This window comes from Erinaceus europaeus, chromosome 19, assembly GCF_950295315.1.
Source record: "Erinaceus europaeus chromosome 19, mEriEur2.1, whole genome shotgun sequence".
NCBI lineage: Eukaryota > Metazoa > Chordata > Mammalia > Eulipotyphla > Erinaceidae > Erinaceus > Erinaceus europaeus.
Genome location: NC_080180.1, coordinates 48659047 through 48719994, shown reverse-complemented (window position 1 = coordinate 48719994; position 60948 = coordinate 48659047). Strand labels below are relative to the sequence as shown.

Here is a 60948-nt window from a genome sequence, read left to right as displayed (position 1 = left end):
TGTAAGTAAACAAAAAAACCCTTACTGAATAGAACCACACTCTTATTTATTGCCACCAGGGTTTATTGCTTAGGCTTGGTGCCTTCACTGCAAATCCACCACTCCCAGCAGGCCATATTTTCTTTCTCTATTTTTGATAGGACAGACAAAAATTGGGGTGGTGGTGGTGGTGGTGGTGGTGGATAGAGATAGATGCCTGCAGACCTGCTTCACCACTTCCTCTTCCCTGCACCCCCACCCTCCCACAGGTGGGTGGGGAGCAGGGCTTGAACCCTGGTAATGTGTGCACTCATGGTAATGTGTATGCTCAGTCACCTCTGGCCACCCAAGGAACAATCTTTTGTACCATCCAGGAGAGGTCTTCCTAATAATACAGGGGATTCTCCTCTCTCCAAAGTGGAGCTCTGTTAAGATTTCTCTTGGGCCCATTTTCCCCCCCTCTCAGTTTAGCTAACAGTGATGGAGGGAGGAGAGTGCCAGCCAGTGGCAGACACTTAATGGGGCTTAATGGTGAGGAGGCGGGAAGGATTCGCAAACAAGACAAATAAATGGAAACATCCCATTGCTTTCTTTGGGGCAAACCAGACTGCAGGCAGGTAAAGCAGTTCCACTGAGAAGGATGGATTTAATGGCACTATTCAGGCTTTACAGTTAAGAGAGTAACCATAAGCAAAAACAAATAACCTTCAGGAAGCTACGAACATACCCTGCCCCATTCATTTCATTTGAAAGACAGCAGGATGCCTACAGATTGGAGGTCTGCGGCATCAATAACCAAATACATGTGTCACTTTTCCTCTCTATACGACTGACTTTCTCTTCAAGGAAGAAAAAACAAAACAAAACAAATACCAATCAGTGTGGCAAAGCCCGTTTCTGTTAGGTGGTGGTGATAGGGGAGAGGGATGTGTGTGTGCAGATCTTCGGCCTTCACAGGTGATTTGGAGGGGTCTCCTTTTTGGCTGATCTGATGAAATGAATTACAAAGGACATGCTTTCAGATGTATGATTTCTAAATTCGTTCTTTATTAGTCATGCAAAGTAAAGTTACGAAAAAGGCTCGAGGGGTGGATTCCCGAGGGTCTTTAGGCCCCCAAAGCCAGGCTAAACCCAAGGTCAATGACCAAGGCTCCAGACTCCTTTTTGTCCAAGACCTTCTTTTATATTCCTTCTTACATCACACCGGGACCCACTTTTCACTGGACGGATGGGGTAAACTCCTCCCCCTTCATATAGTTCAAAAAGAAAAAGAAAAAAGGAACCTTTCACCAAGTGAGTCTCTATTCCACATGTGCAAACTCAGTGAAAACAAAATATGCTAGCGTGCATCCCATCCATGTGTCCAAACCTAGTGAAAACAAAATGCACTCTCCAGGAACCTCTGTGTCCTAGAATTTCCCTCATCAATTTCACAAATGTGTCCTCAGTAGAGTGAACACGGTTCTAGTTCTGGCCGCCCTCAAATTGCTGGCAGCAGACAGCCCTATAAGCCACTAGAGTGACCTCCTGGGACGGAAGTCACTAATTAGCAAGTTCCTTTGATCTCCCTGGGCCCTGCTGGTTGTCGCGCGGAGCCCAGCGGCTGGAGCTCGGGTCTGCAGTTAAAGTGCTCACAGAGGTCTGGATCACAAAATAAACATTTCCAGACGCCCTGGATTTTACTGCAGTGTACTGACCTTCTGAGGATGCGCCCGCGCAAGCTAAGTACACAAGTGCCCAAGTGCCAGGTGTTTTCCTTAGTTTAGGCTTTTCCTTTACAATTTCGAGGCCAAATGCAGAAATAAGCTTTTGAAAAACTTACCCCTTCTCTCCCCACCCCCACACACACCCCCGCCCACTCCCCGCTCTTCAGCCCCTCTCCACCTTTCTGTATGTGAGAAGGAATTTTCCTTTCTTGTCTGGAAGCAGAACGTGATTCAGGATCGTTTGTGAAATGAACAAAAGTCACCCCCAAGCGGGACGACCTGGATAAAGCGCTGATGGCAGAGGCCCCTTTCCCCCCTCCACGACGGCGTGGGGGCAGCAAATGCCTGGCTTCTTAGAATAATGGGGAGCTGATCTCTTCCTCGCCTGGTCACCATGGCCCCCTTCATCTTGCAGGTAAGATGAATGTCCCTTCATCCATCATCCGCGGAGACCCCCGGAGGCCAGGCAGCAGAGTGTGCTCGTCGGGGAAACCTATTAGCCCCAGACAGGGCGGCTTTGTGGAACCAGCCAAGCTCCCGGGGAGGCCTTTGTCCGGGAATCCAGGCATTTGCATAATGCACCAGCACAGGATGCGGACGCAGAGCTGCTGTAAGCAGCTCCTGGGCCCCCACCCCACCCCCGCCCCCAGCTGCTTCCCGGGCCCCCCGGCCGGTGCACCTGGGCGGCGCTGCAGGCGCTGGGGAGGCCAAGTCCTTGCGGGCGACCGGCAAATTGGATCTGTGTGACTCTGGAGTTGGAGGAATCATCCGATTTGCCCAGGCGGACGTTGGGGGCTTCGCCGTTTCCCCCTCGGTGACCGTTCAACTGTCGCTGGCGCTTCGGAACGCGGGGGCGCCTTGGGCTTCCGATCGTGGGTGTCCGGGGGGCACCTGGTGGCGGGTCGCGCGCCCGCAGAGGGCGAGGGGGCTCGGGGTCGTCGGAGGTCACGGAGGACCTGCAGCGTGCGGGGCGGGCTCTGCTGAGCGTTTTCAAAGTGTGCACGCCTGGCCGGATAAATGCAAGCATTTCCAGTCAGTCCAAGTCTCAAGGTCTCCATGCCTTTAGAAGAAAGGCGGTTCTGATGATAGAACTCTCCCCCCGGGGGGGGGACCCCCAAATGCATCCAGGTCCAGAAAGCTGCAGGGACGTCCTGCAGCCACGCCTTGTTCTCTGCCCTCCTAAAGCGGCCACTTAAAGGCAGGGATTGTGCAGTTTCTCAAAAAGACGTTCGCGCGGGGAAGGGGTCCCCGTACAGAGCCTCGGGGCAGCCCCTGCTGTTCCAAGGAGGCTTGTTTCCCGCTCAGCCGGGTCGCCAGCGGGGCTCGCCATCGCCGACCAATCAACGCTGCCGCTGGGACTGTGACGACGCTAGGCCCCGCCCCGCGGACGTCGATAAAAGGCCCCCGCGAAGGCGCGCCCCAGAGACCGCGCGCGGCCCTGCACCCCTGCATCTCTGCACGCTTCTCTGGCGCGCCTTTTTGCTGCTTCCCGCGGCACGAGTTGCTCGGTCCCGGCTGTGGGCGTGGCAGGCTCTCCATCCTGTTTGCGGGAGGCCACGAAAGTCTCCAGGCTCACTCCCCCTACTTCCCTTTCCTCACCTCCTGTGCCCTCCCCCCCGGCAGCGGGCGGCGGCGCGTCGGGCCCGCAGGTGAGCTGCACCGCAGCGCCCCCTATCCGGCGAGCCCACCCCGAGCCGCGCGGTGCCCCCGCAGCCTCCCCTCCCGCATTCTGCTTCATCCGCAAGATGAAGAACCCGATACTGGAGGTCGTGGCCCTCCTGCTGGAGAAGCTGCTCCTCGTCTCCAACCTGAAGCTCTTCAGCTCGGCCGGCGCCGGCGAGGCCAAGGCGGGGGGCGCGCCCCCCGCGATGAGCGCCTTCCTCCGCGGCGACGTGCTGGAGGTGTCCCGCACCCACCTGAGCCACTACGGCATCTATCTCGGCGACAACCGCGTCGCCCACCTGATGCCCGACATCCTGTTGGCGCTGAGCGGCGACCGGGGCCGGACGCGGCAGGTGGTGTCCAACAAGCGCCTGATCCTGGGCGTCATCGGCCGGGTGGCCAGCATCCGCGTGGACACGGTGGAGGACTTCGCCTACGGGGCGGACATCCTGGTCAACCACCTGGACAAGGCGCTCAACAAGAAGGCGCTGCTCAACGAGGAGGTGGCGCGGAGGGCCGAGAAGCTGCTGGGCTTGACGTCCTACAGCCTCCTCTGGAACAACTGCGAGCACTTCGTCACCTACTGCCGCTTCGGCACGGCCGTCAGCCCCCAGGCCGACAAGGTACCGACCACGTGGGGGCCCGGCCGCGTCCCCGCGCATCTGGAACTCGGGGTGGGGCGAGAGCGGGGGGTCTCCCTCCTGCCCCCTCCACTTCCACGCGGTTTTTATGTCCGATCGGACAGAGAGAAATTGAGGGAGTAGAGGGAAAGGTGGAGGGTGTGGGGGAGAGAAAAAGGAGGGCAGGTCATGGCGCTCCTGGCTAAGCGCACACATTACAGTGCTCAAGAGCCCGGGTTCAAGCCCCCGGTCCCCACCTGCAGGGGGAAAGCTTCACGAGTTGGTGAAGCAAGGGTTGCAGGTGTCTCCGTCTCTCCCTCCCCTCTCAGTTTCTCTGTCTCTATCCAATAGTAAATTTTTAAAAAAGTTAAAAAGGGAGACCTGTAACACTGCTTCATCATTTACGAAGCTTTTCTCCACCCCAGGGCTTGAACCCAGGTCCTTGTGCATGTGTAGCATGTGCACTGAGCCAGGGGGGCCACCACCTGCCCCTCTCCCCCCACCCACGGGTTCTTCAAGTTCTGCACAAGTCGCCGGGGCTCCGGGGTTCCCACGCCAGGTTTGAGCCCTAATTGGCCAGGAAGCCTTGCTGGAGGAGCAGAGCGCGGGGAGAGAGGTGACCCTGCAGGGAGCCCCAGGGACCTTCCTGCCGAGTCACGGCTGCCCTCCCCCCCCCACACACACACAGTAAGGTTGAAGGGCCCAAGGGTAGGAGGCTGAAAAAAAAAATCATCATTCTCTTGGTGCTTGCAACTTGCCCTGAGAATTACGAAATTAAACCCATCCCACCGCCTAGCAAGTGTTGGGTCTTTAAAGTGAAGTAGCGGCGCTGCCGGCAAGATAGCCCACCTGGGAGCGCGCCTGCTTGACCTTTGGCCTGACCCAGGTGCCCCGATGGCCCCAAATACACTGGGGGCGGGGGGGAAGCTCAGGTGTTGTGACATCTTCCCCTTTCGGCACTGTCATCTTTTTTTTTTTTTTTTAAATTGGAAAAAGTCGGTCTGGAGCGGTGGACCCTCCTACTGTCCCCTCAGCAGCCCCAGTGAGAACATAAAATAAAATAGCATGTAGGTTCCCTCCTGCATTGAGTGAGCAACACTTTAAGCGTGAAATAAACTCAGTCTTGGATGTAAGAAAAGTTCCCAGGAGGTCAGGGACTCCCAAGTCAGAGCTGCTGGGGGGACCTGGGGAGCCCTTTCTTTCTTTCCTTTAATCCCCAATTAGACTTCCTCTTTGTTAAGCCTCCCATATCCATTAACCCCAGAGGTGGTTAAATTGTTTACGGGATTCTGAGTGGTCAACACAATTGGTTTTTAAGGCAAGCCTTTCGATGTTGGTTGCCAATTTTTCTGGGATTAGAATATTTAAGGTGGTAGGTAGTGTGATAGGATATTGTTTATGCAAAAGATGGTCATACCTAAAGCTCTGAGGTCCTGGATTCAGTCTCACACCTCCATAAACGAGAGCTGAGCAGTGTTCTGGGGAGAGAACAAACAACAGCAAAGGTAGGGGAGATAGTATAATGATTACGCTAACATACACTCGTGCCTGGGTGCCAACATCCCAGGTTCAATCTTCTGCACCCCCATAAGCGCTGAGCAGTGCTCTGGTCAAAACAAACAAAATAATAATAATAATAATATTGGCCACAAATCTAAAGGAAAAAAGATACTGTTTCTTTCTGAAACCTCTTCAATTTGAATGAATTACTGTCTTTCTTTTAATATCCTTCTTTTCTTTTAAATATGAGACAGAAAGGGAGAGGGACAGAGGTTGAAAGTGAAAAAGACCAAATCATGGAAGCATTCTTTGATGTGGTGGAGGCCGGGCTGGGGTCTAGTTAGTGCACACGGCAAATTTGCGGCCCTATAATTGCAGATTTGAAGCGTCGGCTTCATTTGCAATTGAAAACTACCTCCACTTTCCCTGCAGTTAGTACTGAGGCGCTGTCAGTGTTTCCTCTTACTGTGGTCTGACCACAATGAGCTTCTTGTTTCACTTATGCTTAGCTTTTTTTTTTTTTTTTTGATAGAAAATTGAGAGGGGAGGGGGAGACAGAGAGACACCTTTGGCACTATTTCATCTCTCCTGAAGTTTCTCCCCTGCAGGTAGGGGCCAGGGGCTTGAACCTGGGTCCTTGAACACTGTAATGTATGTGCTCTCTCAGGAGTGCCAAATGATAAGAATTTTAACCCACGTGGGGACATTTTTCATGGCACAGCATCAAAGTATGCATTTTGCACATGGCTGTATGAGACTCCCTCTGAGTTGTCATAGGGCCCAGACAGACTCAATCTAGGGATTCTTTCTGAAGTTAAAGCAAAATAGCAGAGCTATTTGAGAGCACAGCTTCAAGAACCACAGCTCCCTCCCAGGCCTGTTTAGAAATGAACTTGACCGCATTTACAAACACTAGCTCCAAAAGTATAGCAAAGGAAGCTCAACAGATTTACTTAGGAACCGAGCATATCACTTCCTTAAGGAAAACCAGTATTTTTCTCTGGTTATTAGGAGTGGTCCCTTCAAGAACACAGCTATGCACTGTATTATGTCTTCCTATGGAGAAACAGTACAAAGTGCCTTCTTGAGGTAGTCAAATACTTAGTCTGCATAAATAACTAGTTGGAGTCGTTTTTCATCATTGGAATCTTTGTAAGATCTTACAGAAGTGGACGAGTGTTTTCATTGCTGTCATTATATAGAACCTCTTGTGAAACCGAGTTTTTGTCTCTCATTTGAATGGTCAAATAAACAATTTGGCCACAGAGTAGATTTCCCTAGGAAAAAAAAAAAAAAGAAAAAGAAAGAAAAAAATCCCCACCCCCAATTTTCCAATTCTAAGAACTGTGTTTTGAACCTTCCCTGAGAGAAGTAGGTCATTAATACAGAAGGACTAGTTTCTACTTTTCAGAAGCATAAGGAATAGGAATCGCCTGAGTCTGGGTCTGATCATTGAATTCGCATAGGCGGCTAATGTCAGAGTTACAAATGTGCCCCATAAGCTTGAGTCTATAAGAATCCTCAAGTATCCTCTCTAGTGAAGGCACAGCAACTAGCCAAAATGTGGACTGGACGAGGCTTTTTACATCTCAGTACTCATGTTCTGTTGTTTAAGTTTAGACATCATACAAGGGGGTTGAGGAGACTGTATACTGGTTAGGCAAAGAGCTTTCCATGCCTGAGGCTTTGAGATCCCAGGTTCAATCCCTAGCACTGCCATAAGCCAGAGCTGAGCAGTCCTCTGGTGTGTGTGTGTGTGTGTGTGTGTGATATAAAGTAAAGGGGTTTTGTATTTCTAGTAATAATTGCAGTATTTTACAAACTTTTAAGTCCACTGGTGGGTTGTTTTGTGTACTTTGCTTTGCCAAAAATGAATACAATTATTCAACTTTTTAATGTCTAGGGGTTTGGTGCTTAGAAAGTGGCCCAATCTAAAAGCTCCCAGAAATGCAGGCTGTTTCCTACCCTTGATTTCTACTGGAGATGCCTCCTGGGCTGATAGTCAAGTGAACAAAAATAGGACCCTAGAATTGAGATGCACCTTAAGAAAATCAGCTTTGGGGAGCGGGGAATGGCACACTTGGTTGAGTGCACATGTTAGCATGTGCAAGGGCAAGGATTCAAAGGACCCTGGTCCCTACCTGCAGGTCTCTCTCCTTCTCTATCTTCCCCTTCCTCTCAATTTCTGTCTCTATCCAACAAATACAAATATATTTAAAAAAAAGAAAATCAAGTTTTTATTTATGGGGGGACGTCCATAGTGATTCTGTTTGCCTTAACTAAAAATTGGAGGGGGTCAGTAGGTGGCTCACTCCTTACAGAACAGCCATGTGCAAGAACCCAAGTTCAAGTCCCTAGCCACTAAATAGAAGCACCTGCAGCAGGGGGTGGGGCCGGGGGGGTGCTTCATGAGCTGTGGAGTAATATCTCTGTCACTTTCTATGTCTGTCTAAAATAAGGAGAAGGAGAAACGATGACCAGGCATAGTGGAGTCATACAGGCACTGCACTGCCTGTACTCAGTGGTAATCTTGGGGTGGGGGGAGGAGTTATTGGAGTCCATCCAAATAGCTCATCTGGATAGTGTACTTGCTTTGCCATGCACGTGACCCAGGCTCATTCTGACCTTTACTACACTGATGAAAGCTTCTTCTATGCTGTGGTGTCTTACTCTGTGTCTGTCTGTCTACCTATCTGTCTAAAAAAGTTAACCAGGAGTGGTGAGATCCCAGTGATAACAAGAACAAAAAGAAAGTTATTGGGGAAAAAAAAGATAAAAGGAAGCACAGTTTTATCAAGATAAAAATGTACTCATTTCCCTAAATGTTAGCATTCCATTATTCCTCAAGCAACTTTTCTCAGTGTCTTCAAAAGCCTTCAGTTTGTTCCTCACCACTTTATGATTGTGTTTTTTTCACTGGGTGTTCTGTTGACTTAGTAAGGAAAAAACAATCATTTGTTTGACAGACCAACATCTGGAGAACAGGAAGTTTTTTGTGTTTGCTTAGATTCTGTACAGAAATATGGATAAAAGTGACTTCTAGGGGACCAGGCTGTGGCAAATCCATTTGAGAGTATGCATTACTAGGCTCAGGGTCCCTGCAGGGGAATAGTAAAGCAGTGCTGCAGGTGTCTCTCTTCTCCTTCCCTCTCTCAATTTCTCTCTGTCCTGTCAAATAAAATAGAAAGAAAGAAAGAAAGATGGCTTCCAGGAGAAGTGGATTTCTATTGCTGACACCAAGCTCCAGCACCAAGCCCCAGCAATGACTCTGGTGGAAAAGCCAAAACCCAAACCAAGACCTTATAGTTAAAGTTGTGTGTTAAAAGAGAGCGAACCTGTGTGGTCTGTCCAGTGAGAACTTGGAAGCCTAGTTATCTGGGACTGTATAAGCTGCTCTAGGAGACCTTGGCATCGTAAACGATACCGTGACTAGAAAAGAAATGGAAGGCTAGTGTGAGTAACAAGTCATGTAAAGATGGAGCAGTTAGTTGCTAAAGTTGGGGCCTGACAGTGCTGAGGCAGAGATCCTTGTGGGTAGACATAGGGGTAATGCCTTGTCTTCATACAGCTTGGAGAAAGATGTAGAGTGCTTGAAAGAGTTCATGTGCTCCCGGCAACCCCTCAGTATTACCAGGGAGATGAAGAGGGTACTCACTTGGCAGAGGTTAAATGATTTACTTGAGGTCACACAGATAATAATGGTGAATTCCAGATCCTGATACCACATAGGCCAAGACTTTGGGGAAAACTTAGTCCTTCCTTCCTTCCTTCCTTCCTTCCTTCCTTCCTTCCTTCCTGTTTCTTATTCATGTATTGGATAGACAGAAAAAAAAAAAAAAACCAACCTGATGGCTGGTATATTGCACCCAAGTAAAGGGGACCAGGCAGACCAAGTAAAGGACTGTGGGGCTGGGGGTTGTGTATAGTGTTCAGGTCCTGGAACATGATGGCGGAGGAGGACCTTGGTGTAGAGGATTAGAGTGTGATGTAGAAAACAGAGAAATGTTAACACATGTACCAGCACTGTGCACCATTAATTCCCCCCCCCCCAATAAAAGGGGAATAAAAGCTGATGGAGAAGGAGGAGGTAGAGAGAAACACTGCAGCACTGCATCACTACTTGTGAATTTTCCCCCCTGTAGGTGGGGACTGGGAGTTTGAACCCTTGTCCTGGCGCATTGTAACATGTACTCTACCAAGTGTGCCGTTGCCTTGCCCTGGTTTTCTGAGAGTTAAATTATAGATATTTGAAGAAATCACAAAATTCTAAAAACCAACTTTGTAGCACATAAATATGTGAGTTTAATTTACTTATGTATAAGATGAGATAATGACAGAATTATTAATGGATTCAGCTTTCTGACTGTAAGGGTTAAGAAAATGACCACCGGAATACCAGTTTTGTTTTCTCTTGCTGATGGCTTTTCACTGGGGGTTCCTGCTTGCTCTGTTCCACACAGGCAAAGAGGGAGAGAGGAGGAGGAGGGAGGGACACAACAGGACTGCTTTGCCACTCTTGAGGCTTCCCCTTTGGCTCTTTGCCCCATATGGTGGCAGAGTTCAGACCCTGGTCCTCATACATGGTAAATGGGCCATCTTCCCGACGAGCCATCTCCTTGTTCCTTGGTTGACCAAATTTTAAAATGGTGTATTATGGGAACTGAGTTCACCAATAAAAGGCCAAAATCTATTTACTTGAGATAAGAGTTCTCCTTACTCATGTAATTTTATAATATGCTGCTGATAAGTAGTGTAATGTTGCTTCAAACCTTTAGTCTCAAATAACTTGTATGTGCTGACATTGTTTGCTTTTTAATAAAAGTTATGCATTTACAAAGGCAGCTGCTCTGACACAGTTGCCAAGAGTTAACTACATCTACTATAAGAGGTGGGATCAAGAAACAGAACCCATAATATCTTAAATTCTTTTACAAGTTGTAAAGAAACTCTGGTTACTGTTCGGGTAGACAGGAAGTAGCTGACAAGCTTCTGTTTCTTAGATTTTGCCACCTTTTCTAATGTTCCTCAATTTTATTTTTTTCAGTTCTGTGAGAACGTGAAGATAATAATTCGGGATCAGAGAAGTGTCCTTGCTTCTGCAGTCTTGGGATTGGTGTCTGTCATCTACCTGGGCTTGGCATCATATACTACTCTTCCTGCAATTGTTATTCCGTTCTGCTTATGGATGGCTGGCTAACTTCCTACCCCCATGGCAGTGTGTGTACTCTCTGTGTGAATATTTTTATATGTACAGAGCACAATTCGGTATAAGCATTGGCCAGAAAAACATGACCTGCAACACTGTGTTCTGGATAACAAGGTGATTAAGGATCACTCGAAGTGCTTACTGTGTAAGCCCAGTGACAGTGGTGCTCTGATTCTCCTCGGGCAGTTCCACTTTCAAGCCCAGTGCACATCTTGGAAACACGACAGCCTGTGACAGAGTTGCGCTTTACCAGAAAGCCAGCCCTAAAATGCCAGCCGCAGGAGATTGTGCGTGTTGTTTTTGTGCTCCCAATAATCACTGCTCTTCTGTTGGACCTGAATTTGAACATTGGAAGACTTACCAAATGTGATCACTAATTTTATTGTAAATATGTCCTGTTTTGTTGAAAAACTTACATTAAACTGAAAAAAAGAATTTTTTTCCCCTTGCTTAGAGGAAAAGATGTTTGGTGATTAGCAGATTTAATTCCTTTTTCAGGCATATAATTCCCAGTCAGTCAAGACTGTTCTCATCACTTGAAAACATATAGATAAGTTAAGCTCCATGGCTGATCTGATCTGGGTCTGCTTGCATAAGTAGCTGTGTTAGCATCAGCTGAACATTTTGATTTGGTTTACTTAATAGGACACATTCATTTAATTTTTTTTCCTTTTATATGTCTTTGTAGTTATTTTAGAAATCGATACAGGATTGAAGCACTTTGGGTACCTGAAACGTACGTGTGTGTGTGTGTGTGTCTCAATTAAATATGCAGATATTCGGGTAGACAAAGGCTGATAAGAGACGAATTAAGCTTGTTGTTGGTTGCTGTTTTATACCAGCCAGTTGGGAGTATTACTGAGCCTTCTTAAGATGAATATCAAAACATGCTCTTAAGCCCTTGGAACTAAGATATAATCTGCATGTGGTCAGGACTGGCTTTTCTTTTAGAGCACTTATAGATGGTGTACTTAAAGCCTTCAGATTTGGTTTCTAATCACTGTGCTCCATTTCATCACTAAACATCGTTTATATCATTAAAAGAAGGATGTCAAGCAGCACAGAATACTGAAGTGGAACCAAAGTAAATCACTGAGAAGTAAGTGGATCTCACTGCAGCCAGTGCCTGAGCTGTGATCTCATAGTGCTCAAGCAAGCATTCCCAAACTCACACTAAGTTGCTAACTGCTCACACTAAGCCACAAGCGAGATGCGCATGAGGTTTTCAAATTGCTTCCAAAACTACCAAGAATCACAAAAGAACAAGTCAGATAATGAGTGGTGTCATTCACTCATGCTGGTCTCCAGTTAAGAGTAGATGTTAGTGTAAGGCTTGCTTGCTTTAGCACCTCAATGTAACCATAACAAATTCAGTGGGAGTCTGATAACTAATACTGTGTTTACTTATTTAAGAAGTTAGGTAACAAAACAAAACAAAAAAAAAACATACAATATAGGCAAATTCTAAAGCTTATTCTAACCACTGTAAACTACTCAAGCATGTACACACATACAAACAGCCACAATGATAACTTCATCCTGTTCATGGTTTTTCACATACTGCATGTTGGTTATTTTTGTTTTTGCTGACTTTAGTATTTTTCAGGTAGCAAAACCCACTGATGATAAATCTGTGTTCAAAGATAATGATCCCTCATTACATGGTAAGGTAGTAGCCAAGTTTGGAATTAACATAATTAGTCTTGACTCACTTCATATTGTTAAAGACTTACTCCAACATATATAGTATTTTTAAGCTACCCATACTAGAGTAATAGAGAATACAGGTGGTGGTGGTGGGGGGGCTGCACTGGGTTAAGTGCACATAGTACGAAGCATAAGGACCAGTGCAAGTATCCCGGTTCAAATCCCCAGCTCCCCATCTGCAGAGGGGTTGCTTCATGAGCAGTGAAGCAGGGGTCTGCAGGTGTCTTTCTCTGCCTGTATCTTTCCCCAATTTTTCTCTCTCCTATCTAATGGAAATTAGATAGGAAAAAGTGGCCACCAGGAACAGCAGATTCATAGCACCTAGCTCCAGCAATAATCCTGGTGGCAATTTAAAAAAAAAGAGAGAGAATACAAGAGAAGAAATCAAACCTTTAAGAGCCAAGGAAATGTATCTGCAGCATTAAGATGAAAAACACAATGAGGTGATCTTATCACATTGGTCTTCCACCAATAGAAGGGAGAACTGGAAGGCTGTTTATTGCAGATTATAGAGGGAAAGATGAATGGCCCATGACCCAAAAAGTTTGTGGTCTCATAACACAGAAGTATTAAGAATATACAACAGAACTGATGGAAGGCACAGAAAAAAAAATGCTTCATTTTAACTGGTCAAGTCCAAGCTATAGGAACTCAGCACAGAGACTTGGGGAAATGGGGTGTTTCACAGGAGAACAGATTCTATGAAGGACTTTGTACACATTAGGAAAAACCATGAAAGCAGGAAAGTGGTCAGCAAGAGTCCTACATGTGAGGTATTCACTATGCTATTTCTTGACTGAAGACATGACACTGCAAAGGACATTGAGGCAAATGTAAGTGCATCAGTGGTGAGAGCATAGCAAGGGTAAGGAGAAGGTAGGAAAGGAAAAAAGTGATCAGATGGTGTGAGCTCACCAGGAAGTTTGGACTTTAAGAACAGACTGGAGATTTGGGGTTCAGAAGGATAGCTCCCCCAAATCTGACGAAGGATAGGGATATAACACCAGGGGATCTACTAAGGAGACCAGCTCTGGTTTTATTCTTTAAATAAGGACCTGCAAGGTGTTGAGGTATCAAAAGGCTTCATGAGGATTTCGGAGGAGTCCTGCATTTTTCCCTACCAACTATTGGTTCTCAAATATGAATTAAAGTGACTGTATTGTGGAAATTCTGTTTGTTTTCCTAGATATTTTTCTTTGTATGGACAAACAAGTATGAAAGTGTGGCTTTGTATGAAATATTTTTTCAGCACCTTATTTTTCCAATTTCTGCTTCATGTCACTGTCAAATGCCACAGATGTTTTCCGGTGATATCAAGGTTATATCAATCACAAGTCTAGCAATGCCTCTCTTCTGTTTTATATGCTCTATTTAGAGTTATGTTTTTTTAAGCAATCTAGGTCTCTCAGATCAAATACTTATGTATTTGGTACATACATATATTAAATAAAATCAATTTTAGATACTGCTCTCTTGCCTTAGAATTTGAAATACATAAGTAAATGAAGGTCACATTCTTATTTTTTTTATTAGTGATTTAGTATTTTCAAAGTTACATGTCAACAGGTATAATTCCACACCGTTCCCACCAGCAGAGTTCTGAGTCCCCAGTCCCTCCATTGCAATAGGTCACATTCTTTTGAGCTTGCTGTCCTGAAGAATCTTGTCTTGGGGGCTGGACTGTGGTGCCCCCATTTAAGCACGCATAGTATAAAGCACAAGGATTCCTGTTCAAGTCCCTGGTTGTGCCCCACCTGCAGGGGGGTGGGGCTGTTGCTGCTTCACAAATGGCAAAGCAGGTCTGCAGGTGTCTATCTTCCTCTCTTCATAACAAACTGTCTACAAAGCAGCTTCCTTTTGTGAAGCAAAGCTCAGATAGCAAGGTTCAAGTCTGCAATAATAATTGACACGGGTACAGTTTCTCACCTCCCTGTGATATGTGTCTACAAAACACTCAGCCCTAATTTGGGTCCTTTCCTACCTTCGCTTTCCTGGTTTCTTAGCTTCCACCTATAAGAAAGATCATCTGGCATTCATCCTCTTTCTGGCTTATTTATCCCACTCTGTAATAGCACCATCAAGCTAGTCTAGCTCAAGAGACAAAAGCAGATATTGAAACACCTCAAACCCTGGAACTACAGTTCATGTCTGCCTTGCTGACAACTGGTTTGTCCTGGGTCCCTGGTAAACCACAAACTTTTCAGGTGCTTCCAAGGGTTCAGTTCAATTCTCAATACATTCTTTTAAAAAATTTATTTTTTATTGTTACTGCCACCAGGGTTATCCATGGAGCTGGGTGTGTCATTACTAATCCATTGCTCCTGGTGGCCATTTCCCCCCTTTCTTCCTACTATTTTATTTGATAAGACTGAGAAAAATTGAGAGGGGTTAGAGGGAGAGAGAAGGTAAACACCAGCAAATCTGCTTCACCACTCCTGAAGTCTCCCTGAAGGTGGGGCATAGGGGTGTGAACCTGGGTCCTTGTGTGTGGTGACAGGTACTAATTCGCTGTTCCACTGCTGGCCCCACCCAATACGTTCTAAAGAATGAGTACAATTACACTACCTTACACACACACATACTGGATAGGACAAAGATAAATTGAGAGGGGAGGGGAGGGGAGATAGGGAGAAAGAAAGATACTTACAGACCTGCTTCATCATAAACCTTCTAGGTTGCAGGTGGGTAGAAGAGGCCCAGACCCAGGTCTCTGCACATGGTGATATGTGCACTTAACCAGGTGTGCTAACATATCTTTTCTTTTTCTTCTTTTTTTTGGCCAGCTCTGGTTTATGGTGGTGTGGGGGATTGAAACTGGGACTTTGGAGCCTCAGGCATTACAGTCTCTTTGCATAACCATTATGCTATCAACTCCTGCTCTCTTATTTATTATTTTTTTTTATGGAAAAGAAAGCTCTTTTCCCCCACCACACAACCCCAAACTTTTTTTCCCCCCCTCACATTAGGGCAGAAAGGCACAATGCCTGTCTTATTTGCTTGGATGTGGAAAATGAGGCACCAGGCCTCCAGGCAGGGAAGGAGTGTGTGTGAGTGTGAGTGTGTGTGTGTGGGGGGGGAAGGGGCAGGTAGCGCTGTTGCCTCCATACTTTGGCTCCTGCCAACCTTGGTGGAGCTGTTCCTCAGGCTGAGGGTTATGTGCACAAGCACTGCACTTATTGCTCTGCATTACAAACACACTCCTGTCTGCTTCTGTGCTTCTCTCTTAAGTCTCATTCTTGGGTTCAGATCCTTATTCTTAGGGTTTGGCTCTGAGTTAAAAGTACCAAGAGGCTTTCATTTCTGTCTCCCGAATTTCTTTTACACACAAGAAAAATTTTGCTATGTGGGGAAATGTTTGTGACCATCTCTGACTGACTCAGAGAGTGTCTCCAGCAGTTGAACCTTAAGCATGCCACTCTGGTCCCTGGGCATGCAACTGTGGTACTCACCCACTGAGACTTCTCCCTGGCCACTGAATGCCTCGCTTTCTAGTTTAGAGCTTATGAAGTGGGAATTCACAATTATTTTGACAACTCTGAGGTTCATAGCATTCAAGTTCCTGCCAGAAGGAAGGAATCATGATTGTGTCTATGTGTGTGTGTGTGTGTGTGTGTGTGTGTGTGTATGTGTGTGTGTGTGTGTTGTGTGCTTATGTGTGCACACACCAATGCATGTATTCAGTTCTTATTCTGTTTGGGAGTAACACATATTATAAAGCAAAACACAAATACAAAAACTCCACTCTACTTGCTAGCATTCTTAATGAATAAGACTACTTTGGGGGCTGGGGATTTAACCCAGTGATAGAGTTTCTTGTCTGTGTATGTTAGACTCCAGGTTCACTCCCTGGCACTCTGCTCCCCCACTGGAAAATATATATATATTGGTCTTGTGAATGGGGAAGTAGTTCAGTGACAGAACTCAGGATTTGTCCTATATTTGATTTCTGACACCCTATATGCTGCAGTGATGCTCTGGTTCATTCATTTTCTCTCTTTCCTAGTCTCCCTTGTTAATAAAATCATATTTTTAGTATTACATTGAATTTTTTGCCGTAAGAGTTGTTGGAATTTGCTTGTACCCACATAATTCTACACAGTGGACTCTTAGAGGGTACAAGACAGAGAGGGAGAGAGAGAGACAGTGATAAAAGAGTCATGATTACACTCATGAAGATTCTCCCCATGCAGATGCTCCAAGGGGTAGGTAGGAGCTCAGATTCAAGATGTTTACTATGGTAAGGGTACACTCCTGGTGAGCTACTCTTCAATCCTCATCATTTTTCCCCCAAATTATTGTTTGCTTTTTAATATATATATATATTTCCTTAATAGGATAGAGAAATTGAGAATGAAAGGGGGAGAAAGAGAGGGAGACAAAAAGAGAAACATCTGGGGGCCAGGCAGTAAAGCCTTAGGTTAAGCGCACATGGTGTCAAGAATGTTGACCTGGATAAGGATCCCGGTTCGAGCCCCTGGCTCCCCATTTGTAGGGGGGGGTCACTTCACAAGTGGTGAAGCAGGTCTGCAGGTGTGTCTAACTTTCCTCCTCTCCGTCTCCCCTCCTCTGTCTATTCTAACAATAGTAGTGACAATAATAACAACAAGGGCAACAAAAATAGGAAAAAAATGGCCTCCAGGAGCAGTGGATTTGTAGTGCAGGCACTGAGATGCAGCGATAACCCTGGTGGCAAAGAGAGAGAGAGAGGGAGAGAGAAGAAGAAGGAGGAGGAGGAGGAGGAGGAGGCGGAGGAGGAGGAGGAAGAGGAAGAAGAGGAAGAGGAAGAAGAAGAAGAAGAAGAAGAAGAAGAAGAGGAAAAAGAGAAGAGAAACACCTGCAGCACTGCTTCACCACTTATGAAGTTTCCCCCAACAGGTGGGGACCAGGGGCTTGAACTCTGGTCCTTGCACATGATAACATGTGCGGACAACCAGGTGTGTCACCACCCAGCCCTATAATTTTTCTTCTCAAGGACATTTGTTTTTCCTCTGAATTCCTTTGATACTCTTCCTTAGAGTGAGCTCCATGGGACAGTTGCATCAGAATCACATAAGAAACCTGTTAGAGTGGTCCTGGAGGTGGCGCAGTGGATAAAGCTCAGGATGCTCAAGTATGAAGTCCTGAGTTCAATCCCCAGCAGCATATGTCTGCTTCTTTCTCTCTCTCTCTGCTTATCTTCTTCACGAATAAATAAATAAACAGATAAATAAAATATAAAATAAACCTGTTAGAATTGCAGATTCCTGGACAATGATCCATCCACACACCACTGCTACATTTCCTTCCCTTCTTTTCCATGTAAATGTTTGGACCAATCCACTGAGAACGTAAGTACAGTGTAAGAACTCGAGGATGGCACTTTGAATGGGAAGGAGTTGACTAATTCTTTTCCCATATTCTTTTCTCTTATAGCCAGCCTGGAAGCAGACCGAATGGCTAGTGTGCTAGCAGCTACCTGAGATCATGAGGTGACTTTGTGAATACAGGCCAGGCATCTTGGATAATGACGCAGGAAGAAAGTGGCAAGGTCAGCTGCAAAATTCAGGGAGACACATTGGCCGGATGTCAGAATGGCTCAGTGTAACCTATCAACAGATTTGAAAGGATCTTTTATTTTTCCAGAAATAAAACCCACATTTGAATTTGTTATTTGGAAGTTTATGGGGGCAGGGGAATCTGTTACAAAGTGATAGGAAGAAAGGAGATAAGCACCCAAAAGATGTTTTTTGAATAAAAAAACAAGTCAACGTTTCATAGACATTTGCCGTTGGCTAGGAAGGAAAAAGGAAAGACACTTTCCAAATACCAGGAAGATCTGTGCTATTAGGCAGGACATGGGAAGAGTGATTTAATAAGAATGTAAAGGAGTGTGCAAAGTCTAATGAGCAAGAACAGCATGAGTACCATGGAAGTGTGGTTTCTGTCCCATATAAACTATAGGCTTTTGTCTTAAATTTATTTTCAGAAACATTCTGTCAAATGCAAATCCCTCAAGGGAAAGAAACGGAAAGAAAAGTCTTGTAGTGTTTTTTGTTTTGTTTTGTTTTTCCTGTAGCTTAGAGTAAAACCTGGCCAGTGATCGGCCAGGGGTCCTGGTTTCTGCAACAAGATGCTAGGGCTACAGTAACTCACTGCAGCTTCTCTTCGGTTGTCTTTTGTGACACAATATGAGTAGTTTTGGATGCCTCTGAATGACAGAGAAGTCTGACTTTGAGGAAGACTGATAGCCCGTATTCTCTGCTTTTGTAGTCTTAATGATATGGCTTGGCCCAGTGACAACACTGTATAGTCAGCTTCTGGAAGGTTCTCTGGGTGTTTCATGTAGATCCTATGGGGTCAGAATGGTTCTGTCAGTTTATCAATAGTGGGTAAAAGGATATGGAAGCGCTGGCAGTTGAGCTGGATGGATATTTACCATTTTGTGGATTTTCACATTTGGCAAACTCTTCTCTTGGAAGATTCTCAGGGATTCTAATGAGAAATTGGCATCTCTTCTTGGCACTGGGCTTTAAGCCAACAGCACTTTGCTTGCACCAGTCAGGTGGAATCAGGTCCATGTCCTTTGGCTAAATCACTTCCATAGCTTCTCTCTTCTCTTTCAAGAAGTCCCTGATGACATCAGCGCTGGAAAATGCTTCATTTATCATCCAGTTTTGAGTTCTTGCCTCTTTGTTCTCCAACTCTGTTACTTTTGTGGGGGATTGCCAAGGACTTTAGAGAAGAGGATTTATAAAAAAAAATTTCCCTTTTGTTGCCCTTGTTGTCTTATTGTTGTAGTTATTATCATTATTGTTATTGATGTCATTGCTGTTGGATAGGACAGAGAGAAATGGAGAGAGGAGGGGAAGACAGAGAGGGGGAGAGAAAGACAGACACGTGCAGACCTGCTTCACCGCCAGTGAAGCGACTCCCCTGCAGGGGGGAAGTCGAACCGGGATCCTCATGCTGGTCCTTGTGCATTGTGCACTTAACCCGCTGCGCTACCACCTAACTCCCTAGAAGAGGATTTTTTTTGGGTTGGAGGTTCTGCAGGTCTGTCATTGGCTTCTTCCATTTCTTGTCCTGGGGGGGGGGGGGGGGGCACCAGACTTATCACGTGAATTCCTGTAATAACCACCAACCTCACACAAGTCTGAAAAAAATCTTTATTTTGAAAACATTCTTCATCCAGTTCTTCTAGCTCTTGGAAAGTCTCTGGCCTCTTAACAACAGGGATTCCTCCTCTTCAGCAAGTTCCTCATTCTGCCATCCCCTCCCACCTTTGGATTTGCTTTCTGGACTGATGGTTTGCCATGGTGAGTTTCTGAGACAGGGTCCTTAATTTGGACACCAGCTCCTGGCTCCTAGAATCTTTTGTTTCTTGGCTGTTCACCTGCTTGAGCATCCAGACTGAGGTCAGACTTCTTTTTAAGTCTTTCCTTGACTTTCTTCCCCCTCCTTCCTCTTCCCCTCCTTCTATTGGGAGGTTAATACTTTACAGTAGGGGGTCAGGCAATAGCACAGCAGGTTAAGCACACATGGCACTAAGTGCAAGGACTGGTGTAAGGATCCCAGTTTGAGCCCCAGCTCCCCACCTGCAGGGGGGGTTGCTTCACAAGCAGTGATGCAGGTCTGCAAGTGTCTTATCTCTCTCCCTCTCTGTCTTCCCCTCCTCTCTCCATTTCTCTCTGTCCTGTCTAACAACAAGGGCAGCAATAACAACAACAATAATAACCACAATAACAATAACAGCAAAGGCAACAAAAGCAGAAAAAGTAGCCTCCAAAGGAGCAGTGGATTCCTAGTGCAGGCACTGAGCCCCAGCAATAACCTTGGAGGCAAAAAAAAAAAAAAAAAGTTTACAGTAAAGTAAAGGTAAGAGTCTTACCATCAAGATATCACCAAGGTAAGTGTCTGCAAACAGTCTCATCCCCAAATTTGGTCCATCATTGTGTGCAGGTCCCCCACATCTTTTACTAAGATTTCTGTCTCTGTCACTGACCTTTCTTCTTCCTCTCAGAAGACTTGAGGCCTAGGCTTTCGAAGCTGTTTCTGGTCCTTCTGGATTTCATCCTTCCTCGTGTCACTCTTCAGCATCTAGGCATTTGGTTCACCTGCATACATCTGAATCCCATTTACCACACTGGGGACAAGGAACGCCACTGAGGCTGCCTGTAGTTTCTGTGTCACTTCTTTGTTCTCGGCCAATTGTTCCTTCATGGGCTGGTGGGTGTCCAGGTCATATTTGGCCAGAATTGTCTCTGCTTTTGCCTATTTCTTTCTTTCTTTTCTTTGCCCCCCGGGTTATTGCTAGGGCTCAGTGCCTGCACTATGAATACACTGTTCCTCGAGGCTATATTTTCCCATTTTGTTGCCCTTGTTGTTGTGCTTGTTGTAGTTGTTATTGTTGTCATAGCTGTTGTTGTCACTGGATAGGACAGAGAAATGGAGAGAGGAGGGGAAGACAGAAAGGGGGAGAGAAAGACACCTGCAGACCTGCTTCACAGCTTGTGAAGTGACTCCCCTACAGTTGGGGAGCTGGGGGCTGGAACCCCGGATCTTTAAGCCGGCCCTTGCACTTTGTGCCATCTGCGTTTAACCCACTGTGCTGCAGTCCGACTCCCGCTTTTGCCCATTTCTAGCTGTTTTGGTGCTTAAGGCTCATTTGTTCAATCATCCTGGCTGTTTGGACTTTCTCCAGCTCTTTTCAATGCTGTGGCAGATGCTTTTCTGCAGCATCTCAAACTCAAATCTCAAAGCTGTTCTGCTTGCTGATTCTTCACAACACAGAAGAAGGAGACTGACACAGAAGGTGGGAAAGACACCACAATGCCATTGTTTCCTCCAGTGCAGTGGGGGCCAGGTTCGAACCTGGGTTGCAGGCCTAGCAAAACAAAGCAGATGCATTCTTCATGTGAGCTCTTCTGCCAGTCCTGCTGAAAGGGTCTTTTCACAGCAACCCTTATCTAAAATAGTGTTCCTTGGTCTGGCTCCAATACTCTCGGACACACCTCAGTTTATTTACTTTTTAAAATTATTATACTGGAAGGGGAGGAGCATAAAGCGGAGAAGCAAAATTGGAAATCTAAAGGAACCTTCCAGGAACAACTTTTGTGCCTCACAAGATAACATCGCCACCTAGTGACACTTCTAGACACCACCAACAACTCCTAAGAAAGTTTTTTTTGCTTACTTAAACAAATTATGTCTAATAGAATTGTAGCTGGTGTAACTTTAAACATGTACTTAGGATTAGCTGTTGGAAAGTAAGAAGACACCAAAATTGAAGAATTCGGGGACCCTTCTTCTAGAGAAAACAGCAGTCACTGATAGTAATTAACATGACCAAAAATGACTCTCAGTTCCTGAGATAAAGAACTGAAATGGGGGTGGGGAGCACACCCAGTTATATGCACGTATTACCAACCTAAAGTACCTCAGTCCAAGCCACCACTCCCGACCCTCAGGGGGATGCTTCACAGTCAGTGAATCAGGTCTGCTGGTGTCTGTCTTTCTCTCCCTCTCTATGTCTCCCTCCTCTCAATTTTTCTCTGTCCTATCTAATAAAAACTAGAAAAGAAAGAAAAAAAAAAGAAAAAAATGGCTTCTGCATCAGTGGATTCATAACGCTGGCACTGATTGATACCCAGTGATAGCAGGGGAAAAAAAAAGAACTGAAATGGTAAAACAAACTAAAAACCAATCAGCCAAACAATAAAATAAAATATAATATAATAAATAGGTTTTTTCTCTGAGTCTAAGCTCCGTACTTCCTTTGTTTTAAACCCAAGCAGCCTATACAAGTGAGATTGCTATGAAATAATTGAAATTCAGGGAAAATTATATATTGAGCTTCTAGGATGTACAGGGTTTTGTTCCAGTTGTTTATGGGTATAGTTTGAAACAGTATGAGCAAGGCACTGCCTGCTGGTTTCTGAGTCAAACTGGGGCCACTGGCTTGCTCTCTGTGAGAAAACTCCAGGGTTTCCCTATCTTAACAATAATAAGGCTACATGAATGGCTTTATCAAAGTTACTTTGTCAAGTGGATGACTACGCAAACATCTCTGACAACTGTTGGTGACATGTAATAGGTGTTCAATATGTTAAGATCATTTATGATCCAACCTTCACAATCATTTTAAGGGGGGGGGAGTCAGAGCAAATCAAGTGGTCTAAGGTGTGTCTACCACAAAATGGTAACAGACTTGAGCCCAGATACGCCCATCTCTGAAACAGACACACACACTCCTTATTAACAAGATATACAAGACTATCATCAGTGTCCTAAACACATGGAGATGTAAAGCTGAATCCGCACATTAATGTGGAAGAAGATACTCACAGGCTGGGAATTGAGGGAACTGTTACCTTGTAAACCAGTGGATCAATCTGGAATCCGTGTTTCTCCTTTGCTCAAGAAGCTTCACTATCTAGGTTCGTTCCAATTGTACCAACCTATGAGTCTCTGCATCTCAAGAGTTTTTTTTTTTTTCTTTTTTGGTATAATCCTGAGCTCTGTTTTATTTATTTATTTGTTTGTTTATTTATTTTTCCCTCCACGGTTATTGCTGGGCTCCGTGCCTGCACCATGAATCCACCACTCCTGGAGGCCATTTCCCCCCCCCCCCTTTTAGTTGCCCTTGTTGTAGCCTCGTTGTGGTTATTATTATTGCCATTGTTGATGTTGTTCATTGTTGGATAAGACAGAGAGAAATGAGAGAGGAGGGGAAGACAGAGAGGGGGAGAGAATGATAGACACCTGCAGACCTGCTTCACCACCTGTGAAGCGACTCCCCTGCAGGTGGGGAGCTGGGGTCTCGAACCGGGATCCTTACGCCGGTCCCTGCACTTTGTGCCACATGCGCTTAACCCACTGTGCCACCGCCCGACCCCCTTATTTATTTATTTTTATAGAGCAAAGCTCAGGGTACTTGTAAAAGGCTACATAACTGTGTCCATGAAAAGTGGTTTTCCATGAGTTTTGAAGTGGTCCTCTGCTCCACCACCACTAAATTTCTCCCTGGAGTGACTATGGGTAGGGTCATGCCTGTTACCAAGTCTCTTGATTCAGCCCATTCTCTGAGGGGCATTTAAATTTCTTAAATTCTGTTCTCATTTGCAGGCCTGCTTTTTACATTCATTTAAAAGATCCATTTTGGGTCCATGTGACTATTCAAGTGTCAATACTTGAAAACTCAAGTGTCAGGCCAGAAGAGGAAGACCTTTTGTCATGCATCTCACTTCGCCATCTATCAGAAGATGTCAAATTCAAATTGCAGCCTCAGTCTGCAAATGTCTCAGCACAATGCAGGACCTTCTTCGGGTAGCACTCCGGGTCCACTGGCCAGGATTCGCGCTCCGCGCCCCCATTGGCTGAAGGGTCCGTCAATCAACGCCCCATCTTGTGTGCCATTGATGGATTTAAACTTGGGCCCGCCCACTCTCCCCAGCTCGGCTTCACGACCGGGCTGGCTGCCGATTGGCCAAGGCGCCGCTCCTCGTGGGCCCCCCGGGAGCGCGGCGACCGCTGGGAACCCAGCCCAGGCGCGAGGCCCCTCGCGAGCCCCTCCCGCCGGGACCCCTCCCCTCTTCTCCCAGAGACCCCGCCCGCCTCCCCGACCAACTGATCCGCGAAAGGGCGGCGGCGGCCGTTTGTGGTCGTTGGTCCCCGGGTTTTTGGACCAACATTAGAAGACCCGAAGGGGTGAGGAGGGCAAGGTGGGGGCGGCGGGGGCCCCTGGCAAATGCTGGTAAGGGCTGCAGCCCAGGCTCCGGGCCGCTCACATCGCTGTAGCGAGAGCGGGGAAAGCCCTGCGCCGCCGTGTCGGGTCGCCCCGTCGGGCAACGGAAGGGCGAGCGTCGGAGCTGAGGGTTCGAGGCCCGGCGGGCGTCTTGGGGGCAGACAAGCCTCCCCGAGTCCTCCCCTCGCGTGGGCGGTGCAGGCCGTCGGGGTCCTGCCCTGTCTCCGCCTTCTTTCCGCTCCCCCTTCCCCTCGCTGCCTTCCGGCCCTTCCCACCTGCCGCCCTCCATCTTCTTCCCGCCGCCGTCGAGCGTCGTCTGCTCCCCCCTCCCCCCGTGCTGTGCGGCCGATGTGGGGCCCGCGCGTCCTCGCCAGGGGCCTGGGGGCCGCTCCCGGGCCGTCCCGTCTGCTGGGTGAGACTTAGCCGGGAGCCGGGGGCGGCCTCGACCCCCATGTTGGGACCCTCCCCGGTGCCCCTGCTCCCTGTCCGCTGCTTGGGGGGGGGGGGGGGGCTGGGTGCGGGGAGCGCGGACGGCCACACGCTGCGCCGCCATCCAGCTGCTGCTTGTTTGTTTGTTTGTTTGTTGGGGGGCGGTGGATACTGGAAATGCCCTCCCGCCCGGAGCCAGGGTCCCTGCAGGACTTCGCGGCCGCGCTGTGCTGTGAACTCGGGGTCCGCGCCCCGCGCCCGTGGGCACCTGTCGCCTCCGGGGCGAATGCACGTGGCGGCTTTATGGCGAGTCCCAGTGGGGGCAAGAGGAACCAGTTTTAGTCAGTCAGTAATAATACTTATTATTCAGCGCTTGGTTTTTCTTACAGATCTATCCCGCTGGGTACGTTTGAGACTTAAGAACCAGGGAGCAGGCTACAGTTATGTCTATAAAGAGGCTTCACTTCTCACCCCCCCCCCAAAAAAAAGACTTTTCTTGCGGCCTTAGACATTTACTTTTTTTTTTTTTTTAATGGGGAAAAATGTTTTCATACCCAGTATTGGGGCAGTTGGGTAGCTGAGCTCCTCTTCTGCAGGCTTCCAGAGGAAAAGCTGCTTGTGGCGCTCAGGGTGGCCGGCTTTACGCTTTTCTTAAATAAAATTTAAAAAGATTGGTTTGCGACCACGTGCAGCTGTAGCTGTAAAGATGGCTGTGGGCGGTGCAGCAGTGGCTGTGTTAGCGGGTTCGTGGTGGTGCTCAGGAAGCGTGTTTGTTCAGTTCTGATGAAAGAGAGAGAGAGGGAAAGAGAAAGAGATAGTGAAGATGAGAAAGAACTTGATCACTGTCGCCAGAGATTACACAATACACCGACTGTGAGCTTGTGTGTCGCTCGGTGGGAATTATTTGCAAGAAAAATGGAACCAATTTGTGGACTGAAATGACGCCTCGGGTTTTTGACTGGTGTTGCTTTTTTGTAGTCAGGAGGCTTAGGCCGGGTGTGTAAGGAGGGTTTGTAATTAGAAACCAAGTAAATTCTGTCTAGTCTTGGATATTAGTGCTGGGTATTGTTTCCCGTTATATTTTGCAGGCCGATGGGTAGTGAAGTAAGAAAATCAGGGAAGAAATACCTATTTTTGAATTGCATTTCAAATGACATTATGGAATTATTTAAGAAAGATTATATGCACGGATTTTGGTTCCATTGTACATACCTATTTAAAATTAAAGCATATTTTGCTTTTATGTGTAGAGTGGTATTTGTGAATTTTATTAATAACATTTTTAGTAGTTCAGTTGTATCTAATATTTCAAAAATTTATTGCAGTTATTCCTTTGAATAGTTCAACTTAACGTCTAAATTTGTCCATGACAGTATAGCTGGTTGTAAGAGTTGTAATAAAAGTTTTTTTTTCAAAGAATTTATTTATTAATGAGAAAGTTAGGAGGAGAAAGAGAAATAACTAGACATCACTCTGGTACATATGCTGCTGGGGATTGAACTCAGGACATCATGCTTGAAAGTCTAATACTTTATTTATTACCAGAGCACTGCTCAGCTCTGGTTTATGGTGGTGCAGGGGATTGAACCTGGGACGTTGGAGACTCAGGCATGAGCTTCTCTTTGCATAACCATTATGCTATATACCCCTGCCCTGTAATAATACTTTTTATACACTACAGATTTAACTTCTGGAAGTAAAAATATGTGCTTAGTTGTCTAATTAAAAATTTAAGATTGGGAGTCGGGTGGTAGCGCAACGGGTTAAGCGCACATGGCTAAAAGCGCAAGGACTGGCATAAGGATCCTGGTTTGAGCCCCCAGCTCCCCATCTGCAGGGGAGTCACTTCACAGGTGGTGAAGCAGGTCTGCAGGTGTCTATCTTTCTCTCCTGCCTTTCTGTCTTTCCCATCTCGCTCCATTTCTCTCTGTCCTATCGAACAACAATGACATTAACAACAATAATAGCTATAACAATGAAAAACAAGGGCAACAAAAAGAGAAAATAAATAAATATATAAAAAAATTAAAAAAAATTAAGATGCAATTGAATTAATCGTTTATACTGAAACAGTTTTAGGTTTGCAGTCATGCAGCTTGGATTAAATTATTCTAATTATCCAGTCAGGATAATGTGACAACAGAAAGTGACAAGTGAGGCCATGTCGTCTGTTGATGACTTGCCTGCCCTATTGACGTGGCAACCATCATGACCTTATTATATTTTACTTAGTAACAGTTGAGCAAATCAAGAATTTAGTGGCATGTAATTTAAAGGATGTCAAAGAATACTAATTTGTTTTTTCCCCTCAGCTGTGGCTTATGGTGGTGCTGGGGACTGAACATGAAACTTCAGAGCCTGTGGCTCTAGAGTTCTCTTTGCATAACCATTATGCTATCTTGCCAGCAGGAGGTTTCAAGTTAAGTAGCTTGAGTGTAGCAGACAATATTTTTAGATAAAAAATTTATTTTTATTCATATTTTGACACAACTGTACTTGCTGTTTTAAACATTTTCTATTTTGAAAGAGTACAAATTTGAGTTTTTATTTTTTTTTAATTAATGTGCTTAAAATCAGTGAGGATATAGTTGGCATTTAAAGCTAAGGGCTTGATTGCTAGTTGAGTACCTGTTCTGTGCTGTTTTGACCTTCTGCTATATAGTTGACTGTTTTTTTTCCTTTAAAGACATTTTTTAAAAGTTATCTAAGATTGTAGAATTACAGGGTATAGTTGCACACTCCACCCATCACCAATATTTTGTATCCCCATCTCCAGTAGTTTTTCTTAATTGTAAATTAGGTATGTGCTTTTCTTTTTTTTCCTTTTTTTTTTTTTTTTGCCTCCAGGGTTATTCCTGGGGCTCAGTGCCTGCACCATGAATCCACTGCTTCTGGAGGCCATTTTTCCCCTCTTTGTTGCCCTTGTTGTTGTAGCCTTGTTATAGTTGTTGATGTCATTTGTTGTTGGATAGGACAGAGAAATGGAGAGAGGAGGGAAAGACAGGGGGAGAGAGAGACAGACACCTGCAGATCTGCTTCATTGCTTGTGAAGGGACTCCCCTGCAGGTGGGGAGCCAGGGGCTGGAACCTGGGTCCTTACACCAGCCGTTGCGCTTTGTGCCAGGTGTGCTTAACCCGCTGCGCTACCGCTCGACCCCACAACTATTGACACTTTTAATTTCTTGCAACCCAAAGTCGTGTTTCATAGATTCTTGGCTCTCCGTGGCCTCCATTTAAAACTGTTTTAAAACTTTTGTCTTAGGAACTGCAGCCATGAATGAAGAAAATATAGATGGAACAAATGGAGGCAGCAAAGTTCAAACTGGTACTCAGAATGAAGCAGCACTGCTTGCTCTGATGGAGAAGACTGGTTACAGCATGGTTCAAGAGAACGGGCAGAGGAAGTTTGGTGGTCCTCCTCCAGGTGTGGATTTGTCTATATTCTTTGAAACTGAATCACTTAATGTAATCATTAAGTGTATTGACCACAGGTATCCCAGGCACTAGCTTTCTTCTTGTAACTGCATTAAAAATGTAGGGATTGTCTTTACTATTTTTAGGGGAAAAGAGGTAGGTTATATGTGCTGTGCGTGTCTTTGTAACTACTTGTACCTTAATTTTAATTTTGCCACCAGGGTTTGCTCTGGGATTTGATGTCTGCACGACTCTACCATTCCTAGTGCCTTTCCCCTTTCATTCTTGCCACTTTTATAGTAAGAAAACCGAGTGTGAGAGACAAGAGGGAGAGAGAGAGAGACAGAGAAGAGACCCGCAGCACTGCTTTACCACTTATGCATGAATCTTCTCCCTGTAGGCTGGGTCCTAGGGCTGGAAATGTCTTCTCCTTAAGTTGTTTTCAGTCTGGCTTGTTTAAGAACCAGAAGAGAGAAGAAGTCAGGGGCATGGGAATATCTGGGTGTTAGAGCACAAGGACGTCCACGCTTGAAGCTCCAGATACCCCAGGTTCATTTCTTGGCATACCAGATGCCACGCTGAGTGGTGCTTTGGTCTCTGCTCCTCCCTCACACACACACACACACACACACATATAAATAAATCTTAAATCAGGATTGGGGGGAGTCAGGCGGTAGTGCAGCGGGATAAGCTCATGTGTCGCAAAGCGCAAGTAAGGACTGGAGTAAGGATCCCAGTTTGAGCCCCCGGCTCCCCACCTGCAGTGGGAGGGGTCACTTCACAAGCGGTGAAGCAGGTCTGCAGGTGTCTATCTTTCCTCCTCTCTGTCTTCTCCATCTCTCCCCATTTTTCTGTCCCATCCAACAAATAGTGACATCATTAACTGCAACAACAATAAACCAAAAAGGGCAACAAAAGGGAATAAATAAATAAATAAATATTAAAAATAGAAATCAGGATTGGGTCTGTAGGAGCAGTGGTTCTTCAATTAGTATAGAGAAAGTTGCTTTGGAAACTTTTTAAAAAAATATTTTTATTTATCATTGGACAGAGACAGAGAGAAATTGATGGGGAGGGAGAGATAGAGAGGGAGAGTCAGAGAGACACCTGCAGCCCTGCTTCACCATTTGCAAAGCTTTCCTCCTGCAGGTGGGAACCAGGGGCTTGAACCTGGGTTCTCGAGCACTGTGATGTGAGCACTTTACCAGGTGCACCAACACCTGGCAGGTTTGGGGAACTTTTGAAAGAACATTGAGTGACGGAGTAAGAGTGGTATTTACACTAGAAGATCAGATACAAATAGGAAGATGGACTTAATGTTTTGCATCTTGCCTTTCTACTAATAATAAGTTTAATTTCTTTTTTTTTTCCGTCCTCTAGTTTATAAACTTGCCACATTTAAAGTAAATATTAGGGGGCTATTATGCACATGTTACGAAGTGCAAGGACCCAGGTTCAAGCCTCTGGTCCCCACCTGCAGGGGTTAAGTCTCACAGGTGGTGAAGCAGTACTGCAGGTGTCTCTCTGTCTCTCCCTCTCCCTCCTTGAGTTCTTTCTCTATCCAATAAATACAGCAAATAGAAAAGTAAAACTTAGCCTTTGTCTATGTCAACAGTTGCTTTGCCAATGACTTTCCTCTTCTTTAAAGTCACCCTGACTGTACAGACCTTTGTGCTGCGTATTGTTCTGAAGGATAAAGCACTTAACTTTGTCTTCCTCATAAAGCCTCAACTTAATTCTCATGAACTCAGATTTACCTGACTAGCAAAATGTATTGTACTACTGGGACTTTGTTTTTCTTAGTCTTAACCACTTTTTTTTTTGTAATTTTATTTATCTTCCCTTTTGTTGCCCTTGTTGTCTTTTTTTTATTGTTGTTGTAGTTGATGTCATCATTGTTGGATAGGACAGAGAGAAATGGAGAGAGGAGGGGAAGACAGAGAGGAGGAGAGAAAGACAGACACCTGCAGATCTGCTTCACTGCCTGTGAAGTGACTCCCCTGCAGGTGAGGAGCCGGGGGCTCGAACCGGGATCCTCATGCCGGTCCTTGCGCTTAGCGCCACCTGTGCTTAACCTGATGCGCTACCACCCGGCTCCCTCTTAATCACCTCTTATCTCACTTATTAAATAAAAGCTTCAGGGTAGAGGAATTTTTTTCATTATGTTCACCATTATATTCCCAACACCCTGGCCAGTGTATGTATGATACATAGAAGGCTCAGATCACAGTAAATTTGTAGGATAAGTAATAAATATAAATATCTTATAGAATTAATTAGTTAATTTATGTCTTTCAGGTTGGGAAGGTCCACCTCCACCTAGAGGCTGTGAGGTTTTCGTAGGAAAAATCCCTCATGACATGTATGAAGATGAGTTCCTGTATTTGAAAGAGCTGGGAAGATATATGAATTTCGACTTATGATGGAATTTAGTGGTGAAAATAGAGGTTATGCTTTTGTGATGTACACTACAAAAGAGGAAGCCCAGTTAGCCATCCGAATTCTTAATAATTATGAAATTCGACCTGGGAAGTTTATTGGTGTATGTGTAAGTTTGGATAACTGCAGATTATTTATTGGAGCGATTCCCAAGGAAAAGAAGAAAGAAGAAATTTTGGATGAGATCAAGAAAGTTACGAAGGAGTTGTGGATGTCATTGTTTATCCAAGTGCTACTGATAAGACCAAAAATCGTGGTTTTGCATTTGTTGAATATGAATCTCACAGAGCTGCTGCTATGGCGAGAAGAAAATTGATTCCAGGTAAATTGATTCTTGTGAAGGTTACTTTTCCATACTAAAGCAGGACAGTAAAATAATGGTGCTACTTAGGCCAGTGTTAGAAGAATATTGGAAGGGGGGTAGATGGCACAGTGGCCATACAAAGGGACTGTCATGTGTGAGACTCCACAAAGTCCTGGTTTCATTCCCCTGTACCACCATAAGCCAGAGCTGAGCAATGCTCTGGTGTTGAGAGAGAGACACTGAGACTTAAAAATATTTCATGCTCTTGAGGAATAATGATTAGATTTCAGAAAAATTGCTGCTGAAGAGAAGTTGATCCTATAAAGTGAATCATTATTTGTAATGATTTACTGTAGACATTTTTTCCTGTCTGATGTAAGTCTAAGGGATAGCACCTAATTCTCTTGATTGCCAGTTTTTTTTTATATTTATTTATTTTCCTTTTTGTTGCCCTTGTTTTTTTTTTTATTATTGTTGTAGTTATTGATGATGATGTTGGATAGGACAGAAAGAAATGGAGATAGGAGGGGAAGACAGAGATGGTGAGAGAAAGACAAGACACCTGCAGACCAGCTTCACTGCTTATAAGCAACTCCCCTCAGGTGGGGAGCTGGGGTCTCGAACCTGGATCCTTAGTAGGTCCTTGAGCTTAGCGCCACCTGTGCTTAACCCACTGCGCTACTGCCCGCCTCCCAATTGCCAGTTCTTATACTTAAAAATCTTTGAAGTGTATTCCATTTATCTTCCCCACCCCCTCTCTGTGTATGGATCCAGGGCCTTGCATGTGTGCTGGGATAGCCTGGGGTACTTCTTCCCGAGCTAGTGCTCTCTGGCTTGGAGAGAACTCAACTGGAGCCGATCTAGGCTGCTGCGTGGGAGAGGGATCAGGAACTCGTGCCGCACTAACTTCCGCAGGAGATACACTCTGGAACTCTCGGAGCCGGAAAGCAATTTCCAAGTGTCTTTAATCAGAAGAGCAGCTGTTTTTATACTCTCCAAGTAGGGTGGAAACAGGATGTGATATAGAGAGGGTGGAGAGAAAAGTGACTGGTGAAAATCAGAGTGTGACAAGGAGGGGGCGGAACAGGCGAGAATCCTATCACTGAACCACCAATGCCCTGGAGGGAGTGCTTTATGTAAATGTAAAAGTGATTTATGTAAATAGACCAAAGCTTTGAATGGGATCAGTAAATCCCTATATAGGCATATGGTTAAGCAGAAGCCAGGGGGAAGTGGCATACTACCCAACATCTCCCCTTCTTTTTAACTATTTGCCATAGTATCAGGAGTGCGGGGCACTTTGTGAGGCAGGGAGACTGATAAGAGGCACACCTTTTTTGGGGTTCTACTGTCCCTCCTTGCTCAACCTCTCCGTGGAGAGAGAGACTAACAGGATTGACACACCTCTCAGGCTCAAGCCCTTCCAAGCTCAACCATATCCTCACAATTCCCCAACATCTTCCTCTTACTTAATGGCCATATTTAACTGGGTCAATGTCTGTAAAAGGCTTCATCTCTGTCAGGGGAATAGCAGTGTAGGGGTGAATGGAAACCTGTTGGGAAGAAAGCAGAATGATAGTGTGTAAGTGTCTTCAAAAATAACTAGCACAAGACAGGGAGGGATAAGTAAGAGTAGCAAGAGACAGAGTGAGCCTGATGGGTGGAGGAGTGGGGGCCTGATAAGCCGAGGGGCTAGAGGGGTGATCTGGCATTGCAAAATCCCGAGTCAGCTGGCGGAAAGTTCTATGAACTGCTACAGTCATTCTTCAAGAAGTCCAGCAGTATAAAAGGAGTGTCCAGCAAGTTCTATAGAAGTATCAGTCCAATGTCAACGGCGAGGAAATAAATGCCACATGTCTATCTTGATGGAGGAGGACGGCCACTGGAACTTTTCTTCTCTGTAGAGAGTGACCTGGAACCGCCAAAACATGGTGGGCGAAACAGAAGCAGGAAGAGCAGACACCGATGGTTGAGAGAAAGGCAGTAGGAAAGTCTTGTCCTTTGGAGTCTGTGAATCAGGTTCTCCAGATCATGTCAGGTCACATCATGGGTTTTGGGGGATGGCTGTAATTGTGGGTGATGTCAGAGGTCGGGTCCAAGATGGATTACTGGGGATTCTATATGAGCAGATGCTTCTTTATGCGAAGGCTTGTCATAGCTGTAGTCAATTACTTATGAAAAAAACTTTGTAACAAATTAGAAGTTTACTACAATTGATAACTCAATGATTATAATTGGTTTAGGTATCTTTATAATTTCGTGTAAAGGTCATCTTATGTGACCTCATGTAGCAGTCTTTATATAACAAAATTTTCATACCGAATTTGTCACATATATTGATTCTTAACTATTTTTACATTGGGTTTTTAAGCAAACTCAGGTTACTAGAGTTAACACATTTTAGTTTAAAAAAATTTTTTTGGTACATTTACAATATCAGATTGATGCCAAATTTGTTGTGGATTAATTTCCACAAGATAGCTTACAGGACATTTTTGGGGACCCTCCAAAAATGTCCTGTATAGAGGATTTGTATTTTAACTTAGGAGATGATGAATTGTCACATTGAATATTTAGAGTTTTACCTAAACACTCAGTTACTTAAATGAATTGATTTTACCACTTCTCGTAAAAATGTAGCTTCGAAGTTACAATTTAACTGTTAAGTTAATGTTTACCAAACTTGAAACACGCATATTAAACATATAGTTTATAACACACAGGAGAAGAAAAACTTGTAAATAAGACATATCATTTCAAATGTGAATTTAGATCTACTGTCATAGTTGAACCATCTTTACTCACACAGTTTAAGACTAAACATTTCATATTGATATCAAGACTTAAAAAAGAAATTAAAAGGGGGAATGAACAATTTTTGGACTGTTTCTGGACGTCTCCAGAAACCATGGCTGCGTCCAGCCATTTTATATAAAGTCAGTTAACTTTCAGAGTACTCTGAGCACAATGGGTCATACAAAAATTTTGGTCACTCAACTCACTCAATTTTTTTTTTCACTCACTTACTCACAAAACACAACTGGCCAGTCATAGCATAAGACATTCATTCGGGGGGGGGGGAGAGTTCTGTGAATCAGATTTTTTTTTATTCTGCCATGCTGTATTATGGATCCTGGGGTGCATCCTGTAGCCAGTCCTCTTGCAGCAGTCTTCTTGCAGTGTTTCTTGTTCTTCAGGGATATCAGCGCCATCATGTGGGTATTGCCAGACATGGCGGGCAGGAACCCAAACAGGCTTGGAGTAATTTTGTGGAAAAATACATGCGAAACCCCTCCCCATAGTCAACAGGGGGGTCAGGTCCTTTCCAAATTTTATCTAGTGGGTCTTTCCATTTGACTTTAATAGCTGGGAGGGTGGGTGGTGTTTGCCAATGAAGAATTATAGGAGGTTGGTCTGAGTTTTTGTAAATATTAAAGAGATTTAATGTAGATAAGGCTTTTGCCAGCTGGATATTAGGGGGGTACATTTCCCCTTTTTCTTTATTTAATTGAGCCTTAAGAGTTTGATGGGCCCTCTCAACAATGCCTTGTCCCTGTGGATTATATGGAATGCCTGTAGTATGAGTAATGTTCCAGAGGGAACAAAAATCTTTAAATTGTTTGCTGGTAAAAGCAGGTCAATTATCCGTTTTAAGTTGAAGAGGTAAGCCCATTACAACAAAACAGGAGAGCATATGGCTTATAAGCTTTTTTGAGTTTTCTCCAGTCTGAGCTGTAGCCCACATAAACTTAGAGAAGGTATCAATTAAGACGAACACATATTTTTATTTGCCAAAGTTAGGTATGTGGGTAACATCAATTTGCCAAAGAGCGTTGGCTTTTAAACCTCGAGGATTAACCCCCAGAGTCTGAATAGCAGGTGTTTTGATTAGACCTGCACAGGAGGAACATGTAGCAAGAATACGTTTTAACTGTGGCAGAGGAATATCAGGAAATCGAGCTCGAAGACCTTTAAGATTAACATGGGTTAGGGAATGAAAGTCAGCAGGATTAGAGACAGAGGCTAGGAGTATTCCTGTGGAGGCAAGGTGGTCGGCTGCAGCATTCCCTTCGGACAGGGGACCAGGAAGAGGGCTGTGGGAACGTAGGTGCTGAACATACAGTGGATGGGTTTGAGAACAGAGCATAGAGGCAATTTGAATTAAAAGAGGAGAAAGTGGGTTGTCATCAATTCTTACATAAGATCGCGCAAGCCATGGAAGTAAGTTAACAGTATACACACTGTCAGAAAAAAGGTTGAAGGATTCTGGTACAGCTTTTAATGCAAGGAAAACAGCATAAAGTTCTTTGTACTGAGGGGAATTATCAGGAAGTTCAGTAAAGAGAGGTTTGGGGTATTGCTGGTCTGGATAATATATAAGGGCAGCAGCTCCCTTTTTTCCACCATCAGTGAACACTGTAGGAGCAGAGGGGATGGGATCTCGAGAGAAAAGTTTAGGTACTAGTAGAGGCAACAGGTAAAGAAGCTATCAAATTATTAGAGGGAAAATGATTATCTAATTGTCCTGAAAAACCCATTAAACTTATGGCAAAATGAGAATGGTGGCATATGAGCCATTCTGTATCTGTGAGAGAAATGGGAAGAATGATTGAATCTGGTTCCCTTCTTAAGATCTGAACCGATCTGTTTCTTCCTTGGCGAACCATAAATGCTAAGGCATCAATCTCAGTAAGGAGTCTTGGAGCTCCGCCTACTGGCATATGAAGCCATTCGAGAACGCCATGTTTCTGCCACAATGCCCCCACTACCATGGGGGTGGAATTAAAGATTAGAAGATTTACTGGAGAGGAGGGGGAGAACCGAACGAGGTGCATATCCTGGAGAGCCTGGTTAACTTTTTCCAGTGCCGAGTAGGCTTCAGGGGTTAACATACACTTTGAGGAGGGCTGTTTGTTTACTTTTAACAGATCGAACAGTGGTTGCAGGCAGCTCGTAGGCAGATAAAGATACTGCCTAAGCCAATTCAAATTTCCAAGAAAACTTTGTAAAGAAGCAAGAGTGAGATTAGAAGGAAAAGTAACACAAGGTTTTAAAGGACGAATCTGCATTAGGGAAATCTCTGAGCCTAAGAAAGATATTGGAGGGATTAGCTGTATCGTCTCAGGAGCTACATTAAGTCCACTTCTCTTTAAGGCAGGGATTAGAAAATCACGTAGGGCGGAGAGATCTGTATCTAATTCTCCCCATATTAACACATCATCCATATAATGAAAAACCTTAAGGCCCTTATGAATATATGGGAAAAGGGCAGATTTAACAACCTCTTGACAAATAGTAGGACTATTAGCCATGCCCTGGGGCAGTACCACCCATTCAAATCTATCGGCAGGGCTGGCATTATTAATAGAAGGAACAGAGAAAGCAAAACATTTACAATTTTGTGGGTGTAAGGGAATAGAGAAAAAACAATCCTGTATATCAATAGCTATGATTGGAATTCCTGTGGGAATTGCAGAAGCAAGAGGCAAACCCCTTTTGGGGGAGCCCCAAACCTGCATGGTTTTATTAACTGCACGAAGATCTTGGAGGAGGCGCCATTTTCCTGAGCGCTTTTTAATCACAAAGACTGGAGTGGAGTATTCCATGGGCTCCGAGAATGACGAATGTGTCCCAAAGATAACTGCTCTTGGACGAGTTCTTTTAAAATTTCTAGCTTCTCCCTAGGCAAAGGCCGCTGTTCCACCCAGACAGGCTCATTAGAAAGCCAGTCTAAACAGAGAGTTCTGTTACGAACAGTGGCAGTTAGTATTGGGGGTGCTGGTTGGGTCTAGCAGTCTCACAGGAGTGAGTGTGGTGTCCTGCAGAGGTGTCTGAGGATATCACTACATCTAAAGATTCCAGCAAGTCTCTTCCCAATAAATTGGTGCTTATATCAGCTATTAAAGGTTGAAAGCATCCTGTAGTCCCTTCTGGATCTTCCCACACAAGGGAATCTTGTGTCACAAGGGAATCTTGTGTTCGGAATGCCTGAGTCAATCCTCCAACACCATGTAAGCGTGGTCCTGGGAGGAGTTCCCAACTCTGGGGAACCTCTGCTTGTCTTAATATTGTCTTATCTGCTCCCATGTCAATCAAACACTTAAAAGGAATATTACCAATCTTTACTGTCATAGTTGGGTGACCCCTTTCTAAAACAGGGGTGGTCCATAAAATCTCAGGCTCCGAATTCGAGCCGTTCTCTTGCTCCAGCTGGTTATTTCTATGCTGGAAGTTCCCACATACCGCGGGTTCCTCCTTCTGCTCACCCTCTGTTATTGTTACTTGGCGTGGTGGGTGTAGCGATGGATTGGGTCCCAAGCTGGGCTTCTGTTTGTGGAAGAAGGGCACAGCACCAAGCGGGTGACCTGCTTCATTCCTTCTTGGGGGCGGGGCTAAGGGAAGCCCCACACCTAGTTTAGATCCCTGTTCACATTTGGCAGTGCCGTTCCTATGGAACGAGGCGTGCCGTTCCTATGGAACCTTGACCAACAATCTCTCCTCCAGTGAAATCCTTTCTGGCATCTAAGACAAGGCATTCGTGGTCTCTGGTTCCCTGTCTGGAGGCGGGGTCGCGGTCTATTTTCTGGACATTGGTTACGCCAATGCCCTTGGCGACCGCACTGAAAGCAAGCCCCTTTTTGCTTATGTAAGGTAGCTGCATAGGCCTGTAACATAGGTCCTTGAAAAGAGCTTGATCTGAGATCCGGTGTAGCTATAATCCAAGTATCTGGGTGTTCGTTTTTAACAGTGATACAGGCCTGTCGAAAATGTGGAAGCATTCCATCCCAGACTATGGGTCGCAGGAGGAGAAAACGAGCGTCAGGATTATAAATCTTCCTTTCCAAACTTGACTGGACCCTGGCAATGAATTTAGCGAGGGATTCATCAGGTTCTTGTTTAAGGGAGAGAATGGGGGCTGAGGCCGCTCCCATGGGTGGTGTTAATCGCTCCCATGCTTTTAATGCACACAGGCGTACCTGATCAAAATACCCCGGTGGAAACTTGGCTTCCGCCTGTTGAATCCCTGTTTCTAATTGGCCAGTTCCAAACAATGCATGAAAATTCCCCTCTGGCTGATTTTGAATATTTTTCCGCGATTGTTGTAAACATTTATCGCAAAAGAATGCCTCCCATTGCAGGAAGAGGGGGCCTGGGAGCATAGCACGAGTCACATCCCTCTAATCTTGGGGGGTATTAAGGTTCTGAAGCAGGCCTTGTAAAATAGACCTGGTCCATGGGGCATGAACACCGCCACCCTTGATCGCCTGGCATAGTTCCTTCAGGTCTGTGGCGGAATATGGATACCAGGCCTGAGCTTTTTGTCTATTGGGGGCAACATTGACCGGAAATGTGTGGACTTGTTCTGATAAGTGTGTAGCTGTAGGAGGAGTCACCGAAGTGGAAGCTTCTGGAGAAGTGGCCGAAGAAGTGGTTTTGCAGGCTACAGGAGAATTCGCTCATGTGTCTGTCAAAACAGGGGTGGGCAAAGAAGCAGCCGCGGAGGCAGCAGGAGGTTCCGGACACATGTATGCCAAAATGGGGGTGGCCGAAGAAGTGGCTGTGGAGTCCAAAGGAGAATTCGGACACGTGTCTGCCAAAATAGGGGCCTCAGGGCAAAATGCCAAAATAGGGGCATCAGGGCAAGATGCAGAGGAATTAGGGTGGGTCAAGATCACGACAGGCCTTTGCTTCTTCTTGTTTTTAAGGTGCTGGTTAAGTTCTATGATCACTTCCTTTATCTCTTGGACTTCAGCCTCTAGGTCCTTAAGCCTTTTGAGAGGTTGCCCTATATATCCCTTAAAAGCTGCTATGATGATCAACAGGATATAAGGTGAAGCACCAAGAAAAATGTCTCAGATATATAAAAATTGTATACTGGAAAAAGAATGCAGAATTTGGAAAAGATTTTCCATGGTGGAGAGATCTCCAGAAAACAATAAGAAAGAAAAAAAATCACAGTGCCTTAACACAATATTGCAGATACCCAAAAGGTGTGTACTTATCTAAGATGTCTTCTTATAAATCTGCTGCTTACGTGTCCCTGTTCCGGGCGCCAGATGCCGGGATAGCCTGAGGGTACTTCTTCCCGAGCTAGTGCTCTCTGGCTTGGAGAGAACTCAACTGGAGCCGATCTAGGCTGCTGCGCGGGAGAAGGATCAGGAACTCGTGCCGCACTAACTTCCACAGGAGATACACTCTGGAACTCTCGGAGCCGGAAAGCAATTTCCAAGTGTCTTTAATCAGAAGAGCAGCTGTTTTTATACTCTCCAAGTAGGGTGGAAACAGGATGTGATATAGAGAGGGTGGAGAGAAAAGTGACTGGTGAAAATCAGAGTGTGACAAGGAGGGGGCGGAACAGGCGAGAATCCTATCACTGAACCACCAATGCCCTGGAGGGAGTGCTTTATGTAAATGTAAAAGTGATTTATGTAAATAGACCAAAGCTTTGAATGGGATCAGTAAATCCCTATATAGGCATATGGTTAAGCAGAAGCCAGGGGGAGGTGGCATACTACCCAACATCTCCCCTTCTTTTTAACTATTTGCCATAGTATCAGGAGTGCGGGGCACTTTGTGAGGCAGGGAGACTGATAAGAGGCACACCTTTTTTGGGGTTCTACTGTCCCTCCTTGCTCAACCTCTCCGTGGAGAGAGAGACTAACAGGATTGACACACCTCTCAGGCTCAAGCCCTTCCAAGCTCAACCATATCCTCACAATTCCCCAACATCTTCCTCTTACTTAATGGCCATATTTAACTGGGTCAATGTCTGTAAAAGGCTTCATCTCTGTCAGGGGAATAGCAGTGTAGGGGTGAATGGAAACCTGTTGGGAAGAAAGCAGAATGATAGTGTGTAAGTGTCTTCAAAAATAACTAGCACAAGACAGGGAGGGATAAGTAAGAGTAGCAAGAGACAGAGTGAGCCTGATGGGTGGAGGAGTGGGGGCCTGATAAGCCGAGGGGCTAGAGGGGTGATCTGGCATTGCAAAATCCCGAGTCAGCTGGCGGAAAGTTCTATGAACTGCTACAGTCATTCTTCAAGAAGTCCAGCAGTATAAAAGGAGTGTCCAGCAAGTTCTATAGAAGTATCAGTCCAATGTCAACGGCGAGGAAATAAATGCCACATGTCTATCTTGATGGAGGAGGACGGCCACTGGAACTTTTCTTCTCTGTAGAGAGTGACCTGGAACCGCCAAAACATGGTGGGCGAAACAGAAGCAGGAAGAGCAGACACCGATGGTTGAGAGAAAGGCAGTAGGAAAGTCTTGTCCTTTGGAGTCTGTGAATCAGGTTCTCCAGATCATGTCAGGTCACATCATGGGTTTTGGGGGATGGCTGTAATTGTGGGTGATGTCAGAGGTCGGGTCCAAGATGGATTACTGGGGATTCTATATGAGCAGATGCTTCTTTATGCGAAGGCTTGTCATAGCTGTAGTCAATTACTTATGAAAAAAACTTTGTAACAAATTAGAAGTTTACTACAATTGATAACTCAATGATTATAATTGGTTTAGGTATCTTTATAATTTCGTGTAAAGGTCATCTTATGTGACCTCATGTAGCAGTCTTTATATAACAAAATTTTCATACCGAATTTGTCACATATATTGATTCTTAACTATTTTTACATTGGGTTTTTAAGCAAACTCAGGTTACTAGAGTTAACACATTTTAGTTTAAAAAAATTTTTTTGGTACATTTACAATATCAGATTGATGCCAAATTTGTTGTGGATTAATTTCCACAAGATAGCTTACAGGACATTTTTGGGGACCCTCCAAAAATGTCCTGTATAGAGGATTTGTATTTTAACTTAGGAGATGATGAATTGTCACATTGAATATTTAGAGTTTTACCTAAACACTCAGTTACTTAAATGAATTGATTTTACCACTTCTCGTAAAAATGTAGCTTCGAAGTTACAATTTAACTGTTAAGTTAATGTTTACCAAACTTGAAACACGCATATTAAACATATAGTTTATAACACACAGGAGAAGAAAAACTTGTAAATAAGACATATCATTTCAAATGTGAATTTAGATCTACTGTCATAGTTGAACCATCTTTACTCACACAGTTTAAGACTAAACATTTCATATTGATATCAAGACTTAAAAAAGAAATTAAAAGGGGGAATGAACAATTTTTGGACTGTTTCTGGACGTCTCCAGAAACCATGGCTGCGTCCAGCCATTTTATATAAAGTCAGTTAACTTTCAGAGTACTCTGAGCACAATGGGTCATACAAAAATTTTGGTCACTCAACTCACTCAATTTTTTTTTTCACTCACTTACTCACAAAACACAACTGGCCAGTCATAGCATAAGACATTCATTCGGGGGGGGGGGAGAGTTCTGTGAATCAGATTTTTTTTTATTCTGCCATGCTGTATTATGGATCCTGGGGTGCATCCTGTAGCCAGTCCTCTTGCAGCAGTCTTCTTGCAGTGTTTCTTGTTCTTCAGGGATATCAGCGCCATCATGTGGGTATTGCCAGACATGGCGGGCAGGAACCCAAACAGGCTTGGAGTAATTTTGTGGAAAAATACATGCGAAACCCCTCCCCATAGTCAACAGGGGGGTCAGGTCCTTTCCAAATTTTATCTAGTGGGTCTTTCCATTTGACTTTAATAGCTGGGAGGGTGGGTGGTGTTTGCCAATGAAGAATTATAGGAGGTTGGTCTGAGTTTTTGTAAATATTAAAGAGATTTAATGTAGATAAGGCTTTTGCCAGCTGGATATTAGGGGGGTACATTTCCCCTTTTTCTTTATTTAATTGAGCCTTAAGAGTTTGATGGGCCCTCTCAACAATGCCTTGTCCCTGTGGATTATATGGAATGCCTGTAGTATGAGTAATGTTCCAGAGGGAACAAAAATCTTTAAATTGTTTGCTGGTAAAAGCAGGTCAATTATCCGTTTTAAGTTGAAGAGGTAAGCCCATTACAACAAAACAGGAGAGCATATGGCTTATAAGCTTTTTTGAGTTTTCTCCAGTCTGAGCTGTAGCCCACATAAACTTAGAGAAGGTATCAATTAAGACGAACACATATTTTTATTTGCCAAAGTTAGGTATGTGGGTAACATCAATTTGCCAAAGAGCGTTGGCTTTTAAACCTCGAGGATTAACCCCCAGAGTCTGAATAGCAGGTGTTTTGATTAGACCTGCACAGGAGGAACATGTAGCAAGAATACGTTTTAACTGTGGCAGAGGAATATCAGGAAATCGAGCTCGAAGACCTTTAAGATTAACATGGGTTAGGGAATGAAAGTCAGCAGGATTAGAGACAGAGGCTAGGAGTATTCCTGTGGAGGCAAGGTGGTCGGCTGCAGCATTCCCTTCGGACAGGGGACCAGGAAGAGGGCTGTGGGAACGTAGGTGCTGAACATACAGTGGATGGGTTTGAGAACAGAGCATAGAGGCAATTTGAATTAAAAGAGGAGAAAGTGGGTTGTCATCAATTCTTACATAAGATCGCGCAAGCCATGGAAGTAAGTTAACAGTATACACACTGTCAGAAAAAAGGTTGAAGGATTCTGGTACAGCTTTTAATGCAAGGAAAACAGCATAAAGTTCTTTGTACTGAGGGGAATTATCAGGAAGTTCAGTAAAGAGAGGTTTGGGGTATTGCTGGTCTGGATAATATATAAGGGCAGCAGCTCCCTTTTTTCCACCATCAGTGAACACTGTAGGAGCAGAGGGGATGGGATCTCGAGAGAAAAGTTTAGGTACTAGTAGAGGCAACAGGTAAAGAAGCTATCAAATTATTAGAGGGAAAATGATTATCTAATTGTCCTGAAAAACCCATTAAACTTATGGCAAAATGAGAATGGTGGCATATGAGCCATTCTGTATCTGTGAGAGAAATGGGAAGAATGATTGAATCTGGTTCCCTTCTTAAGATCTGAACCGATCTGTTTCTTCCTTGGCGAACCATAAATGCTAAGGCATCAATCTCAGTAAGGAGTCTTGGAGCTCCGCCTACTGGCATATGAAGCCATTCGAGAACGCCATGTTTCTGCCACAATGCCCCCACTACCATGGGGGTGGAATTAAAGATTAGAAGATTTACTGGAGAGGAGGGGGAGAACCGAACGAGGTGCATATCCTGGAGAGCCTGGTTAACTTTTTCCAGTGCCGAGTAGGCTTCAGGGGTTAACATACACTTTGAGGAGGGCTGTTTGTTTACTTTTAACAGATCGAACAGTGGTTGCAGGCAGCTCGTAGGCAGATAAAGATACTGCCTAAGCCAATTCAAATTTCCAAGAAAACTTTGTAAAGAAGCAAGAGTGAGATTAGAAGGAAAAGTAACACAAGGTTTTAAAGGACGAATCTGCATTAGGGAAATCTCTGAGCCTAAGAAAGATATTGGAGGGATTAGCTGTATCGTCTCAGGAGCTACATTAAGTCCACTTCTCTTTAAGGCAGGGATTAGAAAATCACGTAGGGCGGAGAGATCTGTATCTAATTCTCCCCATATTAACACATCATCCATATAATGAAAAACCTTAAGGCCCTTATGAATATATGGGAAAAGGGCAGATTTAACAACCTCTTGACAAATAGTAGGACTATTAGCCATGCCCTGGGGCAGTACCACCCATTCAAATCTATCGGCAGGGCTGGCATTATTAATAGAAGGAACAGAGAAAGCAAAACATTTACAATTTTGTGGGTGTAAGGGAATAGAGAAAAAACAATCCTGTATATCAATAGCTATGATTGGAATTCCTGTGGGAATTGCAGAAGCAAGAGGCAAACCCCTTTTGGGGGAGCCCCAAACCTGCATGGTTTTATTAACTGCACGAAGATCTTGGAGGAGGCGCCATTTTCCTGAGCGCTTTTTAATCACAAAGACTGGAGTGGAGTATTCCATGGGCTCCGAGAATGACGAATGTGTCCCAAAGATAACTGCTCTTGGACGAGTTCTTTTAAAATTTCTAGCTTCTCCCTAGGCAAAGGCCGCTGTTCCACCCAGACAGGCTCATTAGAAAGCCAGTCTAAACAGAGAGTTCTGTTACGAACAGTGGCAGTTAGTATTGGGGGTGCTGGTTGGGTCTAGCAGTCTCACAGGAGTGAGTGTGGTGTCCTGCAGAGGTGTCTGAGGATATCACTACATCTAAAGATTCCAGCAAGTCTCTTCCCAATAAATTGGTGCTTATATCAGCTATTAAAGGTTGAAAGCATCCTGTAGTCCCTTCTGGATCTTCCCACACAAGGGAATCTTGTGTCACAAGGGAATCTTGTGTTCGGAATGCCTGAGTCAATCCTCCAACACCATGTAAGCGTGGTCCTGGGAGGAGTTCCCAACTCTGGGGAACCTCTGCTTGTCTTAATATTGTCTTATCTGCTCCCATGTCAATCAAACACTTAAAAGGAATATTACCAATCTTTACTGTCATAGTTGGGTGACCCCTTTCTAAAACAGGGGTGGTCCATAAAATCTCAGGCTCCGAATTCGAGCCGTTCTCTTGCTCCAGCTGGTTATTTCTATGCTGGAAGTTCCCACATACCGCGGGTTCCTCCTTCTGCTCACCCTCTGTTATTGTTACTTGGCGTGGTGGGTGTAGCGATGGATTGGGTCCCAAGCTGGGCTTCTGTTTGTGGAAGAAGGGCACAGCACCAAGCGGGTGACCTGCTTCATTCCTTCTTGGGGGCGGGGCTAAGGGAAGCCCCACACCTAGTTTAGATCCCTGTTCACATTTGGCAGTGCCGTTCCTATGGAACGAGGCGTGCCGTTCCTATGGAACCTTGACCAACAATCTCTCCTCCAGTGAAATCCTTTCTGGCATCTAAGACAAGGCATTCGTGGTCTCTGGTTCCCTGTCTGGAGGCGGGGTCGCGGTCTATTTTCTGGACATTGGTTACGCCAATGCCCTTGGCGACCGCACTGAAAGCAAGCCCCTTTTTGCTTATGTAAGGTAGCTGCATAGGCCTGTAACATAGGTCCTTGAAAAGAGCTTGATCTGAGATCCGGTGTAGCTATAATCCAAGTATCTGGGTGTTCGTTTTTAACAGTGATACAGGCCTGTCGAAAATGTGGAAGCATTCCATCCCAGACTATGGGTCGCAGGAGGAGAAAACGAGCGTCAGGATTATAAATCTTCCTTTCCAAACTTGACTGGACCCTGGCAATGAATTTAGCGAGGGATTCATCAGGTTCTTGTTTAAGGGAGAGAATGGGGGCTGAGGCCGCTCCCATGGGTGGTGTTAATCGCTCCCATGCTTTTAATGCACACAGGCGTACCTGATCAAAATACCCCGGTGGAAACTTGGCTTCCGCCTGTTGAATCCCTGTTTCTAATTGGCCAGTTCCAAACAATGCATGAAAATTCCCCTCTGGCTGATTTTGAATATTTTTCCGCGATTGTTGTAAACATTTATCGCAAAAGAATGCCTCCCATTGCAGGAAGAGGGGGCCTGGGAGCATAGCACGAGTCACATCCCTCTAATCTTGGGGGGTATTAAGGTTCTGAAGCAGGCCTTGTAAAATAGACCTGGTCCATGGGGCATGAACACCGCCACCCTTGATCGCCTGGCATAGTTCCTTCAGGTCTGTGGCGGAATATGGATACCAGGCCTGAGCTTTTTGTCTATTGGGGGCAACATTGACCGGAAATGTGTGGACTTGTTCTGATAAGTGTGTAGCTGTAGGAGGAGTCACCGAAGTGGAAGCTTCTGGAGAAGTGGCCGAAGAAGTGGTTTTGCAGGCTACAGGAGAATTCGCTCATGTGTCTGTCAAAACAGGGGTGGGCAAAGAAGCAGCCGCGGAGGCAGCAGGAGGTTCCGGACACATGTATGCCAAAATGGGGGTGGCCGAAGAAGTGGCTGTGGAGTCCAAAGGAGAATTCGGACACGTGTCTGCCAAAATAGGGGCCTCAGGGCAAAATGCCAAAATAGGGGCATCAGGGCAAGATGCAGAGGAATTAGGGTGGGTCAAGATCACGACAGGCCTTTGCTTCTTCTTGTTTTTAAGGTGCTGGTTAAGTTCTATGATCACTTCCTTTATCTCTTGGACTTCAGCCTCTAGGTCCTTAAGCCTTTTGAGAGGTTGCCCTATATATCCCTTAAAAGCTGCTATGATGATCAACAGGATATAAGGTGAAGCACCAAGAAAAATGTCTCAGATATATAAAAATTGTATACTGGAAAAAGAATGCAGAATTTGGAAAAGATTTTCCATGGTGGAGAGATCTCCAGAAAACAATAAGAAAGAAAAAAAATCACAGTGCCTTAACACAATATTGCAGATACCCAAAAGGTGTGTACTTATCTAAGATGTCTTCTTATAAATCTGCTGCTTACGTGTCCCTGTTCCGGGCGCCAGATGCCGGGATAGCCTGAGGGTACTTCTTCCCGAGCTAGTGCTCTCTGGCTTGGAGAGAACTCAACTGGAGCCGATCTAGGCTGCTGCGCGGGAGAAGGATCAGGAACTCGTGCCGCACTAACTTCCACAGGAGATACACTCTGGAACTCTCGGAGCCGGAAAGCAATTTCCAAGTGTCTTTAATCAGAAGAGCAGCTGTTTTTATACTCTCCAAGTAGGGTGGAAACAGGATGTGATATAGAGAGGGTGGAGAGAAAAGTGACTGGTGAAAATCAGAGTGTGACAAGGAGGGGGCGGAACAGGCGAGAATCCTATCACTGAACCACCAATGCCCTGGAGGGAGTGCTTTATGTAAATGTAAAAGTGATTTATGTAAATAGACCAAAGCTTTGAATGGGATCAGTAAATCCCTATATAGGCATATGGTTAAGCAGAAGCCAGGGGGAGGTGGCATACTACCCAACACATGTGCATGATTTTATGGTTCCAAGGTTCTTTTCTTTTTCCCCAGTCAGAGAAAAGGAGATGGGGAAGGAGACACAGAGGCACTAGGGCTTTCCCTGGTACTGTGGTACTCCTCTGGGGTTTATATCTGGATTTTACTTGCGTGGCAAAGTATGCAGTCTGCCTGATAAGCCTTCTCTCTGACCTGTTGACTATTAAAAAAGATTGTTCCATAAATTCTGACTAGACTTGCTTTACTAAAAATTTTCAGGTGAGTAGTGAACTTAATTTTATTGCTTAATCATGTATATTGACTTGGATTTAAATTTCTGCTTTTGGAAGTGTGGTTTAATTGAGTAGTTTTCAACTTTCACTTGTTTGAAATTGTGTTCAAATTAGTTTACTTTTTCTTTTTACAGGGACATTTCAGCTATGGGGTCATACCATTCAAGTAGATTGGGCTGACCCAGAAAAAGAGGTTGATGAGGAAACCATGCAGAGAGTGAAAGTTCTCTATGTGAGAAATTTAATGATCTCAACAACATAAGAAACAATTAAGTCGGAATTCAATAGATTTAAACCTGGCGCAGTGGAGCGAGTGAAGAAACTGAGAGATTATGCGTTCGTGCACTTTTTCAACCGAGAAGATGCAGCGGCCGCCATGTCCGTGATGAATGGAAGGTGCATTGACGGAGCTGGCATCGAGGTGACCCTGGCAAAGCCGGTCAACAAAGAGAACACCTGGAGGCAGCACTTTTGGTATATAGATAGTTATTCCTTTTGGTATATAGATAGTTATTTGGTATATAGATAGTTATTCCTGCAGTCACAAATGGATCCCAGAGTTACTTCATGCCAGACAAGCTGTGTACTACCATAGAAGATGCAAAGGAGCTAGCGGCCCAGTTCACGTTACTTCATTTGGGTAAGTTCAGAATCACTTTACATAATAATAGGATGTCCACTCAGGAAAAATCATGATAGACCCAGACTATTGGCGGTGAATAACATGAATTTGACATCAGCTTTATGAATAGATGGTAAATTTTGTTGAGACTTTATACCTTAGGAAATATCATCGAGCACATCGAGTACACAGATTTTAGGAAGACTTTGTCCTATATTTAAAAACATTACTTAGGGGAACTTTGGTTTTTCTTTAGAGTTCATGATTATTTCATTAATTATTTAATGAATCTTCATCTGAGATACAAATTTCTATTTAAGTTAGAGGATTTTTTTTTTTTAACTTAAACCTGCTCCTGAGAGTTTCTGCTTTTGGTGAAGTCTGTACAATATTCGTTTGTTTGAACAGATTTGTGAGTGGGTAAAACCTGAGGCATTTTGGATGGGTCATGTGTAGACACAGCCTTATGTTCACCAATCTGGAAATTTTTACTATTACTCATGAAAGACAAAAAGTATTGTTGAGAGATGTTTATGTTCTGTCCTTTAAGAAAGACATTGGGACATGTGCTAACTAAATATTTGGTATTGGAATGAGGACATTTAAAAGCTACTGGTGTTTTACTGTCTCTTGCTTTAAAAAAAAAATTTATTTCTTTATTATTGGATAGAGGCCAAGAGAAATTCAGAGGGGAGAGGGAGATAGAGAGGGAGAAAGAGACAGACACCTGCACCCCTGTTTCACCACCACTCATGAAACTTGCCCCCCTGCAGGTGGGGACCAGGGACTTGATCCTGGGTCCTTGTGCACTGTAATGTGAGCTCTTAACCAGGTGCGCCAACATCTGGCCCCCTCTTGCTTTTTGCTCTTATGTTAAGCTTCCTTCTCTTCTGTTTGTCCCATCGTTTAATGCAGCTATTGGTTTCATTGGTGATTTTTTTCATACCCACTGTAGTAATACATTAGAAGATGGTGGTTTCTTGAGAATTAATAAGGAAAAGTCTCCCACTAAGGATGATAATTGCTTCTTCACTAGAATAGGCAAAACTCTTGACTTCAACTTGGTCTGTTGCATGGTGGCAGATCCATAGGACTAAAGTCTAAATTTAAAATTGATAGTCTCAGATATTTTTAGGCATCAGAAAGGAAAAAGCATAGTCTATAGGGAGAGGACATTTATATATTGTGGGGATTTGCATATTCATCAGATCCTGCTACGATACGTGAATATTTTTTGGAAATTCTGATTTGGTGAAATTGCTACAATTTTAGTACCGAAGATGGGGCTCCCTTCAAAGAAACTTTTAAAAGTGTGCTCAGTTTTTTTTTTTTTTTTTTTAGTTCCACATGGATATGTGACATTGTCTGGTATTTCTGTTTCTCTTTTTAGCTCATCTCTAAGTTAGTAAATTGTTATCTATGATTTCCAGATTTTTTTTTTCATTTTTCCTTTAATACTGAAAGAGAAATATTGGGATAGCAAAGAATAAAAATGGATCAAAATTAGCCCCAATTTGGAGCGGAATAATAAGCGGCTGAACAAGATTTGCTGAACAAGACTTTCCCAGATACTTGCCCTGATGTACTGTAGTTATCCCACACTATTTTATTTCTGTTTCTGCTCATTTCCATTGCAGATTTAGAATGAATTTCTTTTTTAAAAAATATTTTCCCAAAAATTTTTATTTATTCCCTTTTGTTGTCCTTGTTTTATTGTTATAGTTATTATTGTTATTGGTGTTGTTGTTGTTGGATAGGACAGAGAGAAATGGAGAGAGGAGGGGAAGACAGAGAAGGCGAGATAAACTTAGACACCTGCAGACCTGCTTCACTGCCTGCAAAGTGACTCTCCTGTAGGTGGGGAGCCGGGGGCTCGAACCTGGATACTTATAGGCCTTGCTTCGTAGAGCCATGTGCACTTAACCCACTGTGCTACTGCCCAACTCCCAGGATCAATTTCTTTGTTTATTGGAGCTGGTTCCTTGTACATCTGTGATTTTGCTGCTTTTGGTTCACTTTTTCATTCATTGGATGTTTGAAGGCTGTTGTGTTCTTAGAGGTGTGGGAGGGGTTGACATGTTATTAACGGCCTGTTAAGTAAAAACTTAACATGTCTTAGTTCTGAGTATTTCTGAGATTGTGAGCATTTCATGAAATCTCAAATTGCTTGGTTTTTTTTTAAGCATTATTGTCCATTCTTAGCTTGATGATCTTGCCTACTATGCATATATGATATATATAAATGAATATATATTCATTTACCTTTTTACTTAAGGGCTCTTTAAGAATGTATTTTTAGGGAGTCAGGCAGTAGCGCAGCGGGTTAAGCGCAGGTGGCACAAAGCATAAGGACTGGTGTCAGGATCATGGTTCGAGTCCCCGGCTCTGCTACCTGCAGGGGAGTCGCTTCACAGCTGGTGAAGCAGGTCTGCAGGTGTCCATGTTTCGCTCCTTTCTCTGTCTTCCCCTCCTCTCTCCATTTCTCTCTGTCCTAGCCAACACAACTACATCAATAACTACAACAATAAAAAACAAGGGCAGCGAAAGGGAATAAATAAATAAATAAACATTTAAAAAAGAATGCATTTGGGAGTCGGGCTGTAGCGCAATGGGTTAAGCGCAGATGGCGCAAAGCACAAGGACCGGCATAAGGATCCCGGTTTGAACCCCGGCTCCCCACCTGCAGGGGAGTCGCTTCACAGGCGGTGAAGCAGGTCTGCAGGTGTCTTATCTTTCTCTCCTCTTCTCTGTCTTCCCCTCCTCTCTCCATTTCTCTCTGTCCTATCCAACAACGACAACAACAATAATAACTACAACAATAAAACACCAAGGGCAACTAAAGGGAATAAATAAATAAAATAAATATTAAAAAATATTAAAAAAGAATGCATTTTTAATACCTTATTTTGGTGTTATCACATCCATTTTTCAAGTTTTAAAGAATGAAAAAAAGGGTGAAAATATTTTTTCTTGTTAAATCACCATCATTGCTGTTAAGAGGAAAACAGACACTTGTTAGAAGGAGTAACAGGTCCTCACATGAATACTAGATGTTAGAGAGTTTACTTTCCATTACCACATGTTAGAATCCTCCACATTCTTGGTTTGTAGTATTTAAAGTTAGTTTTTCAGACATTTTGATCCTTTGTGGGGAGGGGGTTCCAATTAAAGTTTCTATGTGTAATGGTGATGCAAGTAATAGCTTTAAAAAGGGTGGGGAAACTGTCATAAGCCAGCTTGTGCTGGTTTAACTACCTGTGATTTGATTTCATCTGGTTTATGTCACGAAAGACATGAGTCATAAGTCATGTCTAGGTCAGGAAAGATGAGGCTTAATTAAAGAACAAGTGTTTCCTGAATGTCTCTTATGTACTAGTTGTACTTTCCTAGGTATTTGGGGGCTAGAGAGATATAAAAGAATGTGCTTTTAAGGAATTCAGTCTATTGAAGGAGGTTGAGATGTAAACTGCCTTAGACTATGTTGTAAAGGAATGTCATATTTCTTAGATCAGGTTGTAAAATCTTTTGGAGATGCTATTTGTGGTAGAGGGACATAACAAACAAATGTCTGCTAGAAAAATAGTGTGATGGTGGGTTAATGACAAAACATTTCTATCTAGTGTATGATTTCAGTGTTTTAATGTGTTAGAAATTGAAAACACGTAGACTTCAGGCAACTGGAATCAATTTGTTCTTTTTAAAGATTTTGTCCTTTTATTTTTTAGCACAGCTATATTGACTGTATTGAGTTTTCCTGTAGGCAAGTTTTTTTCTAGATGAATCCATTACTTGCATGAACCACCTAATGTGTGGACATGCACTTTTCATTATGTCTGTCTGTATTTTTTCTCACTGTTTTGTTGATGATGGATGGTAAATAGTTAGAATATATGCATTTCAGTGTAGTAGTCAGTTTTGCTTGGTATCTCTTTAACGCCATTTGAGAGGTTGCTGTTATCATTTATAATGTGGATGAAAGGTTGTGAAATAGAATAGAGGGCAGGATGAAGGTAAACTACTTTGGAAAATTTTAACTTGAAAGGTAATTGGTGCTTTTTTCTTATGAGATATCATTTCCAGATTGATGGGCAGAAATGCAAAAGTAAAGATGCAATTTAAGTTAAAACTATTCCAGCAAATTGCTTTGAAACCAAGAGGCTATATTCCCAATTTTTTTAAAGTTTAGTTTAAGAAATAGCTTTAGGAGATACCTTTAAATTAAATGGAGTATAATGATTATATTACAGAGCAATATATTATAAATTATATAAGAGAAAATACATTTAGAACATTATTTTTCTTCTACAGTATAACTACAGATCTAATTTTTATGATACTATTTCAAATTGATATTTTAGTGAGCAGAAATAGTTTGCAGAATCTACTTTAAATTCACCAAGTTAAATGAGAAGTAGCATCAGCATCAACTTTTTAAACATTCGTTGTTTTCATATGACCAAGTAGTGAGATGAAAATTCCATCAACTCAACTATGTGTCTTGCACCCTTTGAAAGGGCCTAGTATTCCTGGAAGTGCATTTCTATTCTTCTTGAAACTTATAGATTTTTTTTTCTTTCTGTAAATCACCGTTTATTTTCATAGTTCTTCTAACACTTGTGTTAAAGGATCATAATTGTTATGAAATGAGTATTGTGAGAGAAGCAGCTTGGTAGAGTAATGAATAATTACACAAAACTACAAAAACCGTATTCCTGCTCATCCACAAATTGTGGTAATGACACTGGCAATCATTTGTTTCAATGGGCGCCTCTCAGTGCCTTCACCTCTAAACATCAGGGCTTTACTTTTTGAGTTCACAGAACTCTATCACCCAAATGTACGGTTTTGTTTAAAATATGGTCACACATCTTAGGAAAGACAAAAAATAATACTTGACATTTTTTGTTTACCAAAATAAATATTTTAGTTCAAATAGTTTGCAATGAGGAGGTGCTTTGTGTCTGTCTAGTTCACAGCAGAACGGCCATGAAAACAAGGAAAAGTTCGTTTTCCTTACATGATAAGAGTAATGTCTGGTTGTTTCTGTACCAAGTTCATCAATTATAATGAAAACCAACACTTTATAAAATGGTATCATTACTGAAGAGATTGTAGTTTAGAAGTTACTTTCCTTGTTCTAAGAGAAAATCTAGAACAATTCTGGTGCAAATTAAACTGTATCTTATGATCCATGTTGGTTTCAGTGTTATTAACTAGCTAATGTGATCACTTTGATTTGATCTGCATTATATATTTTCTTGTTATCACTGGGGCTTTGTTGCTCAGGGTGACTATTTCAGATAAATAGAGTCAATAACAGAGAAAGGGAGAGGAAGAGAGAGAGGGAGAGGGCGAGACCACAGCACCTATGCTTCCTTCAGTGTGGTGGAGTCCAGCAAACTTGACTCACAATAAAGTAAGAATCTCAGCCAAGTGAACTTTGTTGCCCACCCTTTTTTTGTTGTTGTTGTTAAATTATTTAGCTTTGTTTGAGCCATAACTCTATAACCTTATTATCTTTGGTTTAGAGATTCCTAAAATACTTGTTTAGTACACTAGTTTTACCAATAGACCCTTTACAATGTTATAATTTTTAAACATCTGATTTTGTTATTCAGTTCACATTAAAAAATAGTGGTTTGTACATTTTCTGCCGGTATAAAAGGCGACAATAAAAAATTGTCTGTAGTTAGCTATCAACAGCAATTCCTAATGTTGCCACATGGGGTCGCCCAGACCTTCAATTTGACTTCAAAAGGAATTTTACTGTCATTTGCTTTTTTGTTCTCCAGGGCATACTTACTGGCTGGGCTGGAGTAGGGGTAGGACTTTAGAATCAGTAAAATCTGTGTGAGAAACTGCACTGGAACCTGTTATCCTTTATTTCTGCTTTAGATTTTATGTCTGACAGACAATGATAGTTTAATAGCGGTATACTTCAGTGATGGAAATGAATGTATTCTGGAAAAAGGGCTCAGCTGTGATGGATTTATTCAAGTGCTCGTCCCTGCTTTTAATTGTAGAGTCAGTTGCTTCTCTACCTTCTGGTTAAGATTAAGTGTAATACTTACTCTTGTCAGTTAATACTGCACATATCTTGTAGCCTCCCCAAGACCTGCCTGTTCATTACCTTCAAGAATGGTGGACTTTTGTCTAGGAAGTAAAAGCAAAATAAACAAAAAACAAAAACAAAGGAAAAAACCCATTAGTCTCTTCAACTAATGAAAGGGCTTAAGTCAACAGAATATTAATCATTCTGGGATTTTCTTGCTTCTTAAAATGGTAGTATTTGACTAACTATGTCTTAGTTATATCTGTGTCATTTATCTCATAGCAAGTACTCTTTGAACTATAGAATAAGGATATTATATACATAAGAGTTTACATTTAATAAAACTGCCTGTGTACCTTGTGTTACTTTAATTTAGCAAATATAATTTGTATTCCGCTGCAATTTTATCTATAAGTTTAGATGAAAAGTTTACCTAAAGATTTTTATATAAAAAAAGTTTGGTTTAAAAGTATATGAGGGGGGAGGAGGCCAGAAGCTCACCAGGTACCAGGGTTTGAGTCTCTCACCAGCCCCATGGAGGCAGCCCATAAAGAGGGAGCTTCATCCGTGTGAAGTGGTGCTGGAGAACCTCTCCTCTCACCCTTTACCTTAAAAAAAAGTCATTAGGAGGTGGAATTATGCAGGCAGGAAGCCCCAGTGCAACCCTGATGGCTGGGGATTGGGCTGTGGGGCACCAGCTAAGTGCACATACCACCACGCCCAAGGACCCGGTTCTAGTCACTGTTCCCCACCTGCAAGGATAAGCGTCATGAGCGGTGAAGCAGGTCTGCAGGTGTCTGTCTTTCTCCTTTTCTAGCTCCTCTTGCCTCTCAATTTCTCTCTGTCCTGTCAAATAAAATAGAAAAAGGAAACAAAGATAAAACAACTGACTGGCAGGAGCAGTGGATTTGTAGTGTTGGCAGCAAACCCTAGTGACAACCCTGGCAGCAATTCAAAAAAAGGATAAAAAGTTCTATAGACATTTTGTAGTTATTAGAGCATGCCTGCCTGGACTAGCAAGAGAGCTCACCTAGGAGGATGCCAGCTTGGCCATGGGCACAACTAGGTTCGAGCCTGGTCACCCAGGAAAAGCTTTGGTGCTATGGTGTCTTTATTCCCCCCCCCCAAGATATTTTATTTTTATGAGGAAGAAAGTGAAAGAGAGAGAAAGAGACCATCCAGAGCACTGCTCAGCTCAGTAGGGGCTGGGAATTGAACCATGGACCTCAGAGCTTCAGGCACAAAAATCTTTTGCAGAACCGTTAAGCTATCTGCCCTTGACTCTGTCTTTCTCTCTGGAGAAGTTAGCTTAGGGTAGTGGCCATAACAAAAGAACAAAAACACTGCCAGGCGTGGGGCCGCACATTGGCCGGGCTTTCGGCGGGTTTTCCAGCAAGAAAAATGTCTGTGGCCAGCGATTTCTACCTGCGCTACTACGTTAGGCATAAGGACAAGTTTGGACACGAATTTTTGGAGTTTGAGTTTCGGCCAGACGGAAAACTTAGATATGCCAACAACAGCAATTACCAAAATGATGTCATGATCAGAAAAGCGGCATATGTACATGAGAGTGTAATGGAGGAACTGAAGAGAATTATTGACGACAGTGAAATTACAAAAGAAGATGATGCTTTGTGGCCTCCCCCAGATAGGGGTGGTCGACAGGAGCTTGAAATTGTAATTGGATTTGAGCACATTTCTTTCACCACATCTAAAATAGGTTCTCTTATTGATGTAAATCAGTCAAAGGATCCTGAAGGCCTTCGAGTGTTCTACTATTTGGTACAGGACCTGAAATGTTTAGTTTTCAGTCTTATTGGATTACATTTCAAGATTAAACCAATTTAAATTGTATGTTTTTGTGACAGTTTTTTTTTTACATTTATAAATTTAAGGGATTGATTAAGGGAAGGCTTGTATCTTTTACAGTATTGGGATTTATATGAATGTGAACACTTTTTTTTGTATGCTAACTGAAAATGAGAAAATAGAAAAAGGCTTAATGCTTATCATCAGTTGGGCCCAAATGTGTTGGAAAGTCCCCATACATATTACATTTTGTAAATAAAATCCATCTTTCCTTGTAAAAAAAAAAAAAAAAAAAAACGAAAACCTTCATTGTATTGTATTGTGTGGTAACTTAGAGAATGGACCTTGAAAACCTTTTTATGTGTTTAAGAAGCTCAACAACTTTTACACACAGTTTAACTCAAGGAATCGACACATCACTAGATAGACAAGTATAAATCAAACATGTAAACTAGGATGAACTGCTCCAGCTTCTCTACTGTTGGTTGATCATCACTGCCTGTTTGGTGCATTTTTAAAAATTTCTTTATTGGGGATTAATGCTCTACATTCAGCAGTAAATACAATAGTTTGTACATGCATAACATTTCCCAATTTTCCACATAACAATACAACCCCCACTAGGTCCTCTGTCATCCTTTTTGGACCCCCACCCATCCCAGAGTCTTTTACTTTGGTGCAGTACACCAATTCCAGTTGAGGTTCTACTTGTGTTTTCTCTTCTGATCTTGTTTTTCATCTTCAGCCTGAGAGTGAGATCACCCCATATTCATCCTTCTGTTTCTGACTTATTTCACTTAACATGAATTTTTCAAGGTCCATCCAAGATCGGCTGAAAATGGTGAAGTCACCATTTCTTTTTTTTTTAATATTTATTTTATTTATTTATTCCCTTTTGTTGCCCTTGTTATTATTGTTGTTGTCATTGTTGGATAGGACAGAGAGAAATGGAGAGAGGAGGGGAAGACAGAGAGGAGGAAAGAAAGATAGACACCTGCAGACCTGCTTCACCGCCTGTGAAGCGACTCCCCTGCAGGTGGGGAGCCGGGGTTCAAACCGGGATCCTTATGCTGGTCCTTGTGCTTTGCGCCACCTGCGCTTAACCCGCTGCGCTACAGCCCAACTCCCGAAGTCACCATTTCTAATAGCTGAGTAGCATTCCATTGTGTATATAGAACACAACTTGCTCAGCCACTCATCTGTTGTTAGACACCTGGGTTGCTTCCAGGTTTTGGCTATTACAGATTGTGCTGCTAAGAACATATGTGTACACAGATCTTTTTGCATGGATGTGTCATGTTCCTTAGGATATATCCCCAGGTGAGGAATTGCAGGATCATAGGGTAGGTCCATGTCTAGCCTTCTGAGAGTTCTCCAGACTGTTGTCCAGAGAAGTTGGACCAATTTACATTCCCAGTTTGGTGCGTTTTGGTTTTCTCAGCCCCCCCACCCCCGTCTGTCTGTCTGTCTCTCTCTGTATGTGTGTGTGTATATATATATATACATATATATATATGTATATATGTATATATATATATATATATGAAGATTCTTATTAGACCGCAAGTGCATTAAATTTTTTCCTTGTTGCATCTGTTTTGGTATATATTTTATATTTTAATCCGCTGCCTCACTGGTTAGTTTATGGGACAGACAAATTAGCAGCCCATATGCCATGTGGATGTATGTGGATTTCTTTGACAACTACTTGCGTGCTAACTTTTGGTCCATGTGTGACTAAGTTGTAGTTAGAAGAGTTATAAAAGTGCTGGATTGGGAGGTGGGCGGAAGCACAGCAGGTTAAGCACACATGGCACAGAGCACAAGGGCCAGCTAAGGATCCCCGTTCGAGCCCCCGGCTCCCCACATGGGGGGGGATCACTTCACAAGTGGTGAAGCAGGTCTGCAGGTGTCTGTCTCTCTTCCTCTCTGTCTTCCCCTCCTCTCTCAATTTCTCTCTATTCTATCCAACTGCAACAGCTATGACAATACAAAAACTACAACAAGCGCAACAACAAGGGCAACAAAATGGGAAAAATGGTCTCCGGGAGCAGTGGATTCATAGTGTAGGCACCGAGCCCCAGTGATAACCCTGGAGGCAAAAAAAAAAAAAAAAAAGTGCTGGATTGGGAGTTGGGCGGTGGTAGCGCAGCAAGGACCGGTATAAGGATCCCGGTTTGAGCCCCCAGCGCCCCACCTGTAGGGGAGTCGCTTCACAGCCAGTGAAGCAGGTCTGCAAGTGTCTTTCTCTTGCTCTCTCTGTCTTCTCCTCCTCTCTTCATTTCTCTCTGTCCTATCTAACAATGACGACATCATCATCATCAACAACAATAATAACTAAAACAATAAAACAAGGGCAACAAAAGGGAAAATAAATTAAAAAATTTTAAAAAGTGCTGGATTGTTGGGGGCACAGAATTACCAAGTTTCCAGGTGAACCATTATGAATCTTTAGAAAATAGGTTTGCAACTGTGTCCTGAACTCTGAAGTTCATTTTATAATCAAAAGCAGGTAATTCCAGATTGTGACTTTTTATTACTTTTAACGAGGTGCACCTGTTTGCACTTCACTGCCTGTCTGTATCCCTGGAGACAGCACACATCAAGCGGATGAGCAGGAATTCACTGGGCTAGATAGAGGATTGCTTAGAATGTTATTGAAGTATCTCAAGTATAGAATTAGTGATGATACCAGAGCATTGGAAAACTCCCTTCTTTCTGTAAAAACTAGAGGGAAAGAAGAGATAGTAAGTAAAAACCTACTTAAGTGCCTGTAAAAGCGTCCTCTTGTGGTCCAGGAGGTGGCGCAGTGGCTAAGGCACTAGACTCTCAAGCATGAGGTCCTGAGTTCAATCCCTGGCAGCACATGTACCAGAGTGATGTCTGGTTCTTTCTCTCCCCTATCTTTCTCATAAATAAATAAAATCTTTAAAAAAAAAAAGAATAAGAGCTTAAAAAAAAGAGTCCTCTTAGCTGCTGAGTAAGAGCTAAGATGATTTACTTAGTGGTTGACCCGAAAAAAAAAAAAAAAAACTTTGACAAGAGATTGAAAGAGAGCAGAGCATCTGGACCTGACATGTACGTGCACATCCTCTACCCACCGAGCCTCCTCCCTCCACACTCACACAGCTAGACCGGAGCATCTGAAGCTCTTGTATTGAACTGCATGTAGGCTACCGACTTCTCCTCTTTTTATAGCCATCTACCTTTCATTTATCTGCCAACGCCCTTTTAAAACCTCACTTCTCTGGATAAAACCACCTTTATCCAGGTACTTGTTTATTCATGTAGTTTGGGCTAGAAAAGAGGCATTTATTTCTGCATGTGTGAACATGGAGTGGCGAGGTGATAGGCGTTTTCATCAATCCTCTAAGACCTTGGAAAGCAGACTAGTGGTACAGATATTCTTTCATTTGAGTTGGCCAGTAAGGGACTTGCCTCATTCTCATTGCCTTAATATTTTCTCTGAATTTCTAGGCAAAGCTAGCTTATTTTCAGTTGTCTGAAGCTGATATTCTTTTTTTTTTTTTTTTTTTTAGTATTTATTCCCTTTTTGTTGCCCTAGCTATTATTGTTATTGATGTCCTTGTTATTAGGACAGAGAGAAATGGAGAGAGGAGGGGAAGACAGAGAGGGGGAGAGAAAGATAGACACCTGCAGACCTGCTTCACCACTTGTGAAGTGACTCCCCTGCAGGTGGGGAGCCAGGGGCTCCAACCGGGATCCTTATGCCTGTCCTTGTGCTTGGCGCCACATGCGCTTAACCCGCTGCGCTACCGCCGACTCCCTGATGCTGATAGTCTATGTTGAGGGTGTTTATGGCAGAACATTTAGCCCTCACATGTACATTTAGATCAGAAGCTAAGTTGAGATGGATACAAATACTATTGGCATATTACTTTAATTTTATTTCCTTGTCCTGGGTTGGTCTTTGAAGGTATAGTTTCTTTTTATGTTAGGAAATAATAACGGCAAGGGCAGTTGTTGTCACATGAGTACAGTGTCCTACCTCCCAGTGATAGGCTTGAGTCCATCACTTCCATCACCAACTTCAGTCTTCCTTTGTCATGATGAACTGAGTCCCCGACGTCCTCTCAACATCCCACCTCGGCCACAAGCACTTTGCCGGAATACTAAAGCCCAACCTAGGAAAAGAAGGGAAGATGCTCCCACTGTCCTTCCTCTCGGTGTCTCCAGGGAAGAGATGCTATTGTCCATATTGATGGACACACTGAATTAAATAAAGCTTCCTCCCTTATTCTAGTTTTATTTGACAGGGCAGAGAAAACTCAGAGGGGAGGGAGAGAGAGAAGAAGAGAGAAAGATAGACTGTGCTTCACTACTCATGATGAGTTGCCCCTCCAGGTGGGGGGAGCAGGGGCTCAAACCCAGGGCCGTGCACAGGGTAATGTGTGTGCTCAGCCAGGTGTGCCACCGCCCACCTCCTTTCTCATCATCCTAAGTAATTAACTGCTTCCTTTCACCCCTGTCTCATCCTGTGAAATATCTGAAGTGACATCTAAAAAGTATTTACATCCCGGACAACACCAGGGGAAGCTCCATGTATGGTGGAGTGATTCTGTGGCGTTTCTCTTTGTATGTTGGGAATAAAGAAGGAAAAAATATGAAAATACAGAATGGTTCAAATGTAGAATTGAAGCCACATGAAATTCTGAGTAGGAAAATAAAGTCGAGAAGTGAATACCCAGCCAAATGAATACCTAGCCAAACCACAAAGAACAGCAAGAGGGCCAGGTGTTGGCTCACCTAGTAGAGGCCAAGACTAGGGAGTAGTGCTGCAGGTGTCTCTCCTCTCTGTCTCCCTCTCTCTTGCTGTCTCTTCTTTCACACTCTGTCATAAGAAAAAGGGAAGTCAGTGGCAAGATTTAACTGTAAAAATCAGAAGTATTTAGGGAGTCCGGCTGTAGCGCAGCGGGTTAAGCGCAGGTGGCGCAAAGCACAAGGACCGGCATAAGGATCCCGGTTCGAGCCCCCGGCTCCCCACCTGCAGGGGAGTTGCTTCACAGGCGGTGAAGCAGGTCTGCAGGTGTCTGTCTTTCTCTCTTCTTCTCTGTCTTCCCCTCCTCTCTCCATTTCTCTCTGTCCTATCCAACAACAACAACAATAATAACTACAACAATAAAACAACAAGGGCAACAAAAGGGAATAAATAAATTAAATAAAAAAAAAAAATCAGAAGTATTTTTACTTTAGGGCTAGACGGAGACTTTAGGAAGGGTGCAGGAAACACTTCTAAGCTATTTATCACTTGCTATTTCTTTTTAAAAAATATTTATTCATTTTTTTGCCCTTGTTGTTTCCATTGTTGTTGTATTTATTGTTGATGTCGTCATTGTTGTTGGATAGGACAGAGAGAAATGGAGAGAGGAGGGGAAGACGGGGAGAGAAAGAGAGACACCTGCAGACCTGCTTCACTGCTTGTGAAGCGACTCTTATGCAGTTGGGGAGTCAGGGATATCACTTGCTATTTCTAATCTATTTCTAATCCTGGGTTGTAAGTATGCGTTTTTATTCTTTAAATCATGCAATCATAAATCATACAATCCATACATCTGTATTTTATGTATTCATATGCATGGTTTTATAATTAGGTAAGCTGACATTGAAAATCAGCCAAAAATAAGAACTTTATTCTGTCAAAACTAGAGAAAGAATCATTCTATGCGAGTCTCAAATTAACATAATTCAGGACAAAATA

The 60948-nt window shown here is 43.7% G+C and overlaps 2 protein-coding genes and 2 pseudogenes across 2 annotated transcripts; 3 read left to right on the top strand and 1 right to left on the bottom strand.

The window, feature by feature from the left end:
- Positions 1–2318: 2318 nt before the first annotated feature.
- On the top strand, positions 2319–11423 carry LRAT (lecithin retinol acyltransferase). The gene is made up of 2 exons (XM_007529454.3): positions 2319–3970; positions 10512–11423. Exons 1-2 carry the CDS (start codon positions 3431–3433, stop codon positions 10662–10664), a joined length of 693 nt encoding a protein of 230 aa, XP_007529516.1. The 5' UTR covers positions 2319–3430; the 3' UTR covers positions 10665–11423.
- A 7075-nt stretch (positions 11424–18498) lies between these two features.
- On the bottom strand, positions 18499–19764 carry LOC103119203 (U3 small nucleolar RNA-associated protein 14 homolog A-like; annotated as a pseudogene).
- Positions 19765–27804: 8040 nt separating this feature from the next.
- LOC132534694 (probable RNA-binding protein 46) lies at positions 27805–47275 on the top strand (annotated as a pseudogene).
- A 7513-nt stretch (positions 47276–54788) lies between these two features.
- LOC103128328 (protein mago nashi homolog 2-like) lies at positions 54789–55274 on the top strand. The gene has a single exon (XM_060178916.1). The coding sequence runs from the start codon at positions 54822–54824 to the stop codon at positions 55266–55268; it is 447 nt and encodes a 148-aa protein (XP_060034899.1). The 5' UTR covers positions 54789–54821; the 3' UTR covers positions 55269–55274.
- The last annotated feature ends 5674 nt before the right edge of the window (positions 55275–60948 follow it).

Bases quoted from the DNA above. Each gene is read 5' to 3' on its own strand.
- LOC103128328 (XM_060178916.1), top strand. From the start codon at position 54,822: ATGTCTGTGGCCAGCGATTTCTACCTGCGCTACTACGTTAGGCATAAG.
- LRAT (XM_007529454.3), top strand. From the start codon at position 3,431: ATGAAGAACCCGATACTGGAGGTCGTGGCCCTCCTGCTGGAGAAGCTG. The intron at 3,971-10,511 runs GTACCGACCACG...TATTTTTTTCAG, and splicing joins TCAGCCCCCAGGCCGACAAG to TTCTGTGAGAACGTGAAGAT.